Below are 70,149 nucleotides of genomic sequence, written 5' to 3'. Positions count from 1 at the left end.
GCATGTTTCAAGGTCTGCATAAAGAAGTTCAGGATTTGCTAATTTCGTTCTTTTACGCGGATTATTTGCCCTTTGTTGGAGGGATTGTTGATAAACTCACCGGAAAGACGAGTCGCCTTGAGAAAACGTTCAAGGTTTCAGATGAACTTTATCAAAGTATTGTTGATGAACATCTTGATCCAGAAAGGAAGAAGTTGCCTCCACATGAGGATGATGTTATTGATGCCTTGATTGAACTGAAGAATGATCCTTACTGCTCAATGGATCTCACTGCAGAACACATCAAGCCCTTGATCATGGTTAATGTTTTTTTTAATTATTTTTATTCTTCACTCTTATTAAGCCTTCATCTTGGTTCAATTTCAAAACATTTTATCTTTGCAGAATAGTTCATGAAACATATTGAAACTTGTCCAATATTGCAGAATATGTCGTTTGCTGTGACAGAAACAATTGCGGCAGCGGTAGTCTGGGCTATGACTGCACTAATGAAGAATCCAAGAGCGATGCAGAAAGTACAAGAAGAGATTCGGAAAGTGTGTGCAGGGAAAGGTTTTATAGAGGAAGAAGATGTCGAAAAGCTTCCATATTTCAAGGCCGTTATAAAAGAATCAATGAGATTGTACCCAATTTTGCCTATACTTTTACCAAGAGAAACAATGACAAATTGCAACATTGCAGGGTACGACATTCCAGACAAGACATTGGTGTACGTGAATGCATTGGCGATCCATAGAGACCCAGAAGTATGGAAGGATCCAGAAGAGTTTTATCCAGAGAGATTCATAGGAAGTGATATAGATTTAAAAGGACAAGATTTTGAGCTGATTCCGTTTGGTTCTGGGCGAAGAATTTGCCCCGGCTTAAACATGGCTATTGCTACCATCGACCTTGTACTTTCTAATCTTCTCTATTCATTTGATTGGGAAATGCCTGAAGGAGCTAAGAGGGAAGACATTGACACTCATGGTCAAGCCGGACTTATTCAACACAAGAAAAATCCTCTCTGTCTTGTTGCTAAGAAGCGAATTGAATGCGTGTGATCTTGAAATTGCATGTTATAGTTAAGTGAGTCTTCATATTCAATATTATAATAAAAGACTCTAATGTGGTATTATATGTTCAAAGAAATAAAATTCATCTTGCTGTATTAACTATTCCTTTGTAGTTCAGGGGAGTGGTAAATAGGATGATTTTGATCTGATATGTCATGTTGTAAGAAGTCTGAGAGTCGAGAAATGGTGAAGAACATTAAGGTTTTATCCTATAAATAGTTTTTCACTCAGTCGATGACCATGTTCTACAAATGATGTGTTGATTTTGAATGTTATTTTTCAAAGTAGTTCCCTTTGATTTCAGCAGTTGTTTTTCTTTCTTGTATCTCTATACATTTTCCTTCTTTCAATAAAGTTGTATTAAATCAGCTTCTCAGTATTTGATGATTTGAAAGAGAAACTGTAAACTTTCATAAGTGCTTTAAATTGAGAACAAATATTCACATTATGAAGCAAACAACTAAGTGACTAGAATAAGTCGACGGCTATCCAATAATTCGCCGATGTTGTTCTTTACGCCTGTATGCCTGCAATTCTGCAAAAACATACTACTCAAATTGAATTTTGGAAATTGTTACCATGTACTACACACAAAACAGTTCGGTTCGCAACTTGGTTAGTCAAGAAAACAGTTCGGTTTGCAAAGGTAACATCTCTGTTCTATAAATGTAGAACCTGTTTAGTCAAAACAGTGTTGTCGATGACGGATGGTGGAATATGGCAGAAAACTCCAATAAACACACCATTGCAGCCAATGAAAAGTTGCAAGTTCTCCAAAATAGTTTACGGAAACAACTTATAGCATATACCAAAACAATTTAATTTTATCTTTTGCCATAGAAACAGCTTATGTAAGCTTATAGATAATCATTTATCATGATAAGCACTTGTGCTATAAGCTGCGAATAAATGGTTTATTCAAACAGGGCTTAAATGATGTCTTCTAAAAAAAATTATGGATAAAATGGATGTCACTGGAGCCTATTGAAAACCCAACCAAAATGATGTCACTAGAGCAATATTTTTCCTTTTGTTATTTGCACTATCTATAATTTAATCTATTCGATGAAATTCCATGTATCTGTCCGGAAAACAACCAATGTATATATATTTCCTAATGAAAAGAACTTGCTTTCGGAATATCAATTGAATTTGTAGCATTACAATCATGGAGAAGAAATTTGTCATGCAACGTACCTGTTACATTATTTGTAATCCATATTAGTGTATTGTCTTTAGAGTCATTGAATCTTTAATAGATACTTTTATTAAAAAATTATAAATAAATAATGTGTACATGTGAAGCTCGTTTAAGGAGTCCCTATTAGTTACTACCATTGTGGATGCTCTTAAAAGAGTTGGTGGTGTCTACATTAAAGGATTTGAAGTGGAGTAAATAATCAAATCGGTCCTGTCTTTGTAAGTGATTCTCAAATTAGCCCCCGACTCTACTAATATTTTAAAATAGTCTCTGCTTTTGTCAAAAGTTTTCTCAATTAAGTCTCTCGTCATGCGAAAAAAACATAGAAATATGGGTTTAATGGAGAAACTTTTGACAAAGACATAGACTATTTAGAAATATTGTCAAATGTTTTTCAATTAGACTCATATTTCTATTATTTTTTTCACATACGAGGAACTTAATTGAGAAACTTTTGACAAAGACGAGGACTATTTTGAAATATTAGTAGAGTCAGAGACTAATTAGTGAATCACTTATAAAGACCAAGACAAAATTGATGATTTACTCATTTAAAAATTATAAAGATTAAGACAAAATTGGTAGTTTACTCATTTAAAGTGTGATAAATAGATAGTTTCTTCAAAAAAAAGTGTGATAAATAGATAATAAATAGTATTTTTTTTTTTGTTGACAAAAGATAATAAATAATATTGACTTGTTTATGTTTGCTTTTGTGTCTATATTCATCCCATACTGATGTGTTCAAAATGGAATGAGACAAAAACAATTTAAAATAATATTGTAACTTTAATGGCGATGACACATATTATAAAGTGTCTTAAAGAAGTCAGTGGTGTGTATATCTTAATGATTTAGAGTGTGATAAATAAGGAATAAAATAGTACTGACGCAACAACAACAATAATCAAGTCTATCTCATTAAGTACAGTCAGCTACATAGATTAAATTATGGATAATGTTCTATCCAAAATCAAAGCAACACCAACAATAATCAGGTCTATCCCATTAAGTATAGTCAGCTACACAGATTAAATTATGGATAATGTTCTATCCAAAACCAAATTATTCAACTCTTTAATCTCTAAATCTTTTCTAATAGTTGGTGTTGTCTATATATTAGCGGATATACATAACACACATACCATGAGATTTCAATAGCTGAATAGCTATCCCTACTTCAAGAACAACACCAGTGCATAAAGTGACTGCATTTTCTGACCATGCTTTTGCACTGTTTCAGTAATGGATGTTTCTGTTGATGCCTCCAATGAGTTGCCACCTAATATTGAACCACCTAATGTGTTGTCGGTTGTTGACCTTGAAGTTATAGATGATTCGGTTAAATGTGAGTGTTATTGTCATATGTGAAAGAGGAGGTCCATACACGGAGTACAAGAAGTTGACGAGGCACAAAATATCTGGTTCGGTTAAATGTGAGTGTTTGTTTCGGTTGAGAGGTTATTTGTTGATTGTTGGTGATTGGAGCCTCCAAGTTGGTGACGGTAGACACAACCATGACATGGAAGAGGTGTTGAAAGGTCATAAAATTGTCGGACGTCTAAACCCAAATGAAAGCCTATACCTTCATGAGTTGACGGACTCAAATATTTATCTGAGGAAAATTCTTACCAACTTAAGGAAAAGGAATAGTAAAACTTCAACAAATATCAAGCATATTTATAATGCTTGTCACAGGTATAGGCAGTCCATTAGGGGTACGAGAACAGACATGCAACATCTTTTGAAATTATTGGTTGAGAAGGAGTACATGTATCACGTAGGAATTATCATGATTCCGATGATGTAAGTGATATTTTCCTAAATGCATGGTATCAAGTTGTTTAACACGTTGCCTACGGTGCTTGTGATGGGTTCCATTTATAAGACCAACAAGTATCGTCTTCCGTTACTTGAGTTTGTTGGTAACACTTCTACCGAGTACATGTTCTCTAGTGGATTTGGTTATATGATGTATGAGAAGGAAGATAATGTTACTTGGTCTTATGACAGGTGTTGTGAACTGTTGCATTCCAAAGATATTTCACCCAAAGTAGTTGTCACTAATCAGTAAAATGCTTTGATGAATGTTGTGTATATTGTTTTCCTTGAAGCTACTGCTCTCTTGTGTGAGCATCACATTGAAAAAAATGTTAGAGCAAAATGTAAGACAGATTGCAAAGTTAAGGATTTAAAAGGCAAGGATAGGAAAGAGATCAAGTCAAGTGAGGTGGTGAAGACGGTTATGGTTGCATGGGAGGATATCGTGAATTCTGATACAGAGCAAGCATATGTTGATAATTGCAACCGGTTCAAAGTTGTATGCCACAAATTTCCTAAGTTTGTGAAATATGTTGAAAATAAAATTTTGGGTTCGGTGAAGGAATAAGTTGTGACGTTTTGGTTCAATAAAGTCAAACATATGGGGAATACTACAACAAACAGAGCAGAATATGCACACAGACGGTTAAAAAAGTATCTTACTATAGTAGTATGGGTGAATTAAGTACAAAATGGAACTCCATTCACAACATGCTAGAGTCACAACATACTCAAATACATTCTTCCTTCCGGACGAGCATGATCATGCTTGAACATAGGTTCAAAGGAAAGTTGATGTGGCTAGGTTGATTCGAAACATATCAAGGAACGCTTTGCATTATCTTGCAATCGAGGTTGATCGAGTAGTTGGTTGTAGTACGGATAAATCCAAGTGTCGTTGTTTAATTTTCATCGCTTACAAATTTCCATGTGCGTTTATGATTGCAATGAAGATCAAGACAACACCCCCATTTGTTTGGATGACATCCACACTCACTAGATGAGGTTGAGGTTGGAGTAAGAGGGTGATCTGGGCGAAGAATTTGCCCCGGCTTAAACATGGCTATTGCTACCATCGACCTTGTACTTTCTAATCTTCTCTGTTCATTTGACTGGGAAATGCCTGAAGGAGCTAAGAGGGAAGACATTGACACTCATGGTCAAGCCGGACTTATTCAACACAAGAAAAATCCTCTCTGTCTTGTTGCTAAGAAGCGAATTGAATGCGTGTGATCTTGAACTTGCATGTTATGCTATATTTATGTGAAGAAAATAAAGCATGCATGATGAGGTCTTTGAAGAGTGTCACCGGAAATAGAGTATTATAGTTAAGTGAGTCTTCATGATTAATATTGTAATAAAAGACTCTATCCTTGTATTATATGTTCATAGAAATAAAAATCATCTTTCTGTATAGACTCTTCCTATAGTTCTTTCAATAAAGTTGTATTAAATCAGTCTCTCAGTATTTGATGATTTGAAAGAGAAACTTTAAACTTTCATAAGTGCTTTAAATTGAGAACAAGTATTCACATAATGAAGCAAACAACTAAGTGACTAGAATAAGTTGACGGCTATCCAATAAATTTGCCGATGTTGCTCTTTACTCCTGTATGCCCACAATTCTGGAAAAACATAATACTCAAATTGAAATCTGGAAATTGTTACCGCGTACTACACACACAAACCAAGCCTATGGGGGCATCTCGGTTAGTCAAGATACAGTTCGGTTCGTAAAGGTAACATCTCTGTTCTATAAAGATAGAACCTATTTATTCAAAACAGTGTTGTGTGGAATATGGCAGAAAACCCCAATAAACACGCCATTGCGGCCTATGACAGCACCATGGCCTCCATTCAAAACAATATTGGTCCAAAAAGCGCATAACCTGGTGCACTGAATCTTAAAACAAGTTTGGTTCATGACAAACCATGAACTCTTGGTTTTTACAAACTGTTTTTACGGTTCCGTTTGATTTTCCTTCTTGAAACAAATCATGAAAAGTTGTACAAGTTATCCCATTAGGGCTTGAGCTTATCTACCGGCATAAGTTTTGTGATACTGTTTTGGACAACTTATAAAAATAGCTTATGACATTTTTCATAAGCTTTTTTTTGTAAGTTCTCCAAAATAGTTTATGGAAACAACTTATAGCATATACGAAAACAATTTTATTTTATCTTTTGCCATAGAAACAGATTATGTAAGCTTATAGATAATCACTTATCATGATAAGCGCATGTGCTATAAACCACAAATAAGTTTTTATTTTTATTTTTAAAACAGGCTTAAATGATTGCTTCTAAAAAAATAAGTGGCTAAAATGATGTCACTGGAGCCTATTGAAAAACCAACCAAAATGATGTCACTAGAGCAATATTTTTCCTTTTGTTATTTGCACTATCTATAATTTAATCTATTCGATGAAATTCCATGTATCTGTCCGGAAAACAACCAATGTATATATATTTCCTAATGAAAATAATTTGCTGTCGGAATATCAATTGAATTTGTAGCATTACAATCATAGAGAAGAAATTTGTCATGCAACGTACCTGTTACATCATATCATTTGTTTGTCTTTTATGTACATGCAGCCACCTGAAGTTCCCTGGATCTGTCCGTTTTGCTGCAATTTGAAATGTTTTGATTGCGATGTGTATGCAAAATTGTTTTAAACCGTCAACCTACCATTATTAAACTTATAATAAAATAACATTGATATGTTGATATTTGTTTGGAGTGTGAGAATCAAATAATAAAAAAGTGTGATTGGACTGGCTCTAGTGTCTTTATTCAACCGCTATTACTATACCCAAAATGAAATGAGTTGAAAAAAAATTAAAAAATATTTTCTTTTAATGTGTGTTCTCTTGAGCGATGTTGAATGTTAACTTTATGATATTATGATATTGTAACTTTTGTGTTGATAGATTTGAAAAGTTGACATACAAGAGAAAGTGTCTTAGAGCATCATTAATATGAGGTCCTTGCTTAATAAGGATCATTCTCTGTCAAGGACATTCTATTAAAGGAAAAAAAAAAGTATCTATTAAATAACATACAATTATATAAGGATTCTCTCTTCTGAAAAACTAACTGGTCCAAAGTTTAAAAAAATGATAAAATATATATAAGTTGGTTCCACTTTTAAAAGAAATATTTTATGAGGTAATTGATAATGTAATAAATAAATTACTTTTGTATAATGATGTAAAGTTAGTCGGACATATTTAAGTATTTTTTATTGAAATCCATATTAGTGTATTGTCTTTAGAGTCATTGAGTCCTTAATAGATACTTTTATTAAAAAATTATAAATAAATAATTTGTACATGTGAAGCTCATTTAAGGAGTCCCTATTAGTTACTACCATTATGGATGCTCTTAAAAGAGTTGGTAGTGTCTACATTAAAGGATTTGAAGTGGAGTAAATAATCAAATCGGTCATGTCTTTGTAAGTGATTCTCAAATTATCCTCCGACTCTATTAATATTTTAAAATAGTCTATGCCTTTGTCAAAAGTTTTCTCAATTAAGTCTCTCGTCATGCGAAAAAAACATAGAAACATGCGTTTAATGGAGAAACTTTTGGCAAAGACATAGACTATTTAGAAATATTGTCAAACGTTTTTCAAAATTATAAAGATTAAGACAAAATTGGTAGTTTACTCATTTAAAGTGTGATAAATAGATAATATATAGTATTTTTTTTCTTTTTTTTTTTACAAAAGATAATAAATAGTATTGACTTGCTGATGTTTGTTTTTGTGTCTATATTCGTCTCATACTGATGTATTCAAAATGAAATGAGACAAAAACAATTTAAAATAATATTGTAACTTTAATGGCGATGACACATATTATAAAGTGCCTTAAAGAAGTCAGTGATGTGTATATCTTAAAGATTTAGAGTGTGATAAATAAAGAATAACACCAGTACATAAAGTGCTTGCATTTTCTGACCATGCTTTCGCACTGTTTCAGTAATGGATGTTTCTGTTGATGCGTCCAATGAATAGCCACCTAATATTGAACCACCTAATGTGCTGTCGGTTGTTGATCTTGAAGTTATAGATGATTCTGAAAACGGCAAACCCGAGGTACCTCCACCGAAAGTTGACATTCCTTCCGGCAATGTGAAAGCAGAGAATGCTCCTTCGATTGTTGTACCTCAAGATGTTGTTGTTTCTATTAATCATCAAGAAAATTTTACCATCAAACAAAAGTTTGCTATTCATAACGATTTTTTGAAGTGGCTTCGAGAGGAAGCTAGGTTTTTCAACCGTTATTGGTAAATCAGATAGAGGTGGAAATGGGATAAATGCATTTGTTATTGTGATATGTAAAAGAGGAGGTTCATACACGGAGTACAAGAAGTTGAAGAGACACAAAATATCTGGTTCAGTTAAATGTGAGTGTTTGTTTCGGTTGAGAGGTTATTTGTTAATTGTTGGTGATTGGAGCCTCCAAGTTGGTGACGGTAGACACAACCATGACATGGAAGAGGTGTTGAAAGGTCATAAAATCGTCGGACGTCTATTAGGGGTACGAGAACAGGCATGCAACATCTTTTGAAATAATTGGTTGAGAAGGAGTACATGTATCACGTAGGAAGTATCATGATTCCGATGATGTAAGTGATATTTTCCAAGCACATCCAAATGGTATCAAGTTGTTTAACATGTTGCCTACGGTGCTTGTGATGGGTTCGATTTATAAGACCAACAAGTATCGTCTTCCGTTACTTGAGTTTGTTAGTAACACTTATATCGAGTACATGTTCTCTATTGGATTTGGTTATATGATGTATGAGAAGGAAGATAATGTTACTTGGTCTCATGACAGGTGTCGTGAACTGTTGCATTCCAAAGATATTTCACCCAATGTAGCTGTCTCTAATTATTAACATGCTTTGATGAATGTTGTGTATATTGTTTTCCTTGAAGCTACTGCTCTCTTGTGTGAGTATCACATTAAAAAAATGTTAGAGCAAAATGTAAGACGGATTGCAAAGTTAAGGATTTAAAAGGCAAGGATGGGAAAGAGATCAAGTTAAGTGAGGTGGTGAAAACGGTTATGGTTGCATGGGAGGATATCGTGAATTTTGATACAGAGCAAGCATATGTTGATAATTGCAACCGGTTCAAAGTTGTATGCCACAAATTTCCTAAGTTTTTGAAATATGTTGAAAATATAATTTTGGGTTCGGTGAAGGAATAGATTGTGAATTTTTGGTTCACTAAAGTCAAGCATATGGGAAATACTACGACAAACAGAGCAGAATATGCACACAGACCGTTGAAAAAGTATCTTACTATAGTAGTATGGGTGAATTAAGTACAAAATGGAACTCCACTCACAACATGCTAGAGTCACAACATACTCAAATACATGCTTCCTTCTAGACGAGCATGATCATGCTTGAACATAGGTTCAAAGGAAAGTTGTTGTGGCTAGGTTGATTCGAAACATACCAAGGAACGCTTTGCATTATCTCGCAATCGAGGTTGATCGAGTAGTTGGTTGTAGTACGGATAAATCCAAGTGTGGTTGTTTAATTTTCATCGCTTACAGATTTCCATGTGCGTGTACGATTGCAATGAAGATCAAGAACAACACCCCCATTTGTTTGGATGACATCCACACTCACTAGATGAGGTTGAAGTTCGAGTAAGAGGGTGATCTATTTATGTACTGGTTGAATTCAGATTATATAATATGAAAAGCTATTAAATGAATTTTGGATTATATAATCCGAAAAATTTTCATTTAAGCACCATGCAGACGTACTTGGTTTGCATGATCTGGGGGGGGGGGGGGGGGTTGAGATGTTTCAGATTATATAATCCGAATAGTCACTGGACAAAACATAATGCATATTTTCTTAGATTTCTACAACATTCCACCTGACAGATTTTTGTACGCATTGTAGGCCCGAATCAAGGACGTTGATTACAACATGAAGGTGCGCATCAAAGAACAATTTCGACAGTTTTCTTTGCAGGAGATGACCTCTATGCGTCCACCGCCAAAAAAAGTCACCCCCTAAAGGAGCTCCAAAGAAAAATAAACATATCATTTAGTCAACAAAATGATCGCCTTTGCTCTAGGAGATTGTTGACTCCCAGGATCAACAAACACGTGCTTCACATACAAATTCAACAGGGACAAGTAGAGAAAGTGCACGGAAAAGCAACATGTCTTATAATCCTCCTAAGCCAATTCTGGTTAAAGTCCACATACCACACAAAGAACAAATCCCACATTGGATGCATGAATTTATTGAAAAGGAGGTGGATGTAGTTGTGATGGCCATTGTGGGGTTTGTGCCGTTGCGGACCTACGTGACATGTATGTTGATGCTCGCCAGTTGATCTGTTACCAACTTCACAAAGAGTTTATCGATGAAGAAAATGCGTGCTATCGACAGATGATTTGTGTAGATAGGCGATATAAACAGGTCTTAGGCGCTCTAACTTATTCCGATATTGGTCATGCACCACCGGATAAATGGATGACCATGCCGGATATGAGTTTCCTCATTGTACAGAGATACAAACATGTGGTGGTTCTACTGTCTATTGCGAAAGGGTGATTGGAAACCTATTTCCCTCTATGTGGTGCACCATCACATAGAGGTCGATTGATGTGTCTGACACATGTGAATGACAACCATTTTATGATAATATATTTGAATGATGGTTTTCCAATTCCTCCCATTTGCCCGCTATGGTGACAACACTCTCTAGATGATGCAAAAAGATGGCCTGATAGATATATCAGACAGATGGTTGATCTTGTAAAGAAGCTTGATGCTGAGAAGAAGGTTGAAGATGGTGTGAAGATTGAAAATGATAAAAGCTATAATCTTGATGATGTTAGCATAGATCTTGGGGCGGATTAGATTAAATATATATCGTTAGTTGAAATGTATATCATTTGGTGAAATGTATAATGATATAAAATCAACTTTTTTTGGTATATATATATATATAGAAGACACCCTTTATGAAGGTGTATTTTAGCAAGTTATCTTATAGGCATTTGTTAAAAGACACCAACTAATTTTTATTAAAGTGTCTTTTAGCAAGTTATAACAAAAAAGTTGATAATCTTTTAGTAATTTATATTAAAACTTATTTGTTAACTTGCACCAATTTGCTAACTTAGACCCACTTTTATTTTATTACAAATAGTTTGAGGGTTACTTTAGTAATTTTCATTAAAACATGTTTGTTAACTTACACCAATTTGCTTGCTAACTTAGACCCACTTTTATTTTATAACAAATAGCTTGAGGGATATTTACCAATTTGGATATTTGTTTTTTTGTTCAAATGAAAAAGTGCATTTTTGCTAACTTGGACCTTCACGTTTTTTTGTTGTTCTAAGTTAGCAAACCCCATATATATATATATATATATATATATATATATATTGATATAATTTTAACTCGTTGTCTTTTACATAATTTTACATCTTAAAAGAAATGTTGAATCCACGAAGACATGCAGTTTTGTGCAAGCTTATTGTTTTCAGAGATTTACGGTGTGATAATAAATAATAAAATAGCATTGACATGTCGATATTTATTTATTTTTGGATAAATTGACATCTCGATATTTGTTTAGTTTAGAGTGTGAGAATCAAATAATAAAAAGAGAAATGATATTTGTACAACAATTTTTGAAACAATTGTTATTATTGCATTGGAAACTGAAAGTGACAATCATTTTAATACAATTTTTTTTTGGTTAAAATGACACTCATTTTGAAACGGATGGAGTAATAAATAGTATTGACTGGCTGATGTTTGTTGTTTGTGTCTATATTCGTCCCATACTGATGTATTCAAAAAGTGGTTTACTTGAAATAATAAATAATAATTATTAACTTGCTGATGTTTGCTTTTCGTGTTTACATTCGTCCCATACTGATGTATTCAAAAAGTGGTTTAGTCATTTCAAGGATAATAATAAATAGTATTAACTGGCTGATGTTTTCTTTTCGTGTTTATATTCGTCCCATACTGATGTATTCAAAAAGTGGTTTACTTATTTCAAGGGTAATAATAAATAATAATAAATAGTATTAATTGGCTGATGTTTTCTTTTCGTGTCTATATTCGTCTCATACTGATGTATTCAAAAAGTGGTTTAGTCATTTCAAGGGTAATAATAAATAATAATAAATAATATTAACTTGCTGATGTTTGTTTTTCATGTCTATATTCGTCCCATACTGATGTATTCAAAAAGTGGTTTACTCATTTCAAGGGTAATAATAAATAGTATTAACTGGCTGATGTTTTCTTTTTGTGTCTATATTCGTCCCATACTGATGTATTCAAAAAGTGGTTTAGTCATTTTAAGGGTAATAATAACTAATATTAACTGGATGATGTTTGCTTTTCGTGTCTACATTCGTCTCATACTGATGTATTCAAAAAGTGGTTTACTCATTTCAAGGGTAATAATAAATAGTATTAACTGACTGATGTTTTCTTTTCGTGTCTATATTCGTCCCATACTTATGTATTCAAAAAGTGGTTTAGTCATTTTAAGGGTAATAATAAATAGTATTAATCGGCTGATGTTTGCTTTTCGTGTCTATATTCGTCCTATACTGATGTATTCAAAATGCAATGTGACAAAAACAATCAAACCTTATCCCTTAAGTACAGTCAGCTACATGGATCAAATTATGACATAACGTTCTTATCCAAAACTATAAGTGAAGTACCTTAAAAAGAGTTGGTGGTGTCTATCTATATATTACAATAGCTGAATAGCTATCCCTAATTCATGAACAAAAACATGTCACCCCTTATTCTTTTACCCTTTGCTCTCTTGCTATTCTTCTTGTTCAAAAAACACAAAACATCTAAGAAATCAACAACTCTTCCACCAGGTCCTAAAGGCCTTCCTTTCATTGGAAACTTACACCAACTTGATAGTTCAGTTCTTGGTTTAAATTTCTATGAACTCTCTAAGAAATATGGCCCTATAATCTCCCTTAAACTTGGTTCAAAGCAAACAGTCGTTGTTTCATCAGCAAAAATGGCCAAAGAAGTAATGAAAACACATGATATCGAATTCTGTAACCGACCCGCGTTAATCAGCCATATGAAAATATCATATAATGGATTAGATCAAATATTTGCACCATATAGAGAATATTGGAGACACACAAAAAAACTTTCCTTTATTCATTTTCTTAGTGTCAAAAGAGTCTCAATGTTTTACTCAGTTAGAAAAGATGAGGTGACACGAATGATCAAGAAGATATCAGAAAATGCTTCTTCCAACAAAGTTATGAACATGCAGGATCTTCTTACTTGTCTTACAAGTACTTTAGTTTGTAAGACCGCCTTCGGCAGAAGGTATGAAGGGGAAGGAATTGAGCGTAGCATGTTTCAAGGTCTGCATAAAGAAGTTCAGGATTTGCTAATTTCGTTCTTTTACGCGGATTATTTGCCCTTTGTTGGAGGGATTGTTGATAAGCTCACCGGAAAGACGAGTCGCCTTGAGAAAACGTTCAAGGTTTCAGATGAACTTTATCAAAGTATTGTTGATGAACATCTTGATCCAGAAAGGAAGAAGTTGCCTCCACATGAGGATGATGTTATTGATGCCTTGATTGAACTGAAGAATGATCCTTACTGCTCAATGGATCTCACTGCAGAACACATCAAGCCCTTGATCATGGTTAATGTTTTTTTTTAATTATTTTTATTCTTCACTCTTATTAAGCCTTCATCTTGGTTCAATTTCAAAACATTTTATCTTTGCAGAATAGTTCATGAAACATATTGAAACTTGTCCAATATTGCAGAATATGTCGTTTGCTGTGACAGAAACAATTGCGGCAGCGGTAGTCTGGGCTATGACTGCGCTAATGAAGAATCCAAGAGCGATGCAGAAAGTACAAGAAGAGATTCGGAAAGTGTGTGCAGGGAAAGGTTTTATAGAGGAAGAAGATGTCGAAAAGCTTCCATATTTCAAGGCCGTTATAAAAGAATCGATGAGATTGTACCCAATTTTGCCTATACTTTTACCAAGAGAAACAATGACAAATTGCAACATTGCAGGGTACGACATTCCAGACAAGACATTGGTGTACGTGAATGCATTGGCGATCCATAGAGACCCAGAAGTATGGAAGGATCCAGAAGAGTTTTATCCAGAGAGATTCATAGGAAGTGATATAGATTTAAAAGGACAAGATTTTGAGCTGATTCCGTTTGGTTCTGGGCGAAGAATTTGCCCCGGCTTAAACATGGCTATTGCTACCATCGACCTTGTACTTTCTAATCTTCTCTATTCATTTGACTGGGAAATGCCTGAAGGAGCTAAGAGGGAAGACATTGACACTCATGGTCAAGCCGGACTTATTCAACACAAGAAAAATCCTCTCTGTCTTGTTGCTAAGAAGCGAATTGAATGCGTGTGATCTTGAACTTGCATGTTATGCTATATTTATGTGAAGAAAATAAAGCATGCATGATGAGGTCTTTGAAGAGTGTCACCGGAAATAGAGTATTATAGTTAAGTGAGTCTTCATGATTAATATTGTAATAAAAGACTCTATCCTTGTATTATATGTTCATAGAAATAAAAATCATCTTTCTGTATAGACTCTTCCTATAGTTCTTTCAATAAAGTTGTATTAAATCAGTCTCTCAGTATTTGATGATTTGAAAGAGAAACTTTAAACTTTCATAAGTGCTTTAAATTGAGAACAAGTATTCACATAATGAAGCAAACAACTAAGTGACTAGAATAAGTTGACGGCTATCCAATAAATTTGCCGATGTTGCTCTTTACTCCTGTATGCCCACAATTCTGGAAAAACATAATACTCAAATTGAAATCTGGAAATTGTTACCGCGTACTACACACACAAACCAAGCCTATGGGGGCATCTCGGTTAGTCAAGATACAGTTCGGTTCGTAAAGGTAACATCTCTGTTCTATAAAGATAGAACCTATTTATTCAAAACAGTGTTGTGTGGAATATGGCAGAAAACCCCAATAAACACGCCATTGCGGCCTATGACAGCACCATGGCCTCCATTCAAAACAATATTGGTCCAAAAAGCGCATAACCTGGTGCACTGAATCTTAAAACAAGTTTGGTTCAGGACAAACCATGAACTGTTCGGTTTTTACAAACTGTTTTTACGGTTCCATTTGATTTTCCTTCGTGAAACAAATCATGAAAAGTTGTACAAGTTATCCCACTAGGGCTTGAGCTTATCTACCGGCATAAGTTTTGTGATACTGTTTTGGACAACTTATAAAAATAGCTTATGACATTTTTCATAAGCTTTTTTTTGTAAGTTCTCCAAAATAGTTTATGGAAACAACTTATAGCATATACGAAAACAATTTTATTTTATCTTTTGCCATAGAAACAGATTATGTAAGCTTATAGATAATCACTTATCATGATAAGCGCATGTGCTATAAACCGCAAATAAGTTTTTTTTTTATTTTTAAAACAGGGCTTAAATGATTGCTTCTAAAAAAATAAGTGGCTAAAATGATGTCACTGGAGCCTATTGAAAAACCAACCAAAATGATGTCACTAGAGCAATATTTTTCCTTTTGTTATTTGCACTATCTATAATTTAATCTATTCGATGAAATTCCATGTATCTGTCCGGAAAACAACCAATGTATATATATTTCCTAATGAAAATAATTTGCTGTCGGAATATCAATTGAATTTGTAGCATTACAATCATAGAGAAGAAATTTGTCATGCAACGTACCTGTTACATCATATCATTTGTTTGTCTTTTATGTATATGAAGCCGCCTAAAGTTCACCGGATCTGTCCGTTTTGCAGCGATTCAAAATGTTTTGATTGAGATGTGTATGCAAAATTGTTTTGAAGCGTCAACCTCCCGTCATTAAATTTAGGCTAAAATATGGTTTTAGTCCCTGCAAATATGTCTCGTTTTGGTTTTATTCTCTGTAAAACAAAAAAATTGTTTTTGGTCCCTGCAAAATAGTCCCTCAGGGACTATTTTCAAAAACAAAAAATTTTGCAGGGATCTTTTTTAAAAACAAAATATTTTGCAGGGACCAAAAACTATAAAATTGGTTCAGTTATAATGTGTCACGTATGCAAATCATCACAAAAGTGGGGTCAGAGACTATTTTCAAAAACAAAAAATTTTGCAGGGACAAAAAACAAATTTTTTATTTTACAGAGACTAAAATCAAAACAAGGTATATTTGCAGGGACTAAAACCATATTTTAGTCTTAAATTTATAGTAAAATAACATTGATGATTGTTTGATATTTTGATATTTGTTTGGAGTGTGAGAATCAAATAATGAAAAAGTGTGTATGGACCGGCTCCAGTGTCTTTATTCAACCGCTATTGCTGTACCCAAAATCAAATGAGTTTGAAAAAAATAAAAAAATATTTTGTTTTAATGTGTGTTGTCTTGAGTGATGTTGAATGTTAAAAACTGCAACAAGAAAAATAGCATTATAATATTGTGACTTTTGTGTGCATGATTTGAAAAGTTCAGATACATGAGAAACTTTTTGAACATATACCTCAAAATGGATGATGCACCATATTCGATATGTATCTTACATACATTCTGATACGTATTAGAAGCGTATCTGAAAATTAAATATTATTTTAAAAAAAAAAAATTATCCGATGCTTTTAAAATACACGGGGATACACTAGGGATAGGCGGTGGGATATCGATATGCGCGAGCTACCTGATGTTTCTATTATATTTGGTATATATGTAATTGACCAAGTATGGTGTTCTCTATTTAGGATATATCATATATGTAATTGATTCATTGTCGTTTTCATTATTATCAATACTACTTATACTTATATTTATATTTATATTTATATTTATATTGTTGTCCATCGTTTGTTTTGTGTCTCTTTGTTTGTTTTAGAACGCTGCTATTGATGATTGTTGTGTGAAGGCAATTTAATTGTTGTGCCTTCTCGTTTTTTTATGTCTGTTTGGTCTAGGTTTTGCGCAAATTTTTTTCTTTTGAATTTTAGTCCATATTTTTATTGAGTTTTAATATTTAGTTTAAATTTAATTTTTTATTCAAGTATCTCAACCGGATCGTATCTTAAATTTAAAAAAAAAAATAAATAATCGTATTTGTGTCGCATCGTATCATGGCTTCATAGGAGAGTGTTTTAAAAGAGTTGGTGGTATGTACATTAAAGGGTTTGAAGTGTGATAAATAAATAATAAATGTATTGATATGCTGATGTTTGCTTTTGGAGTGTGAGGGCTGAGGATCAAATAATAAGTGTGTTTGGATTGCTTTTGGTGTCTATATTCGTCTCATACTTATGTATTTGAAATGGAATGAGACAAAAACAATTTAAAATGATATTGTAACTTTTATATGTTGATGTGACACATTAGAAAGTGCTTTAAAGAAGTAGGATGTGTGTATATCTTGAGTCATGATCCGTTTATACTAGGTGTCAATCGATTTGTTAACATCAAATCTTAATCGTTGATTTCTTTTGATATAAAGGCTTATATTTGTTGATTTAGAATATGATGTGAACCACTTTCACAGGATTATCGAGTGGGAGGGGGGAGAAAATTAGTTAGGTGAAGTGGAAGTCGGTGTGCCAACAAAAGAAAAATTGAGGTATTGGGATTAAAGATGTGCAGGTAATGAATGTGTGTTTATTGGCTAAATGGAGATGGAGGTTACTAGATGGGGAAAATGCATTGTGGAAGGATGTGCTTGAGGAAAAATATGGCTCATGTAGGCGTGTTGGAAGGTGGTGTTACATCTTGGTCGAGGTTCATTTCGGTTTGGTGGAAATACGTAGTAAAGTTAGATGATTTTGGTAGCCTAGGATGGTTTAATGGTGAGATTTTGCGCAAGGTGAGGAATGGTTTGAAGACGAATTTTTGGAAAGTTAATTGGCGTGGAGGTGGGAGCTTTGCTAAAAAAATAGACTTTTTTTCGATCTCAAGTCAAAAGGAGGCAATGGTGGGGGAGATAGGAGCGGTTTCGGAGGAGGGTTTGAATTGGAATTTCATTTGGAGAAGAAGACTCTTTGTGTGGGAGGAAGAGTTGCTTACTAGCCTTTTGGAGGATTTGGAGGGTATGAGGTGGTTTAACGAGGAGGATAAGTGGAGATGGAATCTAGAAGAGAATGGTTGTTATTTGATGAAATTGGCTTACTTGAAGTTGGAGGGATTTGTGTTGTGTGAATATATTTGGGGAGTAGTGGAGAAAGGGGTGTTTGAAAATATGTGGAATAGTCCGGCTCCATCAAAGTGGTAGCGTTTGGATGGAGGGTTCTTCTTGATCATATCCCAACTAGAGTTAATCTTGCTTTAATAAATGTTTTATCACCGGAAGCGTCTAGGTTGTGTGTGATGTGTAATAGGAAGGAAGAATCGGCTTTACATTTTTTTTACATTGTGATGTGGTGCGGGTTAAATTGATGCTGTGGTTGAATTGTTGGTTTCTAACCCCATTGTGCATTGGAAGTGTTGTAATGTAGGGGGAAGATCTAAAAAGGTAACTAAAGGTTTTTGGTTAATTTAGCACACAACTATTTGGGTTTTGTGGAAAACGAGAAATGACATGATTTTCAAGGGAATAAACTTTGAGGTGGAGGAATTGGTTGTAGAGATTAAGGTGTTGTCTTGGAGGTAGATGTTGGAAAGAATGCACACGCTGTCTTGTCTTTTTTATAAATGGTGTTGGAATCCAAGGTTTTGTCTTGGAGGTGGATGTTGAAAAGAATGCACACGCCGTTCGTCTTTTTTATGAATGGTGTTGGAATCCAATGTTTTGTCTTAAAAGATAGTGATCTTGGGTTTCTAGCTGTGGGAGTTGGTTGGAGTTTAGGCAGTTCCATTTAGTTTTCTGGCAGTGAGCTCCGCGTGGATGTCTTGTGCTGCTGTCATTGTTTTTTATGCATGTAGTGTTGCCTTTTCACAGTTAGCCTTTGTTTTGGCTTTATTGGTGTCTTGGTATTCTATTAGTACCAATTTTGTAAGATTATGGGGAAGGTAGTGTATTGTTGCTGTTAGGCGTGAACTGTGTGATGCATGATGCCTAGGATTTGGCAGCGGTTCTGTGTTGTTTTTTGTTGAGTACCTGAGACTTCTTGCAATTGGGATAGTGAGGCATGAGTATGCAGATGGTTATTGTCCGTATGCATACTCCGGCCTCATTATTTTGGAAGTTTAGGGTGTTTGTTTTAGAGGTGTTCTGTATATATGTGGCATCGATTGTAACTGTTTTTGCTTTTTCCGCGAGTGTTTATGCGTCTTGCATTTACTCGACGAGAATAAATTTACCATTTCAAAAAAAAAAAAAAAAGATTATCAATCGGGGTTTTTTTTTCTTCTCAAAACTAGATCTCAAATTTTTTGTTGTAAGAAGTCTGAGAGTCGAGAAATGGTAAATAGGATGAGTTTGATCTGATATGTCGTGTTGTAAGAAGTCTGAGAGTCGAGAAATGAAGAACATTAAGGTTTTATCCTATACATAGTTTTTCACTCGGTTGATGACCTAGTTCTACAAATGATGTGTTGATTTTGAATGTTTTACAAAGTAGTTCCCATTGATTTCAGCAGTTGTTTTTCTTTCTTGCTTTGAGACTATATTTATTCTTCAATTTAATTCCTCTTTGCATCTCAGAGGAAAATCTCTACCTATAGTTCTTTCAATAAAGTTGTATTAAATCAGCCTCTCAGTATTTGATGATTTGAAGAGAAACTGTAAATTTCATAAGTGCTTTAAATTGAGAACAAATATTAGTTGGGGTGTTACTACAGAAGCCATATTTGATGCAAGCAAGTGAAGTTTATAAGAAGCAAAAAAAAACAATGGAGCAATTTAGGTACTAGTCAATATAATTGTAATAATATAATTGACATAGTATAGTATTTTTATTATTTACCCTCCCCATCTTACCTATTTTCCCGTCTTTATTCCAGTGCATCCTATTTTCACCTTGCTTTCAACTTTCATGTCATTCACAGGCTACATCTAACTTATAAAATATACCTGTCTTCAAATTGTATCACAAATGATATGATACAAAATCATTTGAACCGCTAAAATGGGTCTGCTGCTGGAGTCTTCACAAGTTGCATGTGAAGCAAACAACTAAGTGACCATAGAATAAGTCGACGGCTATCCAATAATTTGCCGATGTTGCTCTTTACTCCTGTATGCCTGCAATAATGCAAAAACATAATACTCAAATTGAATTTTGGAAATTGTTACCACGTACTACACACACAAACCAAGCCTATGGAGGCATCTCGGTTAGTAAAGAAAACAGTTCGGTTCGTAAAGGTAGCATCTCTGTTCTATAAAGATAGAACCTGTTTAGTCCAAAATAGTGTTCTCAATGGTGGATGGTGGATTATGGCAGAAAACCCCAATAAACACACCATTGCAGCTTATGATGGCACCATGGCAGGCATCCCTTCACAGAATTCCTATGGAGGCTGTCAAAAAACCTGCCATAGCCTCTATTTAACAATATTGGTCCAAAAAGCACATAGGCTGGTGCACTGAACCTTAAAACAAGTTTGGTTCAGGACAAACCATGAACTGTTCGGTTTTTCCAAACTGTTTTTGCGGTTCAATTTGGTTTTCCTTCTTGAACCAAATCATGAAAAATAAATGATGGCTTCTTCAGAAAAATAAATGGATAAAATGATGTCATTGGAGCCTATTGAAAACCCAACCAAAATTTAAAAAATTTATTTAGAGCTGTATTTTTCCGATTGTTATTGCATTATTTCTCATTTAATCCATTCGATGAAATTCCATAATAAACAGAAATCAATTAAATTCTAAAGAGAGGTAAACTTTGCATTATTCACTTTTCTTTTTATTCAATTTCGCTGACTGGTTGTTTAGAATATTCCATAGTTTGACAGTAATGCAGTTATCTTTATGCCGTTCTGCACTTAACCGGCTATAAACAGGTCAAAGGACAACTAAATATAGAAATTTGAAAGAATAGAAGTGCTCTTTGTTAGGTGGAATGTTTCAACTTGCAGATGCAACACAACAACACCAATTTATATTTGAAAGAACAGAAGCGCCCTTTGTAGCATTACAATCAATAGAAAAGAAATTTGTAATTCAACATACCTGTTACATCATTTGCTTGTCTTTCAAGTATATGCAGCCGCCTGAAGTTCACTGTATCTGTCCGTTTTGCTCCTTATAACTCTGGCTTTATCGTCTATAATTTCTAGAACCTGGAGAATAAGAACACAACTATAAATTACAATAACTACTGGTTGTAAAATGAACATGTGAAGACTCGTGTAGACCTTTGATTTACCTCTGGTCTTGAATTAAGGACTCCGCTGGACATTCCAACATCTACACGCCATATGCTACAGTTGTATTTACTGTAAGAAACAAAGAACTGATTTAAATGAATAGAAGAAATCCATCCATAATGCACTAACTGACCTAGATAAAGCATCTTCCATTTATGCTGCAATTCAAGAACTACAGGAATACACAATTTATAATGTAAAGATTATGTCAAAAAAAAGAAAAATATATGTAGATTGTGGCAACTTGAGTGTAATAATTCCAAGAATGCTTAAAGAACTGTCTTCTCTTACCAATTTACCCCAATAGTTTGAGGAGTATGTCCAACCACCATTGCCTTAGCATCAACTGCTTGCAGCGTTTCTTCAAGAACGGAACATACCTGAATATTGTATTATTGAGTTTCAAGAGATATCAATACAAGTCATACTGAGACGAAATTTCATTATTTTACTAACTAATCTCAAATTAAGTAAGTGTAATTAAGACGGAATATTTGATAGAACGGCAAAAAGTCCCTATACCATGTTAAATTTGTTGACTTAATAATGAAAAGTTACAGAAAGGTGGAGTCATGGAGCTAATTTTCAGGGAAAGAACTACATGTCGGTGCAGTGTTGTGTCTGGTGTCTGTGTTAGTGCTTTATAGGTATTGACCATATAGAATTTTTAGTTTAAACAAGGGAGAGGGATATTATCATGTTTTCTATTTACTCCACACAATACCTTCCTATTAATCACATACTGTACAAATAAATTTCCTTGAGTATATTTACCTGTTTAGCCTCATAATCCATCAAATCTGGTGAGTCTCTTGAGTATAACCGATTCCAAACAACACTGTCATAACCCCTAGTGGCAATGAAAGGGATTTGGATAGTACTGTCATTCTCACTTGGATCTCTCATCCACTCAGACACTTCTTTGTTCATCCGCTCCAAACCATATGCAACTACAGAAAATGAAGAGACAAAAAGGATGAAGATAATATTACCAGGCTTCTGAAATTAGAGAAAGGTTCAATTGAACAAATTTAAAATACCGAAGTAAATTCTAGTGAAGGAGAAAGTACTGACATATATGCTAACATTTGTCTATCCAAATACAATTCAAGATAGTGATCATAACTATATACTATTCGAGATCATGTTAAACAAAACCATAAGGACAGTAAAATACTGACCATGGTGAGGAAGAAGGCCGCCATGACAGAAGACCCAGTCATTAACCTTGAGTGCAACACCATGCCTTGCAAGCTCACATGCCAGTGGCCCACCAGGCCGAAAGAGGATTGATCGGGCAATGACTCCTTTTTGTCTCTGTCCTAATAATCGAAAACTTCATCAAAAGAACAATAAAATATCATGTTTTGAATATTATAGAACATTTTGAGACAACATAACTGATATTCTACTTCCGAAGTAACAAATTATGTCTATATGACACCATAACTTATATTCCAGCACGTTGATTTGCGAGTTAGGATGCAACTTTAATTTTGTAATTTTGCCAAATTAGTTTGAACCAGGAATTTATTCTTGGTGACAATAAAAGTACATGTTAATGAAAAGTGTGACAGAAATTTATAATACCTTCACTAAATTCCAAGGTCCCCAATGACTTCTTGACTTTGTTCGATCTTCTTTCCATGTCTCAGATACATCAACCCAACCAGTAAATGTTTCTTCCCAGTCATCTTCAGAATTATTGATATATTCCACAAAATCACTACACTCGTCAAATCCTCCAGAATCAACATATCTGAAATCCCCTTCCACATTCATGGTTTCATGGTTTCCATTTACCTAGACAAAGCAGAACCAGTTATTGAAAATTAATTTATAAATGCTAAAAAGACATTTCAGATTTTTCAAAATTTACTCATAATTTCTACTTAACCTTGTGATTTAGATATAAATGGAAACTTCATAATAGTAACATGGAAAATGACAATTTAATGTGTAATGAGTTGGCATCTCCTTAGTGGTGTACTGTTGCTGTCATTAACATTTGATAATTGGGTCTTGTTTGGTTAAACATCTTAACTAAGTGCTTATGTATAAGCTATTTTTATAACAAATTTAAATAAAGTCAAGTTGTTATCATATAAGCTATAAGTAGTTTTCCTAAGCTGTCCTGGAGAGCTTATGGAAATAAGCTGAAAATGGACCTATCATAAGTTGTTTCTATGAGTTGTCCCAAATAGTCTCACAAATGTATACTCTCGTAGATTAGCCCATATAATTCATTTCAAAAAGTTTCTTAGAGATAGTAAGTTTAATGCTTTATAAGTCTGTAGAGTAGTGACTAAAACTGTTCTAAGTGTCAAATCCACAAATTACAAACCTGAAACACAGCTCCACCTTTTGATTTCGCTTGTTTATCCAATGATCGCAGCAAGGACAAGATAGCAATTTCATCTTCACCTCGATCTAATATATCTCCAAGTTGAATCAACACCTAAAATAGACATGCATTAAAATCATCCTTTAATTTTGCTACAAGTATAGATACTAAATGACATAATATTTCACTGATTATTTTTACTTTCGCTTTTCAACAGCTTTAGTACAATAAATAGTAAGAATGGAGGCTAATGGCCCCAGTGTTCAATCGCAGATTGCAACAAATAGTAGTTTGTTCAAATTCCGCAACGCTACTGTGCTATGTTGCCGCTATTTGACAACACTTTGTACAAAGTAATATATCGCAGAACAACAGTGATTTGATCAAATTTCTCTAAGCTATAGTACCATTATAGCTGCTATTTGACAACACTGATGATTCCAACTAAAACTAACAGATCAATTTTGAAAGACAGTAAGCATACATTTTCGCCACCAGTCCACAAGTCTTGACCATCAGAGCTCAACACACCAGCCATTTCAAGTGCATATCTAGCTTGCTTAAGATCTCCATGTAAATCTCCAACTACTCAGAAGAAGAAAAAATCAGCTTCAGTTAAATAAGTAAAAGAGAGACAACTTGCAATAAAAATCAAAACGATTCAGATAACGCTATCAGAAAGAACATCATCATATTAGTGTATTAAAATCACAGGACACTATTATGTCCACAGAAATTTTAATCACTTTTACTTCAGAATTTAAATTGAAGTTGTAAAGTCTAAGACTATAAAAATAGATTACTCATGGAGGTTACAGAAGTCCACAAAAACAGTTAACAGCTAATACTAATAAGTAAAGAATTGCATTTTCAGTTCCATATATCCAGCACAAAATACTAGACTCTCAAACAGATTGTATAATTCTAAAAAACCGAGCTGAAACACAAACTTATAGTTTATACATCAAAAAATAAGTGATCAACAATGTACTTCAGTTCAACTTGAACCCCGAGCCGAGAGCTATCAAGCGGCATTTATACGTTTTCTTCACAAAAAAAAATATTCAGCCATTCTCCATTTGATCCACATTCTCATCAAAAGGTCTACAAATAGCGACTATGCACAATATCAAGGTTGTATTCCACCACAATTGTGAGAATATCAAGAGTATATGATCACATTTTTTCGCAATATAAAAAACTGCTTAATGCGCGATATCAAGATTTATATTCCACTATATCAAAAGCATTCAATCACAATTTTTCGCAATATCAAGAATCAGGACGACACGCAGAATTAAGACACAATTAAAATACTTGTTCTTTCTAATCATGCAAATAAATATAATTCAATCACTAACCAAAAATTAAGTATGACTAATAATAACTATGGCAAATCCAATACACATTAAAAATAAAATAAAAAAGAGAAAAACATCGTGAGCGTATGAAACAAGAAGAATAACAAAAATATGGAACAGGAAAAAGACAAACCAGCGAGAATAGTGCGACCAGGAGCAGAAACAAAAGTAGGAGGGTGACCAATAACAACAATAGGTTTCAAATTACTTGATGTTGTTTTAAGGCTATTACTATGAATATTGTTGTTGTTATCAACAAGCAAAGAAGAAGAAGAAGAAAGAGTGGTGTTGTTACGAGGATGAGAAGATGGTGAGAGTGGTACTGTGGAGTTCATACATAGTGATGCCATTGTATTGATTTTATGATGATATGATATTGTTATGTTCCCATTTACTCTCAAAGAATAACAAAATTACGAGAAAACGAGAGAAATAGTTTTGCTATTATACGAAAAAGCTCCTCAACCAAGCATTTGATTATAGGATTATTGATGATGGGCTCTTGCCACGTTCACTCAATTTTTTCATTTACTTTATCACAATAAATTTTTTAAGTCTTTGTCCTTATGAGATTTATTTATTTCTTGAGGTTTTTTTTTAGATTTATTTTACCTTTTAAAGTAAATAAATGGAGCCGGGTATGAACTCGGATTTTTGTATATATTATGCAATATATTTACTAACTCTGTTAAGTTCACAAGGACAATTTCTATTTTTTTTTTTGGGTGCAAAAAGGGCCAAAGACTCAAAAGAAAACTAAGAAACTAGTCGAACATTTCTATGCATGGAAGCGTCGTAGATGTCATAAAAAAGAAGTCTTAAGAGCTCACTGAACGGATTCTCCATTCTAATACAATTAAAAAAGTCTAGAGAAAAGCTAAAGTTAGGCAACCAATCAGCACGTTGATTACTCTCCCTCCAAGTATGATGAAATTGGACTCGTCAATCCAAAGCCAGAAGTTTTCGAATGTGTTCCACCAATATGGGAATTGAGCCACTAAATTTGCAGTTTTTTGTAACCATGTCAATCAAGATTTTAGAATCACTTTCAACAATGAGTTGTGGAATGTGCTCTCGCCAAGCCATCTCCAAACCAAGATACATGCCTTACATTTCAGTATGAAGTGCATCACACACTTCAATCTTTCGAATGTAGCATTTTAGCCATCTCCCTTCAGAGTTGCGAAAGAGGCACCACAACCTGAATATTCTCCACTTCCTTTGCAAGCACCATCACTATTGAGTTTAATCCAACCTTCAAGGGGTTTCTTCCAACCTATGTAGATTGTCTCCTTCATTTGAAAATTGCAATGAGGCCATTAGTTTGAACATAAGTTTATCTTTTGAGAAAAATTTTGATCGTCAAGACAGGATTATTTGCTTGTTGAAAATTCTCTTTAAAAATAGTTGTGTTTCTCCACGTCCACATGAACCAACAACTGGTCATGAAAGTTGTCTTCCAATTTGTACTATGACCATCAATACCCTGCTAATTAATAGTGTTATTATAAATCCAATTCATGTAATCAAAAGTAAAGAAATCCGTTATAAAGTTAGATGGAACCAAACAGAGCCATACCTGAGTAGCGTAGACATAGTCATGAAGCACATGAATGGTAGTCTCATCATCTATCCCACATCTAGTACAAAGTGGAGATATACCCAATCCTCACTTGCTTCTCCGAAAGTTGGTAAGGATGTGTTCCTGAGCTGCCAACCAGATAAAAGTTTGTATACAGTGTGGTCCTTTCCAGTCCCACAAAGATTTCCCATCTCCCTCTAGAGCATGGATATCCCCATGTTGCAACCAATAAACACTTTGAATAGTAAATTGGTGAGTATTGGTTTCCCCCGTCCCATGGTATCAGGTCTGTTCGTATCGTTTAGGGTATGTAAAGTAAGGACCGGATTCACAATAGTATTAGGTAAATTCTTCTTCTTCAAAAAAAGTATTAGGTAAATTATCCTGCAAAAAAGTATTAAATCTCAATTTCCTTCAGGAGTCAGCGTATCCCTCATAGAAAGAGTGGTATCAATGATGTTTTCGGATGTTGAGGTTAGGAGAATGCCTCCCTTAGAAACTTATTTATCCATCCATAAATTTGTTCGTCTGCCATTTCCTATTTGACAAAACACATGGTGTTGGAAATCATTCCAGATTCCTGCCAAAGATTTCCATAAAGGAGAATCATAAGGCTGAGTGCTACAAGAAACCATGAAAGCATTACTTCTGCCATACTTGCTAACAAGGACTTTACACCACAACTCATTTGGTTTGTTAACGAGGTTCCACATCATTTTCATCAGAAAAGCCTCATTCGTATAACGAGGTCTCTTAAACCCCAAACCATCATTAGATTTTGGCTGACAACAAACATCCCAATTAACCAAATGTGGTTTTCACCTCTGATCAGAGTCTCCCCACATGAAACCACGTTGAAACACAAATAGTTTTAGGGATCTTTGCATACTGCATAGGGTAATATGGAATAGAGCTAATAACTGACTTTGAGATAGTAATTCTCTCTGCTAGACTTAAACATTGTTGTTTCCATCCAGTAAGTTTATTCTGAATTTTGTCGGCAATATGCCTAAAGTGACCTTTAGTGGATCTACCAGTAACTAAATTAGCCCCCAGGTATCTACCCAAACTATTGACATGAGTAAAACTAGTATGAAGTAGGATTTCTTCATGAAGTTGGTTATCCATATTCTTAGAGAAATAAATTTGAGTTTTATGATTGTTGATCTTTTGGCTTGAAGCTTGGCAAAAGAGGTCAAGACAATCCATAAACCAATGAGCTTCCTCGATAGAAGCCTCTTTAAAAAGAAGAAGATCGTTAGCAAAAAGAAAATGAGAAATTTGGGGACCATACCTGCCTGCACGCATTGGTTTTCAGTACTCAGCCTCCACCTAGTCAGCTATAATGTGTGAAAGTCTATCCATACAAATGACAAATAAATAAGGAGACAGAGGGTCCCCTTGTGCGAAAGTCTATTCAACAGAAAAGTACTCAGCCTCTACCTAGTTACCATAATTGTAGCTGATTTTTGTTATATCTAATTTTATATAAACAACAATTTGTTGATAGAAAGAGTAAGAGATACTCAACCGATTACCGATTACAATAGAGTCAAAAAACACCTACAACATTTTTTTGTATACTATGGATTTGAACACCGGGTGAAGAAGTCAAAACCTACTCTACCTCCTATTATCGATAACACCCATTTCTAAGATAAGGTCATAATATTGACGTATATTGATGGTTTGAAATCTTGAAGTGTACTTATTTTAAATATTTCATTTTCGATTTCTCTTGATGCCAATTTTGATTGACTAGTTTAACTTCTCAAAAAAATATAAGGTGTTAATACTTGTTATTACCTCTCTAAAATAAACAAACAACAGGTAAAACAACATTATTTCTTATATTCCACGGTATTCATACAACATCACCTAAATATAAAGATGTCAATTAGGGGTGGACAAGAAACCGACCCCCGACCCAAACCATGTTATCCGAAATAGAAATGATATTTGTACAACCACATTATGACAATTTTTTAACAACTTTCTCTCTCATACTCACATTATATTCTTATTCTCTTTCTTCCTTTTTCTCTCTCTATTGTTTTGAACCAATGAGAAGAGAAAAAATGAAAGTTGTCGTCAAAGTTATCACCAATTGATGTACATATATCACTACTCTATCCAAAAACAAAAACAGTTCAACAAATGGTTCAATTTCGGGTTGTCGGATCTGTAGGTTGCTAGTTTCTACAATGGATAACATAGGTCGAAAGCGGATATGGAAATTTGATCCTTTGCAATCCGACACCCTACCGTAAATAGCTTCCTTCTTATGCTAAAACCAACACAGAGAGAGAAAATACTAGAGACTAGTACTACCTACCTTATTACATTATATTGTTATTATTATTAGAGATTTAGACTTTCTAACATTTTATTCTATTGCTTCCTGATGACAAGCCATTGCCTCGCCCTCCTTCTTTCTACGAGTTCTATTTAGTGCAATGCTTTGTTGTAGCTTTATAAAATATGATCATGGCATGAATTTGTTTTAAGCGACAACTTTGTTTTTCTCCTTTAGTCTTCAACCTCTCTCTTTTACTCTATAATTCTCCTGTAACTGAGCCATAATTTTCCTGTAACCTGAGCCAAACATAAAAAATCACAATCTTAAGTTAAATTTTTTAGGATTAAATATGCAAACCGTCCCTGTAATTTGGGCTCATTTTGATTTTTGTCCTTGTAAAAAAAAATAAATTAATTACATCCCTATAAAAAAAAATTTGTTTTAAAAATGTCTCTGGCCCCACTTCGTTGGTGATGTGGCAACGTTTTGGGCCACGTGGCAGTTGCTGACTAGGCAACTTATACCACGTGGCGCTGACGTGGCGGTCCGCATAATTAAAAAATTAAAATTATTTTTAAAGTTTTAAAAATTATTTTTTTTAATTTAAAAATATAAAATAAAACATTTTAAAAAATCTGAAAAAAATTAAAATAATTTTCTGAAATTATTTTTATCATATAATTTAAAAAAAAAAAAATTATTTTTTTTTAAATTATAAAATCTAAAATTTCTGAAAAAAAATGAAATGACTTTTTTAAAATATGAAGAAAAAATATAATTTTCAAATTAAAAAAAATTAAAGTCAAAAATTTAATTTTAACAGTTTTTTTCGATTTTTTTTAATAATTTTTGAATTTATTTTCATATTTTTTTAATTAAAAAAAATAATTTTTAAAACTTTAAAAATAATTTTAATTTTTTAATTATGTGGACGGCCACGTCAGCGCCACGTGGCAGAAGTTGCACAGTCAGCAACTACTACGTGGCAAAACCCATGCCACATCACCAGTGAAGTGGGGCCAGGGACATTTTTAAAACAAAAAAAATTTTACAGGGATGTAATTAATTTTTTTTTTTTACAGAGACGAAAATCAAAATGAGCCCAAATTACAAGGACAGTTTGCATATTTAAGCCAATTTTTTATATATGATGATGTTTTGAGTTTTTGTGAATTTCTGGCTTCTTTATAGACATGGCAACTGGGCGGGGCAGGGACGGTTTTTAATATACCCGCCCCCGCTTCACTGTACCCATCCCCGCCCCGCCCCCAAACCCATCGGGGATAGAAAATTCACACCCAAATCCGCCCCCAACGGAGACGGGTTTCCCATCCTCGCCCCCACCCCCTTCCGCAACTGTAGTAAAAAATAAATAACATATTTTTTCTTCTTTTTTTCGGAGCAACAAAAAAAATCTAATAACAAAAGCTTCTAAAATCATTAGAGCACAATGCATCTTTTAAAGATCATAATGTCACAGTAAAAAAAACATGCTTAGTTGCAAGATTATTAAAACAAAATAAAGGTATAAGAGTAATATGATTATCAAATATAAGGGTAAAAAATAAACAAGGCGGGTGCGAGGGTGGGTGCAGGGTGGGATTGACCTTCCCCCGACCCCGCCCCCGTACTAAAGCGACGGGTTTTCCCCACACCCGCACCCAATCAAATTGGCTTTTCCCCGTTAAATACGAGGCAGGGGAGCCAAGTCTGAGCGGGGGAAGGTTCAAATGCATGTCTACAAATCCGATTTTTTTGTAGGGCTTGAACTTAAATATTTGACCCGAATTTTTGTAGAACTTTTTAGCCCATCCTAAAAAATATGTTATCCATTTGGGCTAGCCTGTATGGGATACGTGTAACCCATTTAGCTCGCATAACAAAAAAATCCTAAAAGTTATATATATTTTTAAATAGTTTCTAACTTGTTTTTTTTTTTTTTTACAAAAGTTTCTTACTTAGTGTATTATACAAGTGAAAAATTCAATGAATCAACACACAAAAACAAATTCATTCAATCAAATGATGTCTGATCGTACCTAACCAAAAGGTGGTTGTTGGCCCTGTATTGAATGCGGTGGTTGTTATACTTCTAGTGAGCGTTGGACCAAATGGGGGGGAGGTGTACCTGCATACACTCCGATGCTCAAGTTAGTAGTTTAGAATGGGGGGTTTGAGAGCGTGAGAGATTCTACCTTGGAGGTTGCGAGGAGCCTCCTATTTATAGAGGTGGGTGAATGCAGAGTCGTTGTAAGGCACACGTGTGGCTGGCGGTTACGAAATCACTAGAAGTATAACCGTCGGTGATATATTTGCGGGAACGTGGGTAAAGACACGTTACTGTTCGTTTGAACAGGTCTCAGTTGCTCCGTGCACCCCCCTCGCGGGGAAGGGGTGTGTTGCGAGTAATTTGCCAAATGCAGTATTTGGGCTTGGTTCGTTATTTGGCCTAAGTGGTTAAGCACAGGTCTTTGACCGGTCCAGAACAATGTCAAAAAACGTTTATAGTCGTATTTGTCAATTTTACTTGTGTGATGACTAGAAACAATATTTTTAGTAAATGCAACATTTTTTTTAATGATTAGAAACATATTACAGTCTTAAAAACGTTTACAGTCAATTTTAGCTTCTTCTTTCTCTGTGTTGTCGCAATTCACTTCTTTTTCCTTTGCACCGTCATGATTCACTTGTTCTTCTTTAGGTTCGTGCACTCCGTCCTAGGACTGACAATGAACCGAACCAACTCGAATATAGTTCGGAACTCGACTCGATAATTAACTCGTTGAGTTTGGTTCATGAACCAAATGAGCTGAATTTGAGCTTGAAATTAAGTTTGTTAACTAAATGAGCTGAATTTAAGCTATACATAGTTCGTCTCGTTTGATTCATGAGTAGGCTCAATTATATATATATATATATATATATATATATATATATATATATATATATATATATATATATAGACTCAAATGAGAGGACCATTTATAATGAGAGATGAGAGGGTGAAATAATGGCCCTTGGATTAAATCAAATGGTTGTAATTTAATTCTCACTTTAAAACTCACGTGACCCACTTTTCTAAACTTAACAAACATTACACGCGCTTCTTTTTCTACACAATCTACTGAAACGTTCCCACTTCCTCTTCTTCACTCTGTAACTAACAACCAATTTTTCTCTCTTCCCACTAAAATTCCTTTTTCTCCTTTCAATGGACAAAAACTCAAGCTTGAATTTGCAGGAAAACTCTTTGCTTGGAGCCAATCAGTTATTGGTAATTTCACAAATTCTATTATTCAAATTGTAATTTATATTATTCATGCATATACGTTCCTGTATGTTTGTTACAAAGTGATTTATTCATAAATGGTGTTGTTAGATTACTAGGTGTTGTTAGATTACTCATACCTTTTATGTGAATATACACACACGTTCCTATCATTTTATGTCATTTTGTTTGAAATTGGACAAAAATTGGAGTATTCATAAACGTTATATATGTTTTACTTTATAGGAAAATGATTCCATGCCGAACTATGACGATGAATTGAAGCCGAAGGTTGGACAAATATTTGATACGTTAGCAGAAGGTAAACTGTTTTACCAAAATTATGCACATAACGTCGGGTTTAGTGTGCGTTCATCATCGGAAACTACAGATAAAAATGGTGTGAAACGTTGGAAATACTTTGTTTGCTCAAAAGAAGGTTATTTATCGGATAAGAAAAAAGATGAAGTGCTTGATGCAGTTGCTGTCAAATCTAGAAGAAGGAGTCTTACAAGAGAAGGATGCAATGCAAATGCCGTTTTCAAATGGGTTGAAGGAGGTAAGTATGAGCTTGCTCGATTTAATGAAAGTCATACACATGCACTTGCTTCACCCTCGAAGAGGCCATTTCTAAGATCAGCAAGAAAGGTGAATCCAATGCACAAGAGCTTATTACATGCATATGGTAGAGCAAATATTGGGCCTTCAAAATCATTCCACTTAATGAAAGAACAATTTGGGGGTTATGAAAATGTTGGATGCACGCAAAAGGATCTTCAAAATTATAAAAGAGATTTACAGACTTTGCTCAAAGATTCTGATGCAAATGTTTTTATTGATAACTTTAGAAGGAAGCAAGAACTTAATCCATCATTTTTTTATGCATACGAGGTAGATGAAGAAGACCGACTAAGGTATGTTTTTTGGGCAGATGATATTTGTAGGAAAAATTATTCATTATTCGGGGATATAGTTTCATTCGATACTACATATCGAACAAATAAGTATTCTTATAATAACTGATCAAGATCCTGCAATGAAAGTGGCTGTAAAGCAGACTTTTCCTACTTGTTTTCATAGATTGTGCATGTGGCATATAATGAAAAAAGTTTCCGAAAAAATAGGTGCTTCCTTGAATGATGATGAAGAGTTCAACCAATCTTTCAAATCATGTGTTTGGGGATCAGAGACACCAGATGAGTTTGAAGAAACATGGGACAGTATCATTTTCGACTTTGAGTTAGAAGAGAATGAGTGGCTGTCATATATGTTTGAAATTCGAAGCATGTGGATTCCAGCATACTTTAAAGACGTTTTGTTGGCTGGGATAATGAGAACAACATCAAGATCAGAAAGTGAGAATTCGTTTTATGGAAATTTCTTGAATCCTAATGTCAACTTGGTTGAATTTTGGATGAGGTTTGATTCAGCAATCGAAGCACAACGACATAAGGAGTTACTTGCCGATAACAGTTCAATTCATTCCATACCAAAACTAATGTTGGATCGTGACATAGAGAAGCATGCAAGAGATGTGTATGCTCGCGAGAAATTTTATATATTTCAGAAGGAATTATGGATGGCTTGTGTTGATTGTGGAATTGAAAATAAGAAAGAGGAAGATGGAATGGAAATATTTCTGGTACATGATAATAGTAAGGTCAATCGTAATCTTCGAGAAGTAGTGTACAATTTGTCTTATCACAATGCAAACTGCTCCTGCAAAATGTTCCAGGCTGAAGGAATACCTTGTAGACACATACTTTGTGTTGTAAAGGGAAAAAAATTGAATGAAATACCAAGTAAGTACATATTGAATAGGTGGACTAAGTTTGCAAATAAAAAACCTGTGTTTGACATAGGTGATATTGTCTATGAAAAGGCTGGGCAAGGTGGAATCGTTTCAAATGTCTGGGATAAGTTATTTAGGTGTGTGGAGAAGGCTGGGCAAGATAAAGAAAAGCTGCTTATTGTGTTAAATGGGGCTGTTATAATGGAAAAAGAGTTGGATGAGTTTGAAGGGAGTTCTAAGCAAACCAAGACAAATGATTTGGAAACTTACATCAGAACAAATATTCCTGAGAGAGTAGAAATTCTTCCACCACAGTTTGCAAAGACTAAAGGCAGTGGTAAAAGAATCAAAAGTGGCAAAGAGAAGGCTGTCGAACAACAACAAAAAAGAACGAGACTTTGCAAGGCATGTGGTGAATATGCGCATCATAACAGCCGCAATTGTCCTAACAAATAATCTCCATAGTTTTGGTAAGAACTAGTTTATTTATTTTGATATTATTATATTCATGTATGTGAGTTAAAATCAAATCTTAGTTTATTTTCCTGGTTTTTAGGTTTTGAAGAATTCCATAGATGGAAGATTGAGAGAGTTAGACAATATGAATGACATAGAAGAGACACTACAAAGATGAAGAAACTTTGACAAGATGAATGGCATAGAAGGAAGATGGAAACTATTTCTGTGTTCATGTTTCTTTTTGAAGAACCTGTGTTTATGTTTCTATTATCTGGGTTTTTATTTGTTGAAGAACCTTAGTTTCTATTTTTTGAAGAACCTTTGTTTTGAGCGAAAGCCATTGGATCTTTTTTATCTGGTGTATGAATGAATTAAGTTATTTGGCTACCAAATATCACTCCATTATTATGCTTGATTTCAGTTACCAAATATCACTCCTATTATTATGCTTGATTTCCTTATTATAAGCAATAAAAGATGTGTTCCTTGATTTGGAATAAAAAAAAAATCATACGTATCTTCTATGCAGCTTACAACAAAATACCTATTTTTTTGCCAAAATTAACTAGAAGACATTATATTTGCAAAGTAGTAACAAAGTAGGTATGCTGTCATGTACATAATAACTTCAAGTCATCATGGTAACAAACCAATGTCAAACCAATGTATATATAACTTGCCAATATCAAATGCTGTCACAATACAAAATACAATCTCAATGACTACAAAATTTTGGACTGCAGAATTTCACCTCATTTGATATAAAATAAGAATTTGATTACATTACATTACACTGTTGTGAATCTCATCATAAACTTAAAATAGAAATTACATAAATTTAAAAACAAAATTTAAATCAAGTACAATGAGCAGTGGAAGTAAAGCTATATTGTTGTACATAAATTGTACTTGATCAGAATATAATACATCTAACACTACAAAGTTGGATGGTATCATTTCAAATAGTATTGCCATACAAAAGCAAGTCCTGCAACCATTAATACTTTAAGAATCAATTTTGGATTAATGAAGGATGATGATTATGACTGTTGTTGTGGTGGAGTGGACTTTCATACACGCTTCAAAATCATTCAACAATAACCAGAATCACATTCAAAATCCATAAAATCTCAGAATAAAGATGAAGAAAACCCATGAGATCCTCTCATCAGATGAAATAATTACAGATCTCCGGTAACTATAATTGTTACAGAAACGCATGAGAAAAGATTCAGAAAGGGGGAGATGAAGTGAGTGGCTGAACGACAGACATCGGAGAGTCATGGTGAAGGGAGGACGATGGAAGCAGAAGCGTTTAAGGAATGCTCGTTTCAGTAGACTGTGTGGAAAAAGAAGCGCGTGTTATGTTTGTTAAGTTTAGAAAAGTGGGTCACGTGAGTTTTAAAGTGAGAATTAAATTACAACCATTTGATTTAATTCAAGGGCCATTATTTCACCCTCTCATCTCTCATTATAAATGGTCCTCTCATTTGAGTCATCCTATATATATATATATATATATATATATATATATATATATATATATATATATATATATATATATATATAATTTTCTTAATTCTTTTCTCTAGCTTTTTCTCAATATATCTAGAATGGCAACCATTAAATTTCTTAATTCCTTTCTCTAGCTTTTTCATTGTGTTTGTATATGTGTTTATTTTTTAAAACAGAAACTAATGAAAATGAGTCGTGACTCATTTTTGTCCCACCCCATTGTTTGTTTTGTAAAACTTGGTTTCTATGGTCTTGACTTCTTTTTTCTCTCCCTTTTTTATGATGTTTTTTTTTCTTCTTCTTGTCTAATAAATAAACCAATAGAATTACATGGGAGATAGGTAAGTGAAGTTGACGACATGGGAGATAGGTTTGGTAACTGCCGTAGTTGGAAACGGTGGCGACATTGTTGATGATAGGTTGAGGGTGGTGGACGGAGGATGTTAGATCTGAGGGTGGGAGTGGTGGTGGAGGTGAAAATTGAGGTTGAATACGGCGGATGGTGGTGGTGGGTGGTTTGACCGATGGGAGTGGGACTGGTGAGAGGGTAAGAATACTCAATGACAAAATTATCATTCCATTATAATTAATATTAAAAATGTCACATGTGGGGTGGTAGAAGGGTGGTACATCCACCTAAGGATTTCAATGTAAAACCACTCTTTATACAAATTCTATAGAGGTAGGAACAAGATGCATGATCCACTTGTGTGGTTGGAAAGACCGCACTCAACATGCGTGGCATGCCCAATTTGTTTTGTGGGTACTAAAGGTTTCTTTCTTTAATGAAGTACTTCAAATATTTAACAAAAAATGAAAATTATTTTTGTACATCCATATTATTAGAGAGAGAGAGACGAGAGAGAGAGAGAGAGAGAGATATTTTGAATGAATTAATGTAGAAAAATTAAGCGTGTACAAATTTAAGAGTTGTGTACAAAAAAGAGCAAGAGAAAATATATGTAAAAGAGTGGGAAAATTAAGAGAAAGAAATTAGGTAAAGTCCTCTCCAAAAAAAAAGGTAAAGTATGAGAAAGATGTAAACAAAAATGTATGAGAAAGATGGAGAACTGCAAAAAATTATGAGATGCGGATATACAAAATTCTCTTCATTATGAAGATGTAAGAATTTTATATGGCAAAAACATGAGATGTTTGAGAATCCAATAGAGGGTAACATTATATGAAGTTGGGTGGGGTCAAATGGATGAATCAACTATCAAATATAGCAATGATTTTGTTGTGATGGGTCAAGTGGATGACTCAACTATCAAATATATTGAGGAAGATCTTCATGGCAATGAGTTTGTTGTGATGTGAGAATTCACATGGCTAGCTCATGATTCGTGAAGGAAGGAAGTTGGTTTCATAACTTCAACACTGATTATGATGGGAGGTGCAATGTATTTCTCATTAATAATTTGGCAAGTAATGTTTTGTGTTTTAAAGCGACTAATGTGATATCTCTGTCAAACATAAGTTCGAACATATAATTCTCCACTTCTCGACACTTAATGTGTGGGATTCACGTACTAGACTAAGACTATTTGACTCGAAGGAAGGAAAAAAAAAAAAAAAAAAGACAAACCAGCCAAAACATATATTTATTTTGTTGGTTTCTCGTTTCAATATGTATTGAATTAAGGCACTACAACTTGAGTTTCAATATTAAGGCAAAATAAACGAGAACCAACTACATTACATAAGGTAAAATTAAGGCACTGTGTCAATATGACTATGGGAAAAGAAAAAACAAAAAACAAAAACAACATGAGCACTACTAAAGAGACGAAACCAAAACCAAAATATGGAACAAGAAAAAGACAAACCAGCAAGAATTGTGCGACCAGGAGCATAATGGTGAGAGACCTAGTGAGTTCATATATATAGACGTCATTGTATTGATTTCTACTATATTAAAAAAGAGAAAATAGTGTTCACAAAAAAAAAAAAAAAAAAAAGAGAGAAAATAGTTTTATTTTTAAGGAAGAAAATAGGTTTTTTTTTTCTTTTTTTTAAGTAGCCTGGTGGCTAGAAATCACACTTTATTTTTAAGGAAAAAATTGGGTTTTTTTTTTTTTATCAAGTAGTCTAAAAGGCTAGAACTCACACATTTCATTTAAATATGGAGAAGTGAGGTGTTCAAGTTCAAACCTCAACTCATACATATAATATGCAATATCCCTATCCATCGAGGTAAGTTCATGGGATAGAAAATAGGTTTGTCATACGCACGGAGAGATTCTCAACAAAGCATTTGGTTGTAGGATTATTGGTAATGGACCGACTTTTGCCACCTTCACAATGTTTTATCTAAAAACTTCAATATTTTTGTTAGTTGAATTAAAATTAGTGGATGAATTTTAATTGCTTTATCAAACAAATTTTTCTGAACGCTAGTCTAAATAAGAAGATTAATTAGACTAAAACCAAAAACCGTATAACGACTACAATCAAACTTTTTTTTTTGACCAACGACTACAATCAAACGTAAACCTTAATATTAATTTAATAAGAAATTAAAGTAATTTATAAAAAAAAGCATTGTACCAAAAAAAAAAGCATGATTGATTTTTAATTTTAAGTATTTTAATAAAATTTATAACGTAATGTATTCCTTAAAAAAAGTGATAACATAATGTGATGTATGAATCTTAGGGGTGGAAATGAGTTAGGTCAGACCGGACTCTATATGACCTAAGTCTGACCTACTTTAAAAGTATAGGTTTAAGATTAATTTATTATTTGTCATAGACTTATTTGTAAGGCGTGACCTAACATTTTTAAATGTTAGATAAAGCTTGAAAGCCTATTTAAAAGTCTATTTTACACTAAAGCTTGACCACACCTATAATTCTACTACTAAATAAGTCAACTCTTATGAAGGCTTAAAACACATGAATATATCTGCTACTAAATAACGAAATCTTACGAAAGTATAATCACACCAATATACTTGCCACTAAATAACCAAACCATATAAAGGCATGAGTTTATAATAAAAAAAAGTTCAACAATATTAAGCTTAATATGCCAGCCTGATAGACTTTTTAGGTTTTTTTTTGTAAGATTTAGCCTAGCCTATTTAATTAAACAAACTTTATTATAAACCTGAGCTTAGCCTTCTTATTAAACGAGTTGGGTCGAGCAAGGCTTTAAATAGGTTAGAATTTCACCTTTAAGGTGAATAAGTGGGGATTTAGAGTTTGAACCTCCGACCCATGCATATATAATACAATGTCCTACCAACTCAATCATGTTCACGCTATTTTTGTGCCCCTAGTTCTAATTATGTAATTTTGGTTCTCGATTTCATTTTTTTTTACCTGTCTATGATTTTGATCATAATATTTGATGATGTGACAATAAATTGTTCATTGACAACCCTGTATGTGTCATTTCAATTCATATTCTTTTGGTTTTGTATGCTTGGCTAACACTCAATTTAACACTTCATTTTTTAAGATTCTCAACAATTAGCCATTCATTTCATATCACACAATATATTGTCACGTCATCAAATTTGATGGTCAAAATTATAAGTTGATCTAAAATTTTAAAATGGAGGGCTAACATTGTAAAATTATAGATAAGGGGACTAATGTGTAATCTCTTGAGAGAAAATTTTGTCCCTATTGCGGTCTTACTCATCTCGAATGATTAATCTCTATTGTTGGATTAATATTTACTTCTTCGTCCGATTTTAAACATGGGATCTCCACCTTCTTAGACCATGTACAATGGTTCAACACAATAATATCATTCAACACCCACTTTTTCAATTCCCAACACTCCACATCATTTTCTCTCTCTTAATTCAACACTCATTCAATTTTTACCTCTCCAATGGTTTTTTCATTCAACACCCTACCCCACCACCTTTTATTTCTTATTCTTTATTTAATTTATATTTTTGTTTTTATAATTACATAAAATTAAAATTATCGATTATAATTAAATTAAAATAAAGATACACTTAATTTTTTTTTTTGTAAAAACAAAATTTATTTAAATAATTTATTTATATTTTCTTAACTTAAAATGCAATACAACAAACTAAGCACACAACACACAAATAGCTTAAAATGCAAGACAACAAACAAGCACACAAATAATTTATTTAGTACAATACAAATCATCTTCAATCATGAAACATTCCAAATTTTGTCCATATGTGCTTCACTAGATCTGCTTGCAATTCGTGATGAACATTTGGATCACGCAACTCGGATCTAGCACGCACATGATTTGCAAAAGTGGGTAACACCTCGGTCGAGTATGGTTGCTGTGTACTAGATCCACTTCCCTCAGATTGCTCAAAATCGGTCCAACGTTGAGCATATGTATCTCGTTCATCCTCAACAATCATATTATGTAATATGATGCATGACCTCATGATTATACCCAAATCAGCTATGTCCCACAAGCGAGCTGGTTCACGGATGATTTTAAATCGAGCTTGAAGCACTCCAAAAGCACGTTCGATGTCCTTCCGACAGCTCTCTTGATGTTTTGCAAATAACTTATCGGGTTCACTTTGAGGAAGCCTAATTGATTTGACGAAAGTTGGGTAAGAAGGGTAGATACCATCAGCTAGATAGTATGTCATATTATATGGACGTTGATTCACAAAGTAATTCACCCTTGGAGTCTTTCCCTGTTCCACATCATCGAACACTGGTGACCGGTCTAGAACGTTTATATCGTTCAACGTTCCCGGACATCCAAAAAAGGCATGCCAGATCCATAGATCATGAGATGCAACTGCTTCAAGAATAACTGTGGTGGTTCCCTTATCCCCCCTGGTGAATTGACCTTCCCATGCTTTAGGACAATTTTTCCACTCCCAGTGCATGCAGTCAATACTCCCGATCATCCCTGGGAACCCCCGCATTTCACTAACATGTAGTATTCTTTGAAGGTCATCTTGGGTTGGTGCTCTCAGATACACTTGCTCATACAGTCGTATGATTCCTTTACAGAATCTACGTAAGCACTCCAATGCTGTAGTACCTCCTATTTTTATGTATTCATCTACCGCATCTGCTGCCACACCATATGCTAACATTCGCATTGCTGTGGTACATTTTGCTAACGGTGATATACCTTCTTTGTTGGCGGCATCAACTCGCTGGGTGAAGTAGTTATCACTACTTGAAAGGTCTCCAACGATTCGAAGGAAGACATGTTTTTGCATACGCTTAGCGCTTTCATAAGCACCAATCCATTTATTTATTATTTTGCTCATATAATTAAAACGGTTTCGGCAGGCAACTAGATCGCGGGGAGAATCGAATGAGCAATACTCATTACAATACTCAGCAATTTTACCCCAATATGTTTCTCCTCTCTGGTTTCTCCCGACAACACTGCTTGTTCCATATTTAATCCATGCACTAATTAGAACCAAATTTTGTTGAGTGTTCCATGCTGGTTCCTTACTTCTCTTGCTCTTAGGAGTTGAATCTTCTGGAGTGACTTCATCAGCAACTGCCATGCCACCAGGAGTTATTTGTGTTGAAAATTCAGGATATTGGTTTGCATCAACACTAGGAAAATTTTCATTCCCCATTGGCATATAACCATTAAACGGGGGTGTTTGAGATGGATATCTCATCATAGATCCATAATATGGATGAAAGTTTGGAACAGAGGATGACTGGTTGAAATTTGGTGAAAAACCAAAATTAGGTACGTTTTGATGTATGTTTTGAGGACGTTGGTTATAAAATTGATTTGGATTTGGATAATTGTTGGGATTTTCGTAGTTATATGGGTAATTAGAAAAATTTTGGGTGTTGAAATGGTTATTATTGGGATCCATTTCACAAAAAATAAGATTAAAACTTCACTTAGTTTGCTAATAGAAAGATAATAATAAGATGAAGATAGTGAAAAATTTGGTTTTTTTTTCTGTGTCCAAATCAAATGATCCAAGTCTCTATTTATAGAGGAAAAAAAATCATGAATTTTGGTAATTTTTTTTTTTTTTAAATTAATTTACAACGAAATAATTGAGGTCAAATTATTAAAATGATAAGAATCCGGACAGCCAATTAAAACGTGCCACGTGTCACTATCTATCCAAAAAATCTTTCTCTCTCCGCACGTCTGACGCGTCACGCGCCTTGTCTGCGCGTGTAACGCACGCGCCAATTTTTTCCCAATCACGCGTCGCCACGTGTCCGGCCGGGCAGATTTAAATTGTGTTTAATGGATTCACCTTCTCTCTCTTCTCTTCCCTCATTCAACACACATAAAACACACCATTGCAAAGGAAATTGGTGTTGAATGCTTCATTAAATTGGCCATTGCATATGGTCTTATCTCTTACCCCAAACTATTTTAACTATCAAATCCCCTTCACAGTCCAAGAAAGATGAAGGTTTAGAGGATGAACATGCCGAAGTCTCTTCCCAAGATCCCTCCAGAAGCATCACATCTTAATTCGAAAGCCTTTAATCTTGAAGAATTACCCTTGCAAATATTTCCATTTATGGATTTACTAGCTACAAAAGAAGATTGGTCTATCATCGTGTCTGTCCATCTAACAGATTTACATACATTTTAATGCAACATTCAATTTTCACTTCAAGATATAAACTCCTTAGAACTCCGAATAGAATGAACTCAATTATTTATCTCATATATTTATAGAACGAACCATTACTTGTTGAAATACTTGTTTTGCACAATGACAAACTCTAATGATGAACTAGAAAATGAATTCTAAGTAGAAGCTAAGATACTATAAGGGAGGATTAAAATAATACAATATAGTTTACTCTATTGTTTGGATCCATGTAATATATTACCAAGAAAGGCTTTCATATTATTTTCGGATGACCCTCCACTTGCAATAGCACTTTGGCATATTTGTTGAAGCTCTCTTGCTCTTTTCCTCATTTCCTTCACTTCATCATCACCCAAATCCATAAATCTTCTAACAAGCCTAGCAATTTCATCTCTTCTTATCAAAACATCATCTTTAACCTTCTTTTCCACTCTCCACCCAACCTTCCAATCCTCAACTATATACTTACTATTCAAAGGTTGATCCATCATTATTGGAGATGTAAGAAAAGGCACACCACAAAACAAACCTTCTCTAGTTGAATTCCACCCACAATGTGACCAAAAACCACCTATAGCACTATGCATCAACACTCTCAATTGGTCACACCATGGCAAAACAAACCCTTTTTCCCCACAAATATCTTTCCACTTAGAACTTTCTCCTCGCATTATCCACAAGAATCTAACACCACTTTCGCACAAACCATTCGCAATTTCATCGATCTGTTCGCTTGAAACTGTAAGAAAACTCCCTTGTGAGACATATAGAACAGAACCAATGGGTTGATTATCTAGCCAATTTATATAATCAAGTTCAACATCTTGATTGGTGCTTAGAGAGGCAATTTGGTTGTGACTAAAATAAGGTATGGTAGGTCCAATTGTGTAAATTGGTATAGAAAATTCTTCTCTTAAAACATCAATTGCTTGAGGCTCAATTTCATATATGGAAGGGAATAATAGATATTGTGCTTTCTTCATCCATGGCATGTTATTCAAAGCTAACTCTAACAATCTACGGCTGCGTAAGCTTGCATCATGAAGTGGAAAATCTTGGAGACGAATTGATGAGTTCCCCGGAATGTAATCCACACGTTTGTCACCAACTTCTGTTGCAACAATTTAAACAACACACAAAACACTTGAAATGTTTATAAAGGAATAAAAGAAAAGTACCTTAAATTTAGTAAAAAAAAAAAAAAGAAAGTAACTAACCTGAAGCATTTACCGGGTAATGACCATGTTCCTCCAAACGACGATAATGTTTAAGAACAAGAAAAAACGACGCCGACATAGGCCAAAACGACGCAACAGGAACATTTCTCTTATTGGCAACTCTTATAACCCAAAACAAATAACTATCATGTATAATCACATTCGGTGCTGTCTCAAGTGAATCAAGTAGTTTCTCAAACGGGTCTTCCATTTTGGTCACAACAGCTTCGAGAAAATTAAGAAAATCTTTTCCTCGACCTTCTTCGGAGGGAATTACGTTTGGAATGGTGGCAAATTTGATGTTTTTGTTGTTTGGTTTTGGTGAGTCGGAGTTGATGATGGTGAGCCATTCTTCTGTGACAACAAAGGTAACAACGATGTTGGGGTTGTTGGAGATGAGGAGTTTGCATAGGTTCATCATTGGGTTGATGTGGCCTCGACCTGGGTATGGTACGGCTACTATGTGGGTGGTGCTGGTGGTGGTTGGTGGAGGTGGAGGTGGATTTGGAGGTTCCATGGAGGAGATGGTGATGTTAATGTTGAGTATTTTGGAGTATAAGTGTCTATGTAAAGTGTATGAAATGAATAGAAAGGACAAAATTATACTATTTTATTGTTGAGTAATAGTGAAGGAATTTACCATCTAGAGTAACAACGTAAAAGTGTACCTTCAAAAGGTCTTATAACTATGAAGCTAGGAAGCATAGACACTTTTTCCGTAGGAAAATGTTACATAGACACCCTTTATTCTCATACACCTTTGTACACCCCATGCACTAGGAAGAGAGAAGAGAAGAGGAAATAGAAAGTGTGCTTGTGCGGGATCCACGTGACTACGTGTCAGATTTTTGTGTGGGTGTGGAAGAATGTATTGTCACCTAAGGATGTTTATGTATCATAACTCTTTTCTGTATTACATCTGACATGACACAATACTGGTTTGTATAATTACGTTAAATTATATGATTGATTTTTTTTAAATTATTAACAGTTTTGATGTGTTAGTAGCATTCGTATATGTATCCATACTTCGTATATTGCACCCGACAAAAGTAATATGAAATCCAACTAACACATCTACATGTGTGATCACGATTCACAATTATTGTGGTAGCCTGAAAAGTTAAATTGGATCCATACGTCACATGATCACACATCTTGGACATTGTGATTGTTTTATTAAGTTTGGATAGCCCAACAAAAATAATTTTTTATTTTTATTTTACAATTTTAAATATCAAGCTCGAAGCTAAATCGTCTCATGTTGATTAAAAGTTTACATTGTCTAAAATATGTGAATGGGTGGAAGACCAATTGCATGTAACTAACTAGCCTGATAGTTTCTCCTACAAGATGTAAGCAATGACATCTCAATCGCCTGAACAGTCGAATTTAGACCATTTACAATGGTAAAATACATTCAACAACCTTATAACACCCACTTTTTCAATTCTCAACACTTCACATCATTTTCTCTCTCTTAATTTAACACCCATTCAATTTTTACCTTTCCAATGGTTTTTTCATTCAACATCCTACCCCACCACCTTTTATTTCTTATTCTTATTTAATTTTATATTTTTGTTTTTATAATTACATAAAATTACAATTATCGATTATAATTAAATTAAAATGAAGAAACACTTAAGAATTTTTATTTTTTTTGTAAAAACAAAATTTATTTTTATTTTCTTAACATAAATAAAATGCAATACAACAAATAAAGACTAAAACTTCAAAAGAAAAGCTAATATAAAGCTAATAATGAGATTAAGAGAGTGAAAAACTTGATTTTTTTTCTGTGTCCAAATCAAATGATCCAAGTCTCTATTTATAGAGAAAAAAAAATTACGAATTTTGGTAAAATAAAAAATAAAAATAAAAATTATTTGCAATAAAATAATTGAGTCCAAATTATTAAAAAGATAAAAATCCAAGCATCCAATCAAAACATGCCAAGTGTCTATGTGGGCCATGCTTTCAACATGTTGAATTAGTTCAACACCTCTCTCCTCCAACTCATATTTTTCCCAATTCAACAACCCCCTACAATGGTTCAACATGTTGAATTGCAAATTCAACATTCCATTGCACATAGTCTTAGACATTAGAATAATTTAGACATATCAATTGCCTTGGACATTCAAAAGGTTTTTCTCCTTAATTTGGATCATCTCCACATTTTTCTCACTCTCATCAATTTTTTTCTCTCTCAATTTCATTTTACTCCCTAAATGTGTTTGGTACTATTGGGATAAAAGTTCATTTTGAATGATCAATTTTTAAAAATTGATTTAGTTAAAATTGAGTAGTTTATCTTTGGATACATATCAATAAAATTTTGTTGAACAAAAAACTTGAGTAAAAAAATCATATTTAAAGTAAAAAGCTCTGCATTTTAGGTTGAAGTCGGAATCAATCTTAAATGCAAAATCAATTTCACTGGAAAATATCTAAATATATCAAAAATTAATTTTACACCTTTAAAATTATTTTTAAAACTTTGACGCATAATTTTTTTTAGCAAATTATTTTTGAGGAGCTAAAAATGAAACCAAACAAACATTAATAAACGGGGCAAAATTAAATTTTATACACTTTCTTTTAAGTAAACGCCTAGGTGTTACTTTGACGAAAAGATTTGGAAAAGAAAAAGTGATTCCTAATTTTTACTCTATCCATCTCAGATTAGGTGTTTCTTTTGAATTTTATACGGCCATTAAGAAAATGATCAGTAACGTTGATTTTAGAAATAAATTGTGTTTCATTTACTAAAACACACTTATTAACTATCAGTTAGTGGAATAATTAGATGATTGAAATACAATAAATAAGGGTATTTTAGTGAAAAATAATAATAATTTTGTATTAGTATTGTAAAAATAATAAATTATTTTAGACCAAAAAAATAGTAAAAATGACATTTATTTTGAGATGGAGGGAGTATTGAATAAAAGTGTAACCTTTACTTTTATCATTGAGACATAAACAGTAATACGGAGTACAAATGAATTGCTTCATTTTTATTTAATGTGCTACGTGATGTTATATAACGACTAAACTTAACTTTTTTGAAGGAGACTAAACTTAACAAAATTTTGATTTTGAGGGACAAAATTGTTACTCACTTTATCCTTAAACGACCTCTAATTATAAGGATGAAATACATATTTAAACCTAAAATACATACAACAACAGTGAACATGAATATTTCATGAATATTCCAATCCAATGAACCATAAGTAATATTCAAAATCTAGTACAAATAAAATATTGAGATAGAAAAGACTACACTGCTGGAAGTGGACCTTCAAGCATGTGTGTACCGTAAACAATGCATTAGTATGTCACCAATGAAGGAATTCAAATCATTATCAGCTGACCCACCGTTTCCAATTGCATCACAACATCTTTTTAGGAAAATGTTAAGAATTGCTCTAAAGGTATTGTTTAAGCATAGAAGTAGTAACTCTTATATTGAAAGTTGTATAATTATAACTTCAACGATGTTTGACTTATATTTTCAAGACATGATTTCTTTTTATGGGTTCTTTAAATAATGCTTTTAAAAGACACTTGTTAACAAGACCCATCTTTTTAAATTTTCTACTTTTTTCCCTAATAACCCATGTAAGGTCACTATCAAAATCCATAAACTCACATGAGCAATGATATTTGTACATCCATTTAATGACAACTTTGTTTTCCTCTATTTTGATTGGTCAAAAATAATGAAGAGAAAAAGGAAGAGAGAGGATAATAACATCATGTAAGTATGAGAGAGAAAGTTGTCAAAAAGTTTTAGCAAAATAGTCGTACAAATATCATTTCTCAACACACATACTAACTTTACAATTTCACATTTCTTCACCAAAATATCTCCCTTAACATCTTCCTTCACTCTTAACATCATCTTACTATTAAATGGTTGGTCCAAATTTATTGGAAAAGTCAAAAGAGGTACCCCATAAATAACTCCATCCTTTGTGGAATTCCAACCACAATGTGACCAAAATCCACCAATAGAAGAATGTGACAACACTCTCAATTGGTTACACCATTCCAAAATCAATCCCATGTGCCCACAAATTTCTTTCAACCTTGTTGCTTCTCCACGAGCTACCCATAAAAATCTAACATTGCTTTCACACAAAGCATTTGCAATCTCATCAATTTGTTCACTTGAAGCTGAGAAAAAACTACCTTGTGCTATGTAAAGAACAGAACCAGTGGGTTGTGAATCTAGCCACTCAATGTAGCTATTTGTAGTGTTTGGTTTGGGATTGTTTGTAAGATTAATAAAGTATGGTATTGTAGGACCAATAGTGTAGATTGGCAAGGGGAGTTTTGATTTTAAGGTATCAATGGCTTGAGATTCAAGCTCATAAATTGAAGTGAATAGAAGATATTGTGCTTTGTGAATCCATTGAAAACCTTTCATAGTCATTTGCATCATTCGCTTGCTTCGGCTGCTATCATCTTTTAGAGGGAAATCGGCTAGGCGCGTTGAGGAAATTCCAGGAATATAACTTATACGTTCATCACCATTTTCTGCATTGCATCACTAAGTCTTAGGATTTAATTCATATCAATCAATCATAAACATTACATTATTAAAAAGGAAAATAAATTTCAACATATCAAAGTTAAAAGTGATTGGAATAATAGTTTGTGATTGATTGACGGTCCAAAACATTTTTTTTTTTTTTTTGAGCAAGGTCCAAAACATCTTAACAATGAGCATAGAGAACTTAATTAATGCCAAACAAAATACTATATAAAATTCATATATTTTTCATATGATTAATCGAACATTCTAGAAAAGAACTAAATTAGCGACAAAAATGATTAATTGAACTGAATCAATGCTTTCTATACAATTTAATAATGCTTTTGATAAGCTTTGCTATATAATTTAGTGACTAAAAATGAAAACTTAGTTGTTTGCATTAGCAGCTAGCAGTTTAAAGACTTTTTGTAAATTTGTTTCTAAATCACTTGTAAACAACCAACCTTATCCTGAAAAAACGTGTCACGTTTGTCCAAATCGTGACACGATTGGTGCGTACGACCCAAAGTACAACCAACCTTATCCTAAAAAACGTGCCCAGCAAGTTGAATATCGTATCACGTTTTCCCACAATCGTGACACGATTGAGCACTCTGAAAAACCATGCTCGCTGCTTGAAAATCGTGACACGATTTCATCTGTTCTCCCAAAACACAAATTTGAAGACAAATTCAACAGTCATTATAGCTTCCATGAAGTCAGCGTGGTCGCGACCACGAATGAGTTCGGATGGAACAACGTTGGGGATCGAACGGAAGCTGATGTTGTCGGGTTTTGGTTCGGAGGAGATGAAGGTTAACCATTCTTCGGTGACAATAAATGTAACAAGGATGTTGTTGTTCTTGGAGATAAGGAGCTTGCATAGGTTCATCATTGGGTTGATGTGGCCTCTTGCAGGGGAAGGCATGGCTAGTATGTGGTTGAAGAAAGTTGGTGGTGATTCCATTGCAATTTTGGGAGAGGAATGGTCGTGAGGTTTGATATTTTTGGGTAGAAGATAAAACTTGTCGTGATATTTTAGGTATTTTTTTAATTATATTTTTTAAAAAGTGCATGAAATAGTTGAGTGTGGTTAATGACATCAAACCGTGTCCCCGTGAGCATAACTCAATTGGTAGGGACATACATTGTTATAGGCAGAAGTTGGGGTTTGAACCCCGGACATTCCACTTATTCACCTTAAAAAAGGTAAATTCTAGTCACTAAACTACCCGAGAAAAAAAATGGCATCATACCGTAAATTATAAATCCTCCTATTCATTTTTAAGTCAACTGTCACCATCCTAATTAGTAGGATGAAATCTTAAATTATACTCCCTCGATATCTTTCTATAAGTCAACTTTAATAAAAACCCATTTTTTTAAGGATTTAATAAAACTGATTTGTAGGGTATGAGTTAGAACCAATCCAAATTTTAAATTGGTAATCGAGTTTATCTATGATTTATTTGTCTCTATTATATTACTTTTATCAGACCATTAGGGTCGCACACTAGATGAGCATTATTCATTAGCACACGAGGGAACTGTGTTGAAGAGTTTTGTTGAATTTTGACGATTATCACACGTCTCAGACTATAAAACTCTAGTGTTCACGCACATGACTCGTTTGTGGATCATGATTGGTGGTACATGAAGAGTTCGCGGTGATCGTAACTACTCTGATTTTCCGAGTTGGTGGACACCATTTTCCAGCCTATAAAATTCTAGTGTTTATGCACATAACTCGTTTAAGATATGACTTCGAAAATGCATAGCTTCGTCCGTTGAGCATGTTTAAGTGACGCGTAAGTGGTATCTCCCTTGTACCATTAACAAAGTCTGTGCCATTCAAAGCATTATCTTCACCAATTATGCAACTATATGCTTCTACTAAACATTGATAAGAAAATGCTCATAATGCTACATATATACTGCACTTTTGCTGATATGATCAAATTGCTGAATGTAAAGTACAAATTCATCCTTCAAAGAGCATTTCAGTCACAGTTTTACAACATTTTACAATGTTACTCATCTAAATACGTTTTTACAAACAATTACAATATTCTTCACTCCATTAATTCATTGCTTATTTATGTAACTGAACCAAAGCTACACGACACATCAATGACCTTAAAAAACAATTATCAGTAAGTATCGAAATCGGTATCATGTGGTTGACAACACTGACACAAACTGCACACTAACCACTTCCACTAGACTCTGGTGGTATCGATAACCTTCAAGAAAAAATGTCACTGATAAATGCGTCCAGGTTCCTATCTGAGGATCCGCCTTTACCAATAGCTTTACGACACATGATCTTAAGTTCTCTTGCTCTATCTCTAATTTTCTTTCCCTCTTGGCTTTCAAGATCCATAAACCTCTTAACAAGCTCTTCCATATCTTCTTTTGCAAAAACCACATCACTCTCCAACTTCGATGATTTCTCTACCTTCCACCCATTTTTCCATTCATCAACAATTTGAGTGCTATTAGGAAATTGATCATAAGCAAGAGGGAATGTCAAAATTGGTACACCAGAAAAAACAGTATCCAAAGTTGAATTCCATCCACAATGACTCCAAAATCCACCTATAGAAGAATGAGACAACACCTTGAGTTGATCACACCAAGGTATCACCATTCCCTTATCTCCACACTTATCTTTCAACCGCGATGTTTCCCCGCGAGCCACAAAAAGGTATCGAATATCACTATTGTTCAGTGCTTCAATGATTTCGTCCGTTTGGGCATTAGACGCGGAGTGGAAACTGCCAAAAGAAAAGTATAATACAGATTCAGTTGGTTGAGAATCTAGCCATTTTATATAGTCGTGGGTATGGTCGGTGTTTTTCGTTTTTTTTCCTTCAAGGTCTAAATAAGGTACTGCAGGACCAATAGGATAGATTGGAAAGGGGAATATAGATTTAAGGGTATCAATTGTTTCAGCTTCTAACTCTTGCACTGTGGTGAGAAGAAGGTAATTTGCTTTGGTAACTTTGGAAATGCATTCCAATGAGAGCTGCATTGCTCGAGGATGGTTTCCGCGAACAACAGATCGAAGGTCTTCTATATGAAGAGACGAAATTCCTGGGACGTTCTCTGCACAGATTAGATATGCGGTCATGTACAATTGCATTAATATTCAGCAGATGATGATATGCAATAAATAAAAGTATCACTGCATACTAATTATGTCCAATCACCAAAAATAGAGATTGAAGAATAAATGTCAAGACTAATATCCTTGTGACGTTCAACTTTCAAACTCAAGATTTTGTATTTAAATTTTGAATCGGATCTCAATTCGACGACCATGGTTAAGCCAAGTATCAAGTGTCAACTTGTTTACTACATGAAATCCTATTTCTTACCCAGCTTATCATGAGTTAAATGTTGGTGTCGTGAAAAGACCTCAAGATGATGCAACATGGAGTAAAATGACGCTGACATGGTCCAAAGAGGCGCCACCGGAATATTCCTCCGACTACCAACATCAACAGGCCACCGCAGCTCAATGTCACCAATGATCACATTCACCGGCAACTCAAGCTGATCAAGAAGCCTCTCAAAAGGCGCTTCCATCTTCGTCATGGCAGCTTCATAAAACCGATGAAAACTATCTAATGTTTTCTCGCGCTCCGGTGGAACCACGTTGGGAATGGTTGTGAAACGGATGGCTTCTGGTTTCGGATCGGCGTTAATAAAAGTGAGCCATTCTTCAGTGACTACAAAGGTGATAAGAATGTTGTTGGGTTTTCGTGAGATTAGGAATTTGCATAAGCTTAGCATGGGGTTGATGTGTCCTCTTCCTGGAAATGGCATCGCCACAACGTGGCACATGTCGTCGCCGGAGAAATTCATTGCCGGAGAAATGGCTACTGAGAGATGAGATGAGTTGTCTGTGGTTTGGTGATTAGTCAATGTTAGTATCTAATGCTAAACTCTTGAGATAAGTGCTGTATAAAACAACAAAGGAAATGCTTTAAAAATTGTTGTATTGGATTGATGAGTTGTTCACATATATCATAAACTAGTAACAGAAACAACTCTTAGTAGTATTTTATTACATAGGAGCATGTGCATATTAAAGTACTATTCACAATTATTGGGTCTATAATAAGTTTTAGATGGACAAATAAACACTCCAATACCATGTTACTTTTAAAATTAAGTATGATAACATTTTAACCAGCCAAATTGTGACCTTCCTCCCTTTCAATTTAATTGGGGTTCAAGATATTTTGCAATGTGAATGGATTATATAGAAAAAAGAACAAATTGTATTCCAATAAAGAAACTTGTGCTTAGCATTCTCCATCTACAATTTCAGTGTTTTTATATCTTTGAAATTGCAGAATTTCATCCATTGAGCATGTTTAACTGACAGGTAAACGGTATCTCCCTTATTGTTAGATCAAAATTGTGATCTATTTGCGCAGCAAAAGTGCTTATGCAAATAAGCTGTTTTAGCAACATGAGAAAATAGCAAAATAAAACTGAAAACTGAAAGACAGAAGAATAGAGAGATTTCTATGAATTGTGGACTCTCATTAAGGTTTGAAGTTACACAATACAAAGCTTTTTATAGGCATCAATAGCACTTGCTTGTAGAACAAGCTAGCTAACCAACTAACAAACTTTGAAACAAAATCTAACTAACTTTGTTACAAGGCAGTTATGTATTAATCACTTAACACTCCCCCTTAATTCATAACTGCTGAATGTTAAAAACATCAAGTTTCTTCCTCAAAAATTCAAAACAAGTGTACCTTCGTCTCAGAGAATTCATAAATTCAAAAATTCATAACTCCCCCTAATTTTGATTGGAAAGAGAATCCTGAAGGACTTTCGTCTCAGAGAAACAAGTGTACCTTCACACTTAAGCTGGTGGAAAATATTTTCGAACACACGATGAGATGTGACTTCATCCATTGAGCATGTTTCTCCCATGTTCGGATGTACCCATCGACAAAGTCTGCAATTCAAAGCATTATCTTCTTGAATTATACAACTATATACTTCTAAAATAAATGTATCCCTTCTATTAAACATTGATAAGAAAATACTCATAATGTTACATATATAGTGCACTTTGCTGATATGATCAATTTAATGTAAGAGTACAAATCCATCCATCAAAGAGCATTTCAGTCACAGTTTTATGACATTTTACAAAGTTACTTGTCTAAATACATTCTTACAAACAATTACAATATCCTTCACTCCATTAGTTCATTTCTTTTTTGTGTAACGGAACCAAATCTACTCAATACATCAGTGGCCTTGAAGAAGAAAAAAAATTATCAATAGGAATCGAAATTGGTGGTTTACAATACTCACACAGACTGCACATTAACCACTTGCACGAGAAGTCTAGAATCTGGTGGTATCAATAACGCGTCAAGAAGAAATGTCACTGATAAATTCGTTGAGGTTCCTATCTGAGGATCCACCTTTACCAATAGCTTTACGACACGTAACCTTAAGTTCTCTTGCTCTATCTCTAATTTTCTTTCCCTCTTGGCTTTCAAGATCCATAAACCTCTTAACAAGCTCTTCCATATCTTCTTTTGCAAAAACCACATCACTCTCCAACTTCGATGATTTTTCTACCTTCCACCCATTTTTCCATTCATCAACAATTTGAGTGCTATTAGGGTGTTGATCATGGGCAAGAGGGAATGTCAAAATTGGTACACCAGAAAAAACAGCATCCAAAGTTGAATTCCATCCACAATGACTCCAAAATCCACCTATAGAAGAATGAGACAACACCTTGAGTTGATCACACCAAGGTATCACCATTCCCTTATCTCCACACTTGTCTTTCAACCTCGATGTTTCCCTGTGGGCCACATAAAGGTATCGAATTTCACTACTGTTAAGTGCTTCAATGATTTCGTCCATTTGGGCCCTAGACGTGGAACAGAAACTGCCAAAAGAAATGTATAATACGGATTCAGATGGTTGAGAATCTAGCCATTTTATATAGTCGTGGCTATGGTCAGTGTTTTTCGTTTTTTTTTCTTCAAGATCTAAATAAGGTACTGCAGGACCAATAGGATAGATTGGAAAGGGGAATATAGATTTAAGGGTATCAATTGTTTCAGCTTCTAACTCTTGCACTGTTGTGAGAAGAAGGTAATTTGCTTTGGTAACCTTGGAAATGCATTCCAATGAGAGCTGTATATTTTGAGGATCGTCTCCGCGAACAACAGTTCGAAGGTCTTCTATATGAAGAGACGAAATTCCAGGGATATTCTCTGCACAGATTAGATAAGCAGTCATGTACAATTGCATTAATTTTTAGCAGATAATGATATATATGCAATAAATAAAAGTATCACTCCATATTAAATATGTCAAGACTAATATCCTTGTGACAGCTCATTGATAAAATATTTCCATGCTAAATTCTAAATTTACTATTCATTCTGTGGCTATTTTATTTAGATGGTTAGTAGTTTTTTTATCAATATAGTAAGTAGTTTAACATCTAGTTCTGAAAATTAGCAAGAGAAAGAATTGGAATGAATCGTTAAGCTTTATATAGCTCAAATACAATTTAACACAAATATTGGTTACCATAATGCATGATTAAGGTATTTGAAATTACATATGCCTTAAACTTGACAGTTGACATGCTTAGTAGCTTACATAACTTAGAGAAATTTTCCTTACCCCTTTTCTAAGGAAAAAAAAATGAAGTAACTATATTTATTACTAGTTTAATATAAATAATTATTTGAAATTTGTCTGTGAGGTTCCACCTCAGTATTAAGAACTCGATTTTATAATCTTAAGAAACAATATTAAAATATCCTCACACAGGGTTGTAAAATAATCATTTGTTACTTTTATTAATAATAAATTTCTATTCCCCATTTTGTTCTTGAAAAAAAAATTGTTTGAAAGTTAGAACCCTATAGCTTATAATGAACACTAACACAATAATATTTTTTTCCTATGTATTATATATTTAACATTTCTAATTGGATTCAAGCCAAATTCGCTAATATCTCGAGTGACTACGGAGTATGCTATGAGAATCCCTAAGAGTACACCCAAGTGAATCCGCTGATTCCATCAATGCCACATGATGACAATCAAACGATGATCCACATATCACGCCGAGAACAACCCAAAGGGTTTGGTAGGTTCCACCTAGAAAACCCTAAAAATGTGTAATATACAGTGGGAATTTGTCTGTGATGCATTCCCACCGTGACCTATTGTGCATGCTCAACTACCTATAAATAAGCATGTAACTATTGAATCATTATGCAATAATACACTATTTTCCTGATTTCATAATATGGTATCAGAGCCGGTCACTCTTTGATTTTTTGGAGGACAAAGAAGCAAATCACTGTTTCCAGGTCCTCATCTGAAGTTGAGTATCAGGCTCTAGCTTCACTACTTGTGAGCTTCAATGGCTTCTCTACTTGCTCAAGGATCTCAACATTCAATGCTCTAAGCTTCCTGTCCTTTTTTGTGATAATCAAAGTGCCCTCTGTATAGCTGTTAATCCAGTTTTTCATGAACGCACAAAGCATTTGGAGATTGATTGTCATCTGGTGAGAGAAAAACTTCAAGTTGGCATCATGAAGCTTATCCCTGTTTCTTCTCAAGATCAAATTGCTGATTTCTTCACAAAATCCTTGCTTCCTCAGCCTTTCAACACTCTTCTATCCAAGTTAGGGTTGCTGGATTCGTACCAACCTCTAACTTGTGGGAGGATATTACATGATATCACTAATAAGGATAACTTAGGTTCCAAGTAACATAGCTTAGCTTAGTTTCCTTTATAATAACCTGATGCATTCCCACTGTAACCTATTGTGCATGCTCAGCTACCTATAAATAAGCTTGTAACTATTGAACCATGGTCCATTATGCAATAATACACTATTTTTCTGATTTCATAATAATATAAATAAACACATTTGATCCAAGTTAAAGATACACGTTCTCTAAACTCTAAAACCTTACACTCCCAATCACAAACTAACTTGATAGTGATTGCAAGTACACCCCTCAGCCTCGCTCTGAGGTTCTGCCTCTATCGTGCTTCCACCACTCCGACCTACGATCTAGATCACCTCTGGATCAAAACACTATTATTGATGTTTTACCTTTTAATCTTTGTAGAAAACTTGTTAGATAATAGCGATTAGCAATATATAAAGTGGGTTGTCTCCTCTAATCAAGAAACCCCTAACCACACTTATTTATCGTACCAATCCATTACGTCAAAGTAACTATATATTGGAATAATTATAGAATTTTAAAATGAGCATAGAACATTTTTTGAAAATAATTCTAATCCACGGTCAACTTAAAATTTTGTATGCTGTGAACAAAAACTAAAATCACAAATCATATGACTTAAGTTAAACATTTTTAACTATAACATTATGAGTAGGGATATTCACTAGTCAGACAAACTCGTAAACTTCCAAACAACTCAGGTTTGAACGAGTTTGTTCATATTGTATCCAAACTTGAATAAATTTGGTAATATTTGGGTTGGATTGAACGGATCACCTAGACCCATGAATAGGCATGGCAACAAAACCCATATCTACGGTTATCCGTCCGAACCAAACCCAATTTGACGGATTTTCCCGTTTTGACTGGGTTTGGGTATGAGTATGGGTTTTCTCCGATTTTAAAACACGAGTATGGGACAGGTAACGGGTATATAGGTACCCACCCCGAACACACACCCAAACCCGTCCCAAATGTAAAAAATTACTTTAAGTTGATATGCCATGTTATTTTGTTTGATAATTGTCATGTTAATAAAAACTACCGTTGATATTTAAAGGATCAAATAAATCATTCCGTCTAACAATGTTAAAGTGAGCGTATTGTTGAATAATGTATTACTACGTTGTTCTTGGGGATGCAAAAAAACTTCTATTTTTTATTAAAAAAATTATTCAATGCGGGGACGGAGATGGGGCAGGGATACCCGAATCCGTCGGGGACGGGGATGAGATTCAATTTCTCATCCCGTTGAATATAGGTAAGGTAACAGGTAAATATATGAGAATCGGGTATGAGGACGGAGAAGGTAAAACCCGTCCCCACCCCGCCCCATTGCCATGCCTACCCGTGAACACCCATAGTTACGAGATTGCAGGTGATGCATATTATTTAAATTTATGTTTTTTTCTTCTTCAAATATAAATAAAGTTGTAACTAAAATTAAGCATAGATCTAACAAATGATTAATTAACTAGCAGGACAGATTGACCACAATCGTAAATTTCATGCAATTAGTACAAGTGTAGTTATTGGATCGAGATCAGACGTTTCAAAGTCAATATTTTGTATTTAAAATTGGAATAGTCTCGGATCTCAATCCAACAACCATGGTTGAGCCAAAACAACTACATGAATGTCACTTTTTTACTACATTCCTATTGCTTACCCAGCTTATCATGAGTTAAGTGTTGATGACGTGAAAAGACCTCAAGATGATGCAACATGGAGTAAAATGATGCGGACATAGTCCAAAGAGATGCCACCGGAATATTCCTCCGATTACCAACGTCAACAGGCCACCGCAGTTCAACATCACCAACAATCACATTCACCGGCAACTCAAGTTGATCAAGAAGCTGTTCAAACGGCGCTTCCATCTTCGTCATGGCAGCTTCATAAAACAGATGAAAATTATCTATAGTTTTCTCCTGCTCCGGTGGAGCCACGTTGGGTATGGTGGCGAAGCGGATGGATTCCGGCTTTGGATCATTGCCGATAAAGCCAAGCCATTCTTCAGTGACTACAAAAGTGATAAGAATGTTGTTGGGTTTTCGTGAGATTAGGAATTTGCATAAGCTTAGCATGGGGTTGATGTGTCCTCTTCCTGGAAATGGCATCGCCATAACGTGGCACATGTCGTCGCCGGAGAAATTCATTGCCGGAGAATGGCTACTGAGAGATAAGATGAGTTGTTTGTGGTTTGATGTGATTAGTCAATGGTAGTATCTAATGCTAGATCTAGAGATAAGAGTTGTATAAAACAACAAAGAAAATGCTTTAAAAATTGTTGTATTGGATCGATGAGTTGTTCACATATATCATAAACTAGTAACAAAAAAAAAAATTCTTATCCACCAAAGATGAGCGACTAATCCGGCTCGTGCGTAGAGGCATGCGCCCTGGCCAAGTGTTGTTCCCCCTGGGAATCGAACCTGGTATTCCCCATGTACGTCCTTGGAAGGAGCTCCTTGCCACTAAAACCCAGGCAACTTGGTTGCTTCCCCTACTATTCTACATTGATGAGTTATTACACATATGGTACATGCTGCAGTTTTCTTAAATGATCAAAGTACAAAGTCATCTATCAAACAGCAATTCGGTTACACATTCAATTACAATACCCTTCATTCCATTATTGCATTGCTTATTTGTGTAACTAAACCAAACCTACTCAACACGTCAGAGACCTTGAATTTTATTTTATTAGTGGAAATCAAAATTGGTACCATATGGTTTATAACACACACTATGCACCAATCACTTGCGCTAGACTCCAGTGATATCAGTGACATTCAAGATGAAATATGAAATGTCACTGATAAATGCGTCAAGGTTCCTATCTGAAAATCCGCCTTTACCAATCGCTTTACAGCACACAACCTTCGGTTCTTTCGCTCTATCTCTAATTTTCTTTCCCTCTTGGCTTTCAAGATTCATAAACCTCTTAACCAATTCTTCTATATCTTCTTTTGCAAAAATCACATCACTCTCCAACTTTGATGATTTCTACCTTGAATTCTCCACACTTGTCTTTCAACCGCAATGTTTCCCCGCGAGCCACATTCGTACTTATTGCTAAAAACTTTCCTGCTAAATTTCAAATTTTCCATTTATAATTGCGTGGCTATTCTAGATTGTTGGTAGTCCTTGACCAATGCAGTAAGTAGTTTCACATCACGTTTTGAAAACTACCTGCTTTAAACTTGACAAGTTTACAAATAACCTAAATTTTTTTATCTATGAAAAAAGAGGGGGACAAAATGAAGGATAATGTACCTTAAACTGAGCATCAACACAATAATACTAATGCCCTATTTGGATAAACAACTTATATTGCAGGCTTAGAGGATCAATGCTTATCATATCAACGCTTACGAATAAGAATTACATAGGCATAGGCTATCTTGGAGAGTGTATGGAAATAAGCTGAAACAGCTAATAAACATTCATAAGTAGTTTTTTCTCTCCTTAAATTAAATAATGAAATAAACTATGAACTAAAATTAATCACAGCAGTAACAAATGAGTAATTAGAAATTACTTAGTTTATCAACAGTTAAGTGATGGTTTCTTGAAAACACATCAAGATGATGCAACATTGAATAAAACGTTGCAGACATAGTCCAAAACGCCGATACCGGAACATTCCTCTGATGACCAACATCAACAGGCCATCACAGCTCAACATCACCAACGATCACATTCACCGGAAACTCAAGCTGATCAAGAAGCTACTCAAAAGGAGCTTCCATCTTCGTCATGACAGCTTCATATAATCCAGGAAAATTGGCTGCTTTCTCCCGCTCCGGTGGGATCACGTTAGGAATGGTGGTGAAGCGGATGGATTCTGGCTTTGGATCGGCGCCGATAATGGTGAGCCACTCCTCGGTGATGAGAATTTTGTTGGGTTTTTGGGATGTTAGGATTTTGCAGAAGCTTAGCATGGGGTTGATGTGTCCTCTTGAAGGGTAAGGCATGGCCAGTATATGGTTGAAGGAAGTTGGTGGTGATTCCATTGCAATTTTGAGAGAGAAATGGATGTTTGATATTGACGAAAATTTGAGTCGTAGTATTCTTGTTTTTGGTTTTGAGGGAACTTCTAATTTCATGTATGAAATAACTGAGTGTGGTTAATGGCATGAAATTGTAAGTCCGTGGACAATATTTTCGAACACACTATGAGATATGACTTTGAAAATGCATGACCTCATCCATTGATCATGTTTCTCCTAAGTACGAATGTGCCCATCGACAAAGTCTGTAATTCAAAGCATTATCTTCGCGAATTATGCAACTATATACTTCTAAAACAAATGTATCCCTTGTATTAAACATTGATGAGAAGATACACTGCATTTTTCTGATATGATCAATTTGCTGAATGTATGAGTACAAATTCATCCATCAAAGAGCATTTCAGTCACAGTTTTATGACATTTTACAATGTTACTTGTCTAAATACATTCTTACAAACAATTACAATATCCTTCACTCCATTAGTTCATTTCTTTTTTGTGTAGCCAAATCTACTTGACACATCAGTGACCTTGAAGAAGAAAAAAAATATCGGTAGGAATCGAAATCGGTATCAATAACCTTCAAGAAGAAATGTCACTGATAAATGCGTCGAGGTTCCTATCTGAGGATCCACCTTTACAAATAGCCTTACCACACATAATCCTAAGTTCTCTTGCTCTATCTCTAATTTTCTTTCCCTCTTGGCTTTCAAGATCCATAAACCTCTTCACAAGCTCTTCCATATCTTCTTTTGCGAAAAACACATCACTCTCCAACTTCGATGATTTCTCTACCTTCCACCCATTTTTCCATTCATCAACAATTTGAGTGCTATTAGGAAATTGATCATAAGCAAGAGGGAATGTCAAAATTGGTACACCAGAAAAAACAGCTTCCAAAGTTGAATTCCATCCACAATGGCTCCAAAATCCACCTATAGAAGCATGAGACAACACCTTGAGTTGATCACACCAAGGTATCACCATTCCCTTACCTCCACACTTGTCTTTCAACCTTGACGTTTCCCCGCAGGCCACATAAAGGTATCGAATTTCACTATTTTTCAGTGCTTCAATGATTTCGTCCGTTTGGGCACTAGATGCGGAATTGAAACTGCCAAAAGAAATGTATAATACGGATTCAGCTGGTTGAGAATCTAGCCATTTTATATAGTCGTGGCTATGATTAGAGTTCGTCGATATTTTTTCTTCAAGTTCTAAATAAGGTACTGCAGGACCAATAGGATAGATTGGAAAGGGGAATATAGATTTAAGGGTATCAATTGTTTCAGCTTCTAATTCTTGCACTGTTGTGAGAAGAAGGTAATTTGCTTTGTTAACCTCGGAAATGCATTCCAGTGCAAGCTGCATTGTTGGCTGATCGTTTCTGCGTACAACAGTTCGAAGGTCTTCCATATGAACAGACGAAATTTCTGGGATGTTCTCTGCACAGATTAGATACGCAGGCATGTACAATTGCATTAATATTCGGCAGATGATGATAATTGATATGCCATAAATAATAGTATCACTCCATGTTTAACATCTTGTTCTGAAAATTAGCAAGAGAAAGAATTGGGATGAATCTTTAAGCTTTATATATATAGCTCAAATACAATTTAGCAAAAAATTGGTTTCCATAATGCATGTTTAAGGTATTTTGAAATTACATATACCTTAAACTTGACATGCTTAGTAGCTTACATAATTTTAGAGAAATTTTCTTAAGTATTAAGAACTTGATTTTATAATATTAAGAAACAAAATTCAAATCACCTCGGAGACAATTGTAAAATAATCATTAGTTATTTTTATTAGTAATAATTTATCTCTTCCCTATTTTATTCTTAAAAAAACGTTTGAAATTTACAATTCTATAGCTCACAATAATACTATTACTATTTATCATATGTAACAACGTTCCGGATTGGACTCAAGCCAAATTCGCTAATATACCGGGTCACTACGGAGTAGGCTATGAGAATGCCCTAAGAGCGCACCCAAGTGAATATGGTGATTCCATTAGTGTCATATGATGACAATCGAATGATGATCCATATATCATCGGTTAAAGGTGTCCTATAAATCTAGACCAAAAAAAAAAGGTGTCTTATAAATAAAGAAACCTGATCCAAGTTAAAGGTGCATATTCTCTAAACTCTAAAATTTCACTCTCTCGATCACAAACTAACTTGATAGTGGTTGCAAGCACCCCACCCCCTAATGAGGAGCTACCTCCGTTGTGCTTCCACCACTCCGACCTTCGATGTAGCTCCACTCTGGATCAAACACTATCAATTGATGATTTACCTTTTAATCTTTGTAGAAAACTTGGGTCCGCAAGTTTATGAGTTTCGAATCTTAAATCGGTTACCTATACTAAACAACTTCAGGTTTGAACTAGATTGTTCGTATTGGATCCAAACTTGAACAAATTCGGTAAAATTTGGGTTGGATAATAGGTTGAAGGGATCACCAAGACTCGTGAACACCCTTAGTTGTGAGATTGCGGCCGATGCATATTAATTAAATTTATGTTTTTTTTTCTCCAAAAATAAATAGTCATAACTAAAATTAAGCAGAGATCTAACAAATGAGTAATTAACTGCAATCATTAATTTTACGCAACCATGCAATTTGCCTAAGTATAGTTATTGGATTGGGATCGGACGTTCAACTTTCAAAGTCAATATTTTGTATTAAAAAAACAAAAACAAATTGGTGTCAAAAATTGAACGGTCGGATTTCAATCCAACAATCATAGTTGAACTGGCTAACTACAATGAATGTGTCAACATTTTACTACATGAATTCATATTGCTTACCCAGCTTATCATGAGTTAAGTGCTGGTGTCGTGAAAAGACCTCAAGATGATGCAACATGGAGTAAAATGACGCCGACATGGTCCAAAGAGACGCCACCGGGATATTCCTCCGATTACCAACATCAACAGGCCACCGCAGCTCAACATCACCAACGATCACATTCACCGGCAACTCAAGCTGATCAAGAAGCTGCTCAAACGGCGCTTCCATCTTTGTTATGGCAGCTTCATAAAACTGAGGAAAACTATCAATTGTTTTCTCACGCTCCGGTGGAACCACGTTAGGAATGGTGGCATAGCGGACGGATTTCGGCTTTGGATCACTGCCGATAAAGCCGAGCCATTCTTCAGTGACTACAAAGGTAATAAGAATGTTGTTGGGTTTTCGTGAGATTAGGAATTTGCTTAAGCTTAGCATGGGGTTGATGTGTCCTCTTCCTGGAAATGGCATCGCCACAATGTGGCACACGTCTTCGCCGGAGAAATTCATTGCCGGAGAAATGGCTACTGAGAGATGAGATGAGTTGTTTGTGGTTTGATTCTTGTGATTAGTCAATGTTAGTATCTAATGCTAAACTCTAGAGATAAGAGTTGTATAAAACAACAAAGGAAATGCTTTAAAAATTGTTTTGTATTGGATTGAGGACTCATTCACATATCATAAACTAGTTGTAAAAACGACTCTTAGTAGTATTATAATAAATAGGATCAAGCAAGTGAATATTAAAGTACGATTCACGATTATTGTGTCTATCATAAAGATTTAGATGGATAAATAAACACTCCAATACCATGTTACTTTGGTTGACTAACCTACATATCATTCAATAACTGAACCAAATGGATTTGTTTTTTTTTTTATATCCCCTTCCTGCTTTAATTATGTATTATGGTGGGAGAAGATGGAATGAGGAGGTTTCCTATTTGTTTTTCAAGTGATTAGGTGTTTGGTTTGTTTTTTAATATTTGAAATTCAAGACTTACAAATCAATAAAATAGACACTAGCTACATGAGGACGTTTTAAAATTATATAGCTTGTTGTCCAATTATAGCCAATTGTAAAAAAAAGTGCTAAATGCCAATCAAAACATTATCTTCAGCAAGTATGCAACTAAATGCTTCTTTAAGAAAAGTATGCTTACCCTACTATGAAACTTTGATGAGTAAATTACACATAATGATACATGCTGCAGTTTGCTTATACGTTATTACAATACCCTTCATCCCATTAATGCATTGCTTATTTCTGTAACTAAACCAAACCTGCTCAACACGTCGGTGGCCTTGAATTTTGTTTCATTAGTCGGAATCAAAATTGGTACCATATGGTTTGTAACACACACTACGCACCAATCATTTGCACTAGACACCGGTGGTATCAGTGACCTTCAAGATGAAATGTCACTGATAAATGCGTCGAGGTTCCTATCTGAAGATCCGCCTTTACCAATCGCTTTACGAAACATAACCTTCAGTTCTCTCGCTCTATCTCTAATTTTCTTCCCCTCTTGGTTTTCAAGATCCATAAACCTCTTAACCAACTCTTCTATATCTTCTTTTGCAAGAATCACATCACTCTCCAACTTTGATTGTATCTCTACCTTCCACCCATTTTTCCATTCATCAACAATTTGAGTACTATTAGGAACTTGATCCAAGAAAAGAGGGAATGTCAAAATTGGTACACCAGCAAAAACAGTTTCCAAAGTTGAATTCCATCCACAATGGCTCCAAAATCCACCTATAGAAGAATGAGACAACACTTTAAGTTGATCACACCATGGTATCACCATGCCTTTATCTCCACACTTGTCTTTTAATCGCGACGTTTCCCCGCGAGCCACGTAAAGGTATCGTATTCCGCTATTGTTTAGTGCTTCAACGATTTCGTCCATTTGTGCATTAGACACTGAAAGGAAACTACCTAATGAAATGTATAGTACAGATTCAGATGGTTGTGAATCTAGCCATTTTATATAGTCCTGGCTATGATCGGTGTTGGCTGGATTTTTTTCTTCGATATCTAAATAAGGTATTGAAGGGCCAATAGGATAGATTGGAAAGGGGAATATAGATTTCAGGGAATCAATGGTTTCAGCTTCTAACTCTTGGACTGTGGTGAGAAGAAGATAATTCGCTTTTGGCACCTTGGAAATGCATCCCAATGCAAGCTGCAAAACTTGATGATCGTTTTTGCAAAGTACGGTTTGAACGTCTTCTATATGAAATGAAGAAATTCCTGGGATGTTCTCTGCTTGTTCATCTACATCATTTTAAAACAGCACAGATCAGACATGCACTAATGTACAATTGCTTTAATCTTCTGGTGATGATATGCAATACATGAAAGTATGGCCCCATAACTATTAACCTAAATTTTCTAATCCAAGAAAAAAGAGAAGAAAAATGAACTACAAACCTTATACTAAGTATTAACACATTAAATACTAAGGCTCTGTTTGGATAAACAACTTTGCAGCATATAGGATAAGTGTGCATCATATAAGCACTTATGAATAAGCTATTTCTATAATAAAAGAAAACCAATATGGTTTTGTATAAACTATGATGAGCTGGTTTTCATGACTATCTTTGACAGCTTATGAAAATAAGTTGAAAAGAGTTGACAAACATGTCATAAGTTGGTTTCAAATAATTCTATATTAAGCATAGTTCTACTTCTGCAAATGAGTAATTACCCAGTTTATCAACAGTTAGGTGATGTTTTCGTGAAAACACATCAAGATGATGCAACATAGAGTAAAACGACGCAGACATAGTCCAAAACGCCGCCACCGGAACATTCCTCCGATTACCAACATTAACTGGCCATCTTAGTTCAACATCACCAACAATCACATCCACCGGCAACTCAAGCTGATCAAGAAGCTTCTCAAACGGTGCTTCCATCTTTGTCATGACAGCTTCATAGAAACCAGGAAAATCGCCGGCTTTCTCCCGCTCCGGCGGGATAACGTTGGGAATGGTGGCAAAGCGGATGGATTCTGGCTTTGGATCGGCGCCGATGAAGGTGAGCCACTCTTCTGTGAGTACGAAAGTGATGAGAAGGTTGTTGGGTTTTTGAGAGGTTAGGATTTTGCAGAAGCTTAGCATAGGGTTGATGTGTCCTCTTCCTGGAAATGGCATCGCCACAACGTGACATACGGCGTTGCCGGAGTCGGAGATATTCATTGCCGGCGAAATGGGTTGGTCAGAGTTCAGTCTTTTGGATTCTTGTGATTGGTTGATTGAGACAAGTGTTTAATCTAGTTTCTTTTTTGTTGTACAATACTAAAACGAAAGAGAAATAAAGGAAACAAAAGAGAGTTCCTCTCTCAAATAAAAAGTTTCACAACATCGTTTTAAAGGAAAAATTAAAAGATTTGTCGAAGGAGACTCATGACAAAGAAACTTAAAATTTGATAGGTATCAAGTTTGACCACCAAAAAATCTGCACATTGATTTTCTTTTGGAAGGGTGTGATTCATCATAGCATTTTCTTGCTCCAATAGCTCTTTTATATCTTGAATCAAAACAACATAAACATGATACCTCCTGGGGGGATCATTAAGGATGTTGATACAATGAAGAAAATCAGAGTAGCAAACTAAATCATTAATACACATGTTCTTGGTAACGCCTCATTTGAAATAGAATATCAGAAGAATTTTGAATGTAATCCTGACAAGTAAAAACCTGCATCATTTCTTAAAACTCCTCTATAACCAGCCCACGTAGGAGAGCCCAAGCAACTTTCGTCAACATTAAGGATGACAAGCTTTGAGAGTAGCAACCATATCTTGAATGTTAAAGGATTGAGCTTTGGACAAGTTCTCATTGTCTAAACACATCATGTTTTTATTCCTCCAATTCCGCCAAATTGTCGATGCAAAGGAGAAGGAGCAAGAATCCATCACCCCATTCTTGATCTAGTCTATAGCGTCTTCATCAGAGAAGAAGTCGGGATGAGTAAAGTCAACATGATGCCACAAGGGTTTTGAGTGAGTGCAATCTCGAACACAATGGAGAAAAATCTCATTATGAAAGTCGCACCTATTATTACACACCGCATAATGAGATATATTACTATGGTTTAGCAAAGAGAGAGTAGGTACCAAATTGTGACAAGTCAATCAAAAAAGAAACTTAATCTTTTTAGGCAATTGTAATTTCCAAAACCTTTCTTAACCCATCTAGAAGACTTTTCTTTTTAAGTCATCAAGATAATATTTCTACTTACCAAGATAGCAGTTCATAACCTCTATCAACCCTTTTTCCAAATAGAATGAGAATAATCACAGTTCTATATCGTCAAAAGAGATGGAGAAATTGTGAGTCAGGAAGGAAAGTGATACCTCTTAGTTGAAAACAACTAAATGTCTTAATTTGAATGCAAAATTGGTAAGGCAAAGACTAAGAGAGAAGAAGAACTCCAACAGATTAATATACATTGTGGATCGAAAGAGCTGAAACGCAACAGTTCATGAAAAAGAAACGGGATAGTGAAATAGAATACTAAGATTTTAATAATACTAAGATTTTACATTGGTAATCTAACATTAAGATTCTGAAAGAGTATAATGGATGTCCTTTGGAAAATCATAATGTTGTGTCATTAATGCTTGTTGGTGGCAAGAAGTTTTTTCAAAACAATGAAGAATTTCAAATGAGGCGTTATCAATGACATGAGGATATGAAAGGGCGAAAATAATTGAAATAAAATGGTAGACAGATAGCTAGAACATCTCTATTGATGTTGTTCGAGAAGATTGAAAGAGCTTCTTTCTGACTAGTGTCGAATTTATTATTGAATTAATAGAGGGAATGACAATTTGTTTACCTGTGTTTTTGATAAATAATAATACTAATTTTAAAATGTTGCTTGCAGATCAAACTAGGAATCTTAGGGCAATTGTGAAAGCTTTTTTCAGAAAATGGTTGAATGCTCATCATATTCTTAGTTTGCTTTATGAACAACATGAATAAAATTGTTTTGTAGGAAGATATAACTGCCTTTTGACATAAATCAGTGAAGAAAAGGCAAGTAAAAGACTTAAAAGTTTAAATGTAGAAACTTAAAGAAAATGTAAATTGCATTGCATTAAAATAAATGTGGTTCGACAAATCAGATTACATACATCCTGTGACTCTTTTCATTAAACGCTGGTACTTTGAGTGCTAGAATTCTATAAGGGTCCGTTTGGTTCGAGAATTAGGAGGGGAGTGGAGGGGAGATATTTTTAATTAAAAGTGTGTTTGGTTCACAAGGGGAGGGGAGGGATTTTAACAGTATTTTACCGTTTTACCCTTAAACTTAATTAAATAAAAGAAACTGTTTGTTTTTACGATTTCAGAAACTGACAAAGACAAGTACACATTTAAGCTGCTATTTTATCTTAAACTGGCTCATGTATTTTGCTCCAAGCATCATATTGTTTTTTTTGACAATGAGATGATGAAATTACTCACAATTCACTTTGGATGAAGCCTCAAGCAGTCGTTGACAACAACAAAGTAGTAGTAAGAGCGGTTTGTACATCTAACAAATAAGAGTGGTAGATTAAATAATAATAAAAATTGTTACAAGGAAAATATAACAAAATAATAATAATAATTGTTACAAGAATAAGATAACCTAATAATAATAATAAGATTGTTACAAAAATAATATAATCTAATAATAATAAAAGTTGTTACAAGGTTAATATTGAGATTTGAAATTAATTTAAGGATAATTATGGCAATGCAATAAAATTTTAAAGAGATTTGCTCCCCTCCCCTCCCCTTCCCTTCCCTTCTAAAAATTGAACCAAACACTTCAAATTAAAAATCTCCCCTCCCCTTCCCTCCCCTCCCCTCCAAAACTCTCGAACCAAACGGACCCTAAGTGATTTGTGAACCATTTTTCTTATGAAAAACTACTATATATACATAGAGAAAATAACTACGAAACTAAACTGCTAAGCACTACATTTCTTCGACAAGAAATTGCATGTCTTCCACGTGTCTTGACACTTGAAACCAACTTCTTTATTAAATTAGTTGTCTGTGAAATTGTGGTTTCTGTCGAATGCTCTCGGTATCTTTCAAACTTAGCAATTCCCAATCATGGACTTAAAGAATTTTTCAACTTTAAACTTTACTTCACCTGTCGGAAATACACGAGATAAAATATTGGCTAACACAATTTAAATTCACATTTAAGCTAATAAGCTTTTATAATAAGTTATTGGTACTCTTGAGATATTAATTTGGTGTACTTAACCTTCAATGGTCATGTATTCACCTAAGATATTGACCTAACTATTTTGATCAAATATTTTAAAATCAAGAAATCAGATATATTATTACCTTACAATTGTACAAATAGTTCATTAAAGTGAATCTAACATAACCTAATCACTCAAGTAGTTCACTAAAGTGAATTGGACATGACCTAGTCACTTTTTATTATATTTTTTCGTTCTACTCAGCTAATACATTGTTAGGAGATTGGTGCTGTTGTGGAAGAAGTTGATGGTCGAAGAAGATAATGTGACAATGAAGGTGTGGGTGGTTGATGAAGACTATGGTCTTCAACAAAATCAATGTTTCCATCATTTTGAAACTGGGAGACGAACATGTTCAGTCGACAATGCATTGTCTACATCATTTTGGAACTGGAAGAAGGAATATGAATGATAGGTTCAATCGACTCTAAGCAAAACGTGTTGTTGGTTTTCTATATGAACTTTTTTTCCCTTTGGAATGATGGATGAAAGTGATTCTTAGCATGTATGTGCTCAGCGGTTCGAATCCCGTTGACTTAATCATTTTCATAACTTTTTGATATATGTTTAATATCATAACTTTTTTATATTCATAACTTTTTTATATTCATGTCATATTAACCTTTACCGGTCAGATAGCAACTAGAAATCTAAATGCCATACAAAATTTCTTATTGTCCCTTTTGTTCTAATGTCAATGCCAACTTTTTCTATTTGCATATAGTCATAACAAAGATCTAAAATAATATATATATATATATATATATATATATATATATATATGCACATTTTTGCTTTCTTCTTTTTAATCTTATGCTATTCATCCTTTAGAAAAAAATTCTTATGCTATTTGAGATGG

At 34.4% G+C, this 70,149-nt stretch overlaps 10 protein-coding genes across 10 annotated transcripts in view; 3 read left to right on the top strand and 7 right to left on the bottom strand.

Annotated features, from left to right (window-relative positions):
- Positions 1-1,362, top strand: part of LOC11411113 (cytochrome P450 83B1) — a 1,999-nt gene extending 637 nt beyond the window's left edge. Inside the window, exons 1-2 of the mRNA XM_003615794.4 lie at positions 1-299; positions 426-1,362. The exon at positions 1-299 is cut by the window's left edge and continues 637 nt beyond it. Of these exons, the coding sequence (XP_003615842.2) occupies positions 1-299; positions 426-1,043 (917 nt within the window). The 3' untranslated portion in view covers positions 1,044-1,362. The remainder of the gene's footprint in view (positions 300-425) is intronic.
- An 11,481-nt stretch (positions 1,363-12,843) lies between these two features.
- LOC11406515 (cytochrome P450 83B1) lies at positions 12,844-14,715 on the top strand. The gene is made up of 2 exons (XM_003615789.4): positions 12,844-13,787; positions 13,915-14,715. The coding sequence occupies exons 1-2, from the start codon at positions 12,885-12,887 to the stop codon at positions 14,530-14,532; spliced, it is 1,521 nt and encodes a 506-aa protein (XP_003615837.2). The 5' UTR covers positions 12,844-12,884; the 3' UTR covers positions 14,533-14,715.
- A 5,172-nt stretch (positions 14,716-19,887) lies between these two features.
- LOC11408062 (shewanella-like protein phosphatase 1) lies at positions 19,888-25,579 on the bottom strand. Its single transcript, XM_003615786.4, has 10 exons — positions 25,276-25,579; positions 24,266-24,366; positions 23,782-23,895; positions 23,028-23,240; positions 22,619-22,754; positions 22,212-22,387; positions 21,729-21,817; positions 21,437-21,506; positions 21,241-21,350; positions 19,888-20,307 (listed from the first exon to the last, which is right to left on the bottom strand). Exons 1-9 carry the CDS (start codon positions 25,490-25,492, stop codon positions 21,264-21,266), a joined length of 1,203 nt encoding a protein of 400 aa, XP_003615834.1. The 5' UTR covers positions 25,493-25,579; the 3' UTR covers positions 19,888-20,307; positions 21,241-21,263.
- Positions 25,580-32,234: 6,655 nt separating this feature from the next.
- Positions 32,235-34,539, top strand: LOC112422154 (protein FAR1-RELATED SEQUENCE 5-like). Its single transcript, XM_024784949.1, has 3 exons — positions 32,235-32,297; positions 32,538-33,205; positions 33,372-34,539. The coding sequence occupies exons 1-3, from the start codon at positions 32,235-32,237 to the stop codon at positions 34,537-34,539; spliced, it is 1,899 nt and encodes a 632-aa protein (XP_024640717.1).
- Positions 34,540-42,316: 7,777 nt separating this feature from the next.
- LOC11415708 (UDP-glycosyltransferase 87A1) lies at positions 42,317-44,438 on the bottom strand. The gene is made up of 2 exons (XM_003615784.4): positions 43,849-44,438; positions 42,317-43,742 (listed from the first exon to the last, which is right to left on the bottom strand). The coding sequence occupies exons 1-2, from the start codon at positions 44,363-44,365 to the stop codon at positions 42,844-42,846; spliced, it is 1,416 nt and encodes a 471-aa protein (XP_003615832.1). The 5' UTR covers positions 44,366-44,438; the 3' UTR covers positions 42,317-42,843.
- A 2,581-nt stretch (positions 44,439-47,019) lies between these two features.
- LOC11416691 (UDP-glycosyltransferase 87A2) lies at positions 47,020-49,364 on the bottom strand. Its single transcript, XM_024784948.1, has 3 exons — positions 49,133-49,364; positions 47,693-48,399; positions 47,020-47,025 (listed from the first exon to the last, which is right to left on the bottom strand). Exons 1-3 carry the CDS (start codon positions 49,362-49,364, stop codon positions 47,020-47,022), a joined length of 945 nt encoding a protein of 314 aa, XP_024640716.1.
- A 1,031-nt stretch (positions 49,365-50,395) lies between these two features.
- Positions 50,396-52,341, bottom strand: LOC11416955 (UDP-glycosyltransferase 87A1). Its single transcript, XM_003615782.4, has 2 exons — positions 51,778-52,341; positions 50,396-51,505 (listed from the first exon to the last, which is right to left on the bottom strand). Exons 1-2 carry the CDS (start codon positions 52,265-52,267, stop codon positions 50,643-50,645), a joined length of 1,353 nt encoding a protein of 450 aa, XP_003615830.1. The 5' UTR covers positions 52,268-52,341; the 3' UTR covers positions 50,396-50,642.
- A 1,084-nt stretch (positions 52,342-53,425) lies between these two features.
- LOC11416954 (UDP-glycosyltransferase 87A1) lies at positions 53,426-58,488 on the bottom strand. Its single transcript, XM_003615781.4, has 2 exons — positions 57,846-58,488; positions 53,426-54,669 (listed from the first exon to the last, which is right to left on the bottom strand). Exons 1-2 carry the CDS (start codon positions 58,333-58,335, stop codon positions 53,807-53,809), a joined length of 1,353 nt encoding a protein of 450 aa, XP_003615829.1. The 5' UTR covers positions 58,336-58,488; the 3' UTR covers positions 53,426-53,806.
- Positions 58,489-60,543: 2,055 nt separating this feature from the next.
- Positions 60,544-63,598, bottom strand: LOC11412842 (UDP-glycosyltransferase 87A1). The gene is made up of 2 exons (XM_003615779.4): positions 63,021-63,598; positions 60,544-61,640 (listed from the first exon to the last, which is right to left on the bottom strand). Exons 1-2 carry the CDS (start codon positions 63,508-63,510, stop codon positions 60,778-60,780), a joined length of 1,353 nt encoding a protein of 450 aa, XP_003615827.1. The 5' UTR covers positions 63,511-63,598; the 3' UTR covers positions 60,544-60,777.
- Positions 63,599-64,039: 441 nt separating this feature from the next.
- Positions 64,040-66,342, bottom strand: LOC11408665 (UDP-glycosyltransferase 87A1). Its single transcript, XM_003615778.4, has 2 exons — positions 65,721-66,342; positions 64,040-65,284 (listed from the first exon to the last, which is right to left on the bottom strand). Exons 1-2 carry the CDS (start codon positions 66,211-66,213, stop codon positions 64,410-64,412), a joined length of 1,368 nt encoding a protein of 455 aa, XP_003615826.1. The 5' UTR covers positions 66,214-66,342; the 3' UTR covers positions 64,040-64,409.
- Positions 66,343-70,149: the final 3,807 nt, after the last annotated feature.

This window comes from Medicago truncatula, chromosome 5, assembly GCF_003473485.1.
Source record: "Medicago truncatula cultivar Jemalong A17 chromosome 5, MtrunA17r5.0-ANR, whole genome shotgun sequence".
In the NCBI taxonomy this organism is placed as follows: Eukaryota; Viridiplantae; Streptophyta; class Magnoliopsida; order Fabales; family Fabaceae; genus Medicago; species Medicago truncatula.
This window is presented reverse-complemented; position numbering and strand designations above follow the sequence as displayed.

What these genes read in the sequence shown, in the direction of transcription:
- LOC11408665 (XM_003615778.4), bottom strand. Translation starts at nt 66,213, where the DNA reads ATGAATATCTCCGACTCCGGCAACGCCGTATGTCACGTTGTGGCGATG. An exon ending in CCTAACTGTTGATAAACTGG is followed by an intron (nt 65,285 to 65,720) that starts GTAATTACTCAT and finishes AAAATGATGTAG; the next exon opens with ATGAACAAGCAGAGAACATC.
- LOC11406515 (XM_003615789.4), top strand. Translation starts at nt 12,885, where the DNA reads ATGAACAAAAACATGTCACCCCTTATTCTTTTACCCTTTGCTCTCTTG. An exon ending in ACATCAAGCCCTTGATCATG is followed by an intron (nt 13,788 to 13,914) that starts GTTAATGTTTTT and finishes CCAATATTGCAG; the next exon opens with AATATGTCGTTTGCTGTGAC.
- LOC11416691 (XM_024784948.1), bottom strand. Translation starts at nt 49,364, where the DNA reads ATGGAATCACCACCAACTTTCTTCAACCACATACTAGCCATGCCTTCC. An exon ending in TCCATCCGAACTCATTCGTG is followed by an intron (nt 48,400 to 49,132) that starts GTCGCGACCACG and finishes GATGCAATGCAG; the next exon opens with AAAATGGTGATGAACGTATA.
- LOC11412842 (XM_003615779.4), bottom strand. Translation starts at nt 63,510, where the DNA reads ATGAATTTCTCCGGCGAAGACGTGTGCCACATTGTGGCGATGCCATTT. An exon ending in CTTAACTCATGATAAGCTGG is followed by an intron (nt 61,641 to 63,020) that starts GTAAGCAATATG and finishes TAATCTGTGCAG; the next exon opens with AGAACATCCCAGAAATTTCG.
- LOC112422154 (XM_024784949.1), top strand. Translation starts at nt 32,235, where the DNA reads ATGGACAAAAACTCAAGCTTGAATTTGCAGGAAAACTCTTTGCTTGGA. An exon ending in TTGGAGCCAATCAGTTATTG is followed by an intron (nt 32,298 to 32,537) that starts GTAATTTCACAA and finishes TTTACTTTATAG; the next exon opens with GAAAATGATTCCATGCCGAA. An exon ending in GATGAAGAAGACCGACTAAG is followed by an intron (nt 33,206 to 33,371) that starts GTATGTTTTTTG and finishes TTGTTTTCATAG; the next exon opens with ATTGTGCATGTGGCATATAA.
- LOC11415708 (XM_003615784.4), bottom strand. Translation starts at nt 44,365, where the DNA reads ATGGAACCTCCAAATCCACCTCCACCTCCACCAACCACCACCAGCACC. An exon ending in TTACCCGGTAAATGCTTCAG is followed by an intron (nt 43,743 to 43,848) that starts GTTAGTTACTTT and finishes TTGTTGCAACAG; the next exon opens with AAGTTGGTGACAAACGTGTG.
- LOC11416954 (XM_003615781.4), bottom strand. Translation starts at nt 58,335, where the DNA reads ATGAATTTCTCCGGCGACGACATGTGCCACGTTATGGCGATGCCATTT. An exon ending in CTTAACTCATGATAAGCTGG is followed by an intron (nt 54,670 to 57,845) that starts GTAAGCAATAGG and finishes TAATCTGTGCAG; the next exon opens with AGAATATCCCTGGAATTTCG.
- LOC11416955 (XM_003615782.4), bottom strand. Translation starts at nt 52,267, where the DNA reads ATGAATTTCTCCGGCGACGACATGTGCCACGTTGTGGCGATGCCATTT. An exon ending in TTTAACTCATGATAAGCTGG is followed by an intron (nt 51,506 to 51,777) that starts GTAAGAAATAGG and finishes TAATCTGTGCAG; the next exon opens with AGAACGTCCCAGGAATTTCG.
- LOC11408062 (XM_003615786.4), bottom strand. Translation starts at nt 25,492, where the DNA reads ATGGCATCACTATGTATGAACTCCACAGTACCACTCTCACCATCTTCT. An exon ending in AAGGTGGAGCTGTGTTTCAG is followed by an intron (nt 23,241 to 23,781) that starts GTTTGTAATTTG and finishes TGCTTTGTCTAG; the next exon opens with GTAAATGGAAACCATGAAAC. An exon ending in TGGATTATGAGGCTAAACAG is followed by an intron (nt 21,818 to 22,211) that starts GTAAATATACTC and finishes TACAATATTCAG; the next exon opens with GTATGTTCCGTTCTTGAAGA.